The sequence below is a fragment of the Oncorhynchus nerka genome, linkage group LG11, assembly GCF_034236695.1.
Source record: "Oncorhynchus nerka isolate Pitt River linkage group LG11, Oner_Uvic_2.0, whole genome shotgun sequence".
Lineage (NCBI taxonomy): Eukaryota > Metazoa > Chordata > Actinopteri > Salmoniformes > Salmonidae > Oncorhynchus > Oncorhynchus nerka.
Window position 1 is genome coordinate 19,211,199 of NC_088406.1, and position 72,089 is coordinate 19,283,287.

The 72,089-nt window shown below is 49.8% G+C and overlaps 1 protein-coding gene across 2 annotated transcripts; it reads right to left on the minus strand.

Moving 5' to 3' along the window:
* Positions 1-456: 456 nt before the first annotated feature.
* cwf19l2 (CWF19 like cell cycle control factor 2) lies at positions 457-38,572 on the minus strand. 2 transcript variants are annotated; one of them, XM_029652593.2, is made up of 19 exons: positions 38,455-38,572; positions 36,071-36,181; positions 35,683-35,787; positions 29,569-29,694; positions 27,866-27,985; positions 27,621-27,714; positions 25,407-25,522; positions 23,024-23,669; positions 22,699-22,927; positions 21,075-21,192; positions 18,108-18,197; positions 8,460-8,588; positions 8,080-8,217; positions 1,953-2,165; positions 1,725-1,841; positions 1,443-1,598; positions 1,283-1,363; positions 987-1,088; positions 457-855 (listed from the first exon to the last, which is right to left on the minus strand). In XM_029652593.2, the coding sequence occupies exons 1-19, from the start codon at positions 38,545-38,547 to the stop codon at positions 715-717; spliced, it is 2,925 nt and encodes a 974-aa protein (XP_029508453.2). In that variant the 5' UTR covers positions 38,548-38,572; the 3' UTR covers positions 457-714. The 2 variants fall into 2 exon arrangements, with proteins under 2 accessions (XP_029508453.2, XP_064880352.1); XM_065024280.1 differs by lacking the exon at positions 38,455-38,572 and adding an exon at positions 38,296-38,375.
* Positions 38,573-72,089: the final 33,517 nt, after the last annotated feature.

Genomic DNA, 72,089 nt, shown 5'->3' on the forward strand with positions numbered 1-72,089 from the left:
CTGACTTGGTTGATACCTACTGTACTTTGAGGGGAAAATGTACTTGCTACGATTGTGATATATGGTTGTCTCCCCTAGATATTTGAAGGCAAATACACTAATTGACAGATATTTGAAGATGAATGCACTAATTGACAGGTATTTGAAGATGAATGCACTAATTGACAGGTATTTGAAGAGGAATGCACTAATTGACAGGTATTTGAAGATGAATGCACTAATTGACAGGTATTTGAAGAGGAATGCACTAATTGACAGGTATTTGAAGAGGAATGCACTAATTGACAGGTATTTGAAGAGGAATGCACTAATTGACAGGTATTTGAAGAGGAATGCACTAATTGACAGGTATTTGAAGAGGAATGCACTAATTGACAGGTATTTGAAGATGAATGCACTAATTGTAAGTGGCTCTTTATAAGAGTGTCTGCTAAATGACAAAAGTAAAAGAACAGAAAGCATCATATTCATTTATTTTTAAGATAGTAAAACAACGTATCCCAACATACACAACAGTTAGTTATTTTATGGCCTTCTGCCCGTATTTAATCAGAATAATCTCAGAGTAAAACAATGTGTTGACAGGATCAGAGGATTATAAAGCACACAGTCATAGTCTCAGAAGACAAGGGGCTAACGCCATATGGCTTGCAGTTACATCTACTGTATATTTTCAGGGGCTAGGGGTTTATTGAGATGTGTTGGTTGGTTGGTTCAGCTGTCCGTCTTGGTGCAGTCGAAGGGTTTCCACCACTGGGAGAACTCAAGGACTTTCTTCCGCTGGTCGTCAAAGTTCTCTCTGATGGACTTCCTCCATATCCTCGGCTCCACGTCCAACATCCCCCCAACAATCTCCTGAAGAGGGGAGAGGAGGAGCGGGAGAGAAGGAGAGGAGGGAAGAGGAGAAGGATCGGGAAAGGAGGGAGAAGGTTTAGAGTGACACAGTGGACAGTAAAAGCACCCCATAGAGGTTGTAGTTCACTGACCTTGCCAAAGTAGTGGGGGAACTTGTGTTCGTTTTCAATGACGTGAGCAAAGCCCCCCTGAAGACCAAAGTCTACTGAGAAATATGGCAGACCCCGCGGCACCTGGCACAGAGAGAACACACCGTCAAACACACTCACAGAATACACGCCTCTAGAAACCCTCTCTCAGGGGCTGAGACAGGCACCTGGTCCTGGAGCTTGGTAGAGGGAGGGAGGCATGCAGGAAGGGAGGGAAGAGGGATGAAAACATTTCAGGAGTGAGGAAGAAGGAACGAGAAGATGGAGGTATAACTCACAGCGTGGCGGATGTCTTTGGAGGAGAGATCCACTACCTTCTTATTCATTGCCCACTCCTCATCACATTCCATGATGGCTTTCTGTAGGACACACGCAGTATTAACCCAGACAGCTCATCTATTCTATAGATGGTTTCTATAGGAAGATACACAAACACACCTTAAAGTAGATAGGAGCCATGTCTCCCAGTTCTCTGGGTAGAGGGATACACTCCAGGACCATGTGCTGGCGTCTCTTTGGGTTCATGTGGGTCTCCATAAACACACAGTCCTGATCCTGAGACTCAAACATCTGCACCAGTGCCCTGCGGAACACCTGCACACAGGACAAACACACAACGTCACACACAAACTCACAATCTCTGCCTTCTAGACCAATCAGTGAAAATCGGAAAGGTGGGAGGGCATGTCTAGGCTGTAGTAGAGTTTTTGATTGGCTGACCTGGATCTCGGTCCACACGTCCTCATCCAATCCAGTGGCAGAGCAGTGGTGTTGCAGTGGAGTGATCAGACAGTGACCCTCTGTCAGAGACACACCCCCAGGCAGGCTCAGATACACCTGCGGAGACACACACACCAGTCAAAAAACACACACCCAGTCAAAAAACAGACACCCCAATCTGACACCACAAATCCCAATGGGCCAAACTCTCCTTCCCTACTTTCTCACCTTGGTTCCTATGGCGATGAGCAGGTGTTTCTGGAGCTCGGGGTTGCTGAAGCAGTGATGGCATTTCTCCATGGTAACGGCCAGTCGCCTGTGCTCCGCTATGGCTCTGCTCCTCATCCTCTCCTCGTCCCGCCCCTCGCCCTCTCTCTGAGCCACGCTGGAAACAAACATGTCATCCAGGGTGTAGTTGTCATCGTCTGTCTTCCCCATCATCTGAGAGAGAGAGAGAAAGGTGTTTGTTTGCCTAAAGTGTGATCATTTACATATCATTTTGATTTCCCCATGAGTCGGTGCATGGCCTTGAGTTACATTTCCACACACACACACACACACACAGAGAGAGAGAGAGCGAGACCCAAAGGGCTAATCAATCAGTCTATCAATACAAATCCATATGGCTGTAGCCGGGTCAGTTAACAGACGTCATTGCTGTAGCTGAATAAACATCACACTAAAGAGCATCGAACAGCGGGCGAATATTCCCACTATTCACATCGCACACAGAAACAAGATAATAGGGTTCTTTGAAAAGTTCTTTGTGTTGGTTCAGTTGTCACAACTGAGTGTTGCTTGTAGGATTTTCTTTTTATGGCAGTGACAGAGGCGTCTCCATGGACACAGGGTGAGCCGTTGGGATGTCGTGTCTCCCCACACTGTCCTGACTGATTGACAGGTCTGGGTCTGTGTGAAAGCAGGCCTAGGTGTGTGTACAACATGTCCATCTAGTCTATTGTATGTGTGTGAGCATGGTGTGTGCAGTCCATCACCTTATCACCCATGAAAACCCAACACCCCATTGGGTAGTCAGAACTGCATCACCCATACCACACCTCTACCAGTGCCTCCCTTCAGGGGAGAAGACTCTAGAACAGGAACAAAAGGCTGATCTAATATTAGATACGATTGCTCTACTCCAATTCCAGCACTAATTTCCTCTCTCAGACAGAGCAAAGGGGAGACACTCGCTCTAGCTAAAGCTGCTTACGGATACTAAGGCAGAGATGTGATAAGTGCATGTTTGGCTGTGCGTGCTGGGCCAGTGTGGGGCTTATATTGCCAGCCTTCACTCGGTGGATAATGAATCAATTACACACACACAGACCTGTGGTTAATTGCCACACCTCAATGCTGGAATTTTAGACAACTCCTACCTGGGCCACACGCACACATGTACCCTACTCCCTGAATGGGACTTTGCCTTGTTTAGATTGAGCAACAATGGTGGAACAGGGAACCAAGGAAGTGCAAACAGCAAATGCTTCTGGAATCCGAACGGTTACAATATAGAAGGTATAGGGAAGAAAATACAGTAGCGTATAAAAGACTAGCTATCCTACCCTGGCCCCATTAACGACCAGCCATCCTACCCTGGCCCCATTAACGACAAGCTATCCTACCCTGGCCCCATTAACGACTAGCTATCCTACCCTGGCCCCATTAACGACTAGCTATCCTACCCTGGCCCCATTAACGACAAGCTATCCTACCCTGGCCCCATTAACGACAAGCTATCCTACCCTGGCCCCATTAACGACAAGCTATCCTACCCTGGCCCCATTAACGACTAATTATCCTACCCTGGCCCCATTAACGACTAATTATCCTACCCTGGCCCCATTAACGACCAGCTATCCTACCCTGGCCCCATTAACGACCAGCTATCCTACCCTGGCCCCATTAACGACTAATTATCCTACCCTGGCCCCATTAACGACTAGCTATCCTACCCTGGCCCCATTAACGACAAGCCATCCTACCCTGGCCCCATTAACGACAAGCCATCCTACCCTGGCCCCATTAACGACTAGCCATCCTACCCTGGCCCCATTAACGACCAGCCATCCTACCCTGGCCCCATTAACGACTAGCCATCCTACCCTGGCCCCATTAACGACTAGCTATCCTACCCTGGCCCCATTAACGACTAGCTATCCTACCCTGGCCCCATTAACGACTAGCTATCCTACCCTGGCCCCATTAACGACAAGCTATCCAACCCTGGCCCCATTAACGACTAGCTATCCTACCCTGGCCCCATTAACGACTAGCTATCCTACCCTGGCCCCATTAACGACAAGCTATCCTACCCTGGCCCCATTAACGACTAGCCACCCTACCCTGGCCCCATTAACGACCAGCCATCCTACCCTGGCCCCATTAACGACAAGCCATCCTATCCTGGCCCCATTAACGACAAGCTATCCTACCCTGGCCCCATTAACGACTAGCTATCCTACCCTGGCCCCATTAACGACTAGCTATCCTACCCTGGCCCCATTAACGACTAGCTATCCTACCCTGGCCCCATTAACGACTAGCTATCCTACCCTGGCCCCATTAACGACAAGCTATCCTACCCTGGCCCCATTAACGACTAGCTACCCTACCCTGGCCCCATTAACGACCAGCCATCCTACCCTGGCCCCATTAACGACAAGCTATCCTACCCTGGCCCCATTAACGACTAGCTACCCTACCCTGGCCCCATTAACGACCAGCTATCCTACCCTGGCCCCATTAACGACCAGCCATCCTACCCTGGCCCCATTAACGACAAGCTATCCTACCCTGGCCCCATTAACGACAAGCTATCCTACCCTGGCCCCATTAACGACTAGCTATCCTACCCTGGCCCCATTAACGACTAGCTATCCTACCCTGGCCCCATTAACGACTAGCTATCCTACCCTGGCCCCATTAACGACTAGCTATCCTACCCTGGCCCCAATTAACGACAAGCTATCCTACCCTGGCCCCATTAACGACTAGCTATCCTACCCTGGCCCCATTAACGACAAGCCATCCTACCCTGGCCCCATTAACGACTAGCTATCCTACCATGGCCCCATTAACGACAAGCTATCCTACCCTGGCCCCATTAACGACTAGCTATCCTACCCTGGCCCCATTAAAGACTAGCTATCCTACCCTGGCCCCATTAATGACAAGCTACCCTACCCTGGCCCCATTAACGACAAGCTACCCTACCCTGGCCCCATTAACGACAAGCTACCCTACCCTGGCCCCATTAATGACAAGCTACCCTACCCTGGCCCCATTAACGACAAGCTACCCTACCCTGGCCCCATTAACGACAAGCTATCCTACCCTGGCCCCATTAATGACAAGCTACCCTACCCTGGCCCCATTAACGACTAGCTATCCTACCCTGGCCCCATTAATGACAAGCTACCCTACCCTGGCCCCATTAACGACAAGCTACCCTACCCTGGCCCCATTAACGACAAGCTATCCTAAGCCATGAGGACCGGGGTGGTGGTGTTGAGACAATGACTTTCTCTCCATGCACATTATAAATATAACAATAATTAGATGTAGTATATGTATAGTCACTATGTCATGGTAACTGTAGTTGTATTTATAGAGTCTAGTCCCTGCTAAAGGAGAGTGTGTGTGGCGTTAATGATACAGCCCACAGAGAGTGAGCTAAAAAAGGTGCAACTTTGTCGCTTTCATTTTGAATCGCCATGGCAACTCCGATGTCTCCAAGAGTTTATTAATAATGCTCCCTCTCCCCCCCCCCTCTCCATATGCCCCCCCAGCCCTCTCTCCATCCCCATCTCAACCTCATCCCTCTCCATCCCCCAATCTCCATCCCCTCCCTCCCCATCCATCTCTCCATCCCCATCTCCCCTCTACCCATCCATCTCTCCCTCTCTCCCCATATCCATCTCTCCCTCTCTCCCCATCCCCCTATCCATCTCTCCCTCTCTCCCCATCCATCTCTCCCCATCCATCTCTCCCTCCCTCCATCCATCCATCCATCCACATCTCGCCCCTCTCCATCCACACAACAGTGGTAGGCCTGATCACCAACAATGACAAGACAGCCTATAGGGAGGTCAGAAACCTGACAGTGTGGTGCCATGACAACAACCTCTCCCTCAACATGACCAAGGAGATGATTGTGGACTACAGGAAATGGAGGATCGAGCACGCCCCCATTGTCATCGACGGGGCTGCAGTGGAGCAGGTTAATAAGAGCTTCAAGTGCCTCGGTGACCAAATCTCCAACAAACTAACATGGTCCAAGCACACCAAGACAGCTGTGAAGTGGGCACAGCAAAACCTGTTCCCCTCAGGAGAGTGAAAAGATTTTGCATGGGTCCTCAGATCCTCAAAAGGTTCTAGAGCTGCACCATCGAGAGCATCGTGACTGGTTGCATCACTGCCTGGTATGGCAACTGCTCGGCCTCCGACCGCAAGGCACTACAGAGGGTAGTGTGTACGGCCCAGTACATCACTGAGGCCAAGCTTCCTGCAATCCAAGACCTCTATACCAGGCGGTGTCAGAGGAAGGCCCAAAAAATTGTCAAAGACTCCAGCCACCCTAGTCTGACTGTTTCCTCTGATAACGCACGGCAAGTGGTACCGGAGTGCCATGTCTAAGTCCAAGAGGCTTCTGAACAGCTTCTACCCCCAAGCCATAAGACTACTGAACAGCTTCTACCCCCAAGCCATAAGACTACTGAACAGCTTCTACCCCCAAGCCATAAGACTACTGAACAGCTTCTACCCCCAAGCCATAAGACTACTGAACAGCTTCTACCCCCAAGCCATAAGACTACTGAACAGCTTCTACCCCCAAGCCATAAGACTACTGAACAGCTTCTACCCCCAAGCCATAAGACTACTGAACAGCTTCTACCCCCAAGCCATAAGACTACTGAACAGCTTCTACCCCCAAGCCATAAGAACTGAACACTACCCCCAAGCCATAAGACTACTGAACAGCTTCTACCCCCAAGCCATAAGACTACTGAACAGCTTCTACCCCCAAGCCATAAGACTACTGAACAGCTTCTACCCCCAAGCCATAAGACTACTGAACAGCTTCTACCCCCAAGCCATAAGACTACTGAACAGCTTCTACTTACAGCTTATACCCCAAGCCATAAGACTACTGAATATCTAATCAAACTACTTGCACTGCCCCCCCCCCTCTTTTTTACACTGATAAGTCACTTTAATAACTCCACCCACATGTATACATTACCTCAATTACCTCGACTAAACGGTGCCTCTGCACATTGACTTACTGTGAGACTTACTGTACAGAAACACAGGGAGGACATATTGAGGAGTTCTAGTGATGCTGGCGGTCTCTCAGTGGGGGGCTCCCAGGCAGTCCCTCTAACCTGTGAGGATCTCCTGAGACCACTGAAGCTGCGCAACCTCAATGAGTATCTGGGGAAGTGGGTGTCTATTGCTGACAGTTCAAATAGTTCTACGTGGGTAGTCAGGAGGCCAACAACACAGTGCCCGAATCACAGGAGGCTGCTGACTGGAGGAAGGCTCATAATAATGCCGGAATGGAGCTAATGGAATTAAACACCTGGAAACCATACGTTTGATGTATTTGATACCATTGCACTTTTTCAGCTCTAGCCATTACAACGAATACATCCTCCCCAATTAAGCTGTCACCAACATCCTGTGGCCTGGATAGAGGTCTCAGTGCCGGTCAGTACTCAGAAGACTTCGATGTCATCCAGTTCTATCACATAGGAGGACACTGCTTGAGGACGACGTTTAACTTAACAGCTGGACCTCAGTGATCCCTGCACCCAGTCCTGACATCCTCCTTACAACGTGCGCAGACTGTTTCCTCACCCTGCAGACGGACATGGAGGCTGCCCTACAACATAGGAGAAGGGAGCTCACTGCTGCCTAACTGGAATTCTACATTTTATTGTTTCAATTCCAGAGAGAGGGCAGGGGGAAGGTTTAAAAACAATATATACAAGAATTGTATAAAACGTTTTTTTTTTTTTTACAGATGCTAGGATAACGAGTAGTTCCCTCCTCGTCCCTGATTGGGTAGCTACCCACTACGGTGTTCTGCTGTAACCGAGGATTACTTAACCCAGAAAACCTGGAAATGGTCACTGATAAAGAAATGCCAGTCTTGATAGGGAAACAAACTCTACCCTGCTAGTGGTTCTGCAGTATGGACTCTAAATGACCTCAAATAAAACGCAGATTAAGACCAAAAAAAATAGTGGTCCAAAACTCTATGGTGTTCTAGGTTGCCATATTGGTGTATTAGATGAGCACATTTACATTTTACAGACAGGACAGGTTGTTAGGAGCGAATGCAGCGTACCTTGCCAGCCATGCGTGCGTAGAGGGAGTTCTGGTCCTCTGCAGAGCTCATCTTCTCCCTGCGGACCATCTCATGAAGACCCACACTGTCATCATCCTGGAAGTATCTCATACGCTCCCCATCCCTGTGGGTCTCAATCTGACCAGGGGAGAGAGACACCATTAGAATACTGAAAATATCACTCTTTCCCCATCCACCTTGTGTAACCAATAGAGAATATACTTCAGAACTGTTTACATAAGCACAGTTCATCTGAGAGGGAGACTGTGTTTGCATTGTTGATGGGGCAAAATTAATTTGGGATACACCTCTGTACTCCCAGGCAAGTCCAGACACCGTAACCTCATCTCTCACAACCTATCATAACACACACTGCTCACCGCCTTCTTTTTCCTACGTCTTCCTCCGGGCTCCTGGGGTTCCGAAGAGGCATTGACCGGCCAGGCGCGACCCGATTGGTCTGTTCTGAAGAGAAGTACTTCCTGGTCCTCCTCTGTTTGACCTGGAGCCTGAACAAACAGAGGGAGAGGGTTATGGAGACGAACATAGAACAGAAAAACATATGCAAACCCGATTGATCACATAGCAGACATTATAGAAGCAGTGCATTCATATTCTACAGTAAAATAAAGAATCCAGTATTATTTATAAGGGGAACACGACAGTGGACAAGGCAGTTATTTCATAGCTGGGTTAGCTTAGAGGAACACTGACCGTACACACAGAATAACGGCACACTGATAATACCCTAACTTAGACAAACAAGAAAACAGTAAACATGTTGTCCCCCACGAATGACGCAGCCCACCCGGGCCAATTATTGACAACAATTCGAGCACAAACAGGACAGGGATATGCTTGTTCAAAGTTTGGAATTTCAGTTGATTACTACAGTGCCCCCTAGGGCCTAGCAGTGTCATTTTGTAAATGCCAAATCTCTATGGCAAGATGCATCATTCACCCAAGTTTTTGTCAAAATCAGGCTAGTGGTGAGATATTGAATGTGACTAACGTACTAAAAGATGGCGACAGATGCATAGTTCCCCCTCCGATTTCATCGCGGGGAACAATAATGTTGTTTAAGCCCTCCATGGTGAAAGTATAAATAAGCAGAAGAAAAAGGACAGAGCCCTCCACACGACCTCTCCAATCAGTCTTGAAAGAGAGAGAGCGCGGTAAGTAAATTGTCTCGTATGACTGCCGGGTGTATCACTAACCATGATCACTAAAAAAGGCAATAGTAAACATGCAGTCCCCCATGAATGATGCTGTGCCCCCCTTATCCCATCTCTATGGCAAGATGCATGTGCCAAATTTCAGCACTGAGTCAAACAGATCAAGAGATAAACATGTGCCTGTGTTTGCAACATGTGTACCAAATTGTGTTCCAATACAAAAATCCTTGACTAATGTATATGCATTTGTGCCAGACCACGCCCACGTGAATGTTTATTGGTCAATAGTGGCCATGTTTTTTTAGGTACTAGTCTGAAAATATTGCATTGAGAGACCTTTGTCCATCGATGCCACATATCAAATGTTGTGCAGATCGGTCATTAGGTGCCAGAAGGTGTGTTTTCTACAAAAAACGTTTTGGGGAAACCCATCATGGCAGACTATGGGTCTCCTGAGGGATGTGTGAGGAGATGGACTTATGTACTGAATTTCATGACTTTAGGTCAAACTGGGTGAGGAGAATAAGTATATAAGGGAAGTGTATAAGTATATAAGGGAAGTATATAAGGGAATAAGCTATATGACGTTGAAAGGTTACGCACCTTTCAAAGTCTGCATTTTAGCGCCACCATCTAGCCAATCGGTGTCATTTTGTAAATGTCAGATCTCTATGGCAAGATGCATCATTCACCCAAGTTGTGTCAAAATCAGGCCAGTGCTGTCAGACATCTCTTGTGACTATGTACGGATGGTGACCGATCCACATTCCCCTCCCTGATTTCATCGTGGGGGACAATGAAGAGTGTGGAATAACACCAACAGCCCCGCTCTCACTGAGGAGTCTGAAGAGATTATAGCAGATCTCACCAAGAGAGGAACAGTAATATATTAGCCTACTTATCCATATACGTATTCCTCACTTGCGGAAATAGAAGCAACACAGAAAAACCTAAACTGAGGAGAGGTGGAGGGGGAGGGTTCAAAATCAGACAGCTCACTAGAGTAGGGTTCCCTAACTGTCAGACCTCTGACCATACATTCAAGACAAAAAAGTGGGCCCAGCTGAATCCAGTTTGTGATCCCTGCACTAAAGGGTTTCATTCAAAGCTGATATGACAGAGAGGGGAGCGAGGAAAGAGAGAGGGGGGAATAGGAGAGGACATTCAAGGCTAGCGAGAGAAGCTAAAGAGAGATAGCGGTGTCAATCAAAGCTGTCTAACAATAGACATGGGCCATAACCTTTCCAAAAAAAACACATAGGTTAGTCAAGCGTTTCACTGAAGGTCTGATCATTGAAAACCACCTATAACCCCTCTTGTCATTACAAACTAAAAACTCCTACAATAAATTCACAGAGTTGTAAACAAACCACAAATTAGGTGTGTAATACTTAACCCAGCAGCTGAATAAACACGTGGTTGTGTTTATAAGTGGTTGAGGGACATTATGACCATGTAGTGAGCACTAGCCAGCCAAGACGGCGTGTGCAGTGCAGCGTTAGGCTGCCAAGGCGGCGTGTGCAGTGCAGCGTTAGGCTGCCAAGGCGGCGTGTGCAGTTCAGCGTTAGGCTGCCAAGGCGGCGTGTGCAGTTCAGCGTTAGGCTGCCAAGGCGGCGTGTGCAGTTCAGCGTTAGGCTGCCAAGGCGGCGTGTGCAGTTCAGCGTTAGGCTGCCAAGGCGGCGTGTGCAGTTCAGCGTTAGGCTGCCAAGGCGGCGTGTGCAGTTCAGCGTTAGGCTGCCAAGGCGGCGTGTGCAGTTCAGCGTTAGGCTGCCTAAGGCGGCGTGTGCAGTTCAGGCTGCCAAGGCGGCGTGTGCAGTTCAGCGTTAGGCTGCCAAGGCGGCGTGTGCAGTTCAGCGTTAGGCTGCCAAGGCGGCGTGTGCAGTTCAGCGTTAGGCTGCCAAGGCGGCGTGTGCAGTTCAGCGTTAGCCTGCCAAGGCGGCGTGTGCAGTTCAGCGTTAGGCTGCCAAGACGGCGTGTGCAGTGCAGCGTTAGGCTGCCAAGACGGCGTGTGCAGTTCAGCGTTAGGCTGCTAAGATGGTTGTTTTGAAGGTTCCTCAGCTTTGAGTGTGTAAGATTCCTCACGACTGGTGGAAGATTGATGATGCAATAACAGTGGTACATTTTAGCCACTGTATTATTAGTGGAGATATGAGCTCTCTGTTAGGATAAACCCATACCAGGGCAGAAGAGACCACTAAAGTATATACATCTGATGGGGGTAGATGTGTTGGAAGTGGAGATACTCCAGAATACTAGAGTATATACAGTTGAAGTCGGAAGTTGACTTCCGGGTTGGAGCGAGCGGTTGCATTCGCACTTCGGCCGCAGGTTGTATAACTTTTCATTACATTTCATTACATTTCACTATAGTACAACGGTTTGATTTGTCTAATCTTAGCAATTTCTTCTTAGCTAGCTACATAGCCGTCTTTGTATCAAAGATAATTGCGTAATTATCGTATTTCGTCGTCCTAACGCAGTCTACACTGCTATCTGCCCAGCAGCTAGCCAGCTAGCTAACGTCCACCGTCTATCGAATAGCAGCACTAAAAACTATTACACTCAACTGAATGACCTGATTATTGTAGTGTTAGCTAGCTACATAGTTGTCTTTGCTGTCTTCGTATCCAAGATAATTGTGTAGTTTAGAGTGTGTAGTTTTAGAGTGATTATCTTAATTTACCGAGGTTAGCTAGCCAGCTATTTGTCGTCCTTAACGTAGGAGACACTGCTAGCTAGCCAACAGCTAGCCAACGTCCACCGAATTGAACTTCCTCACTCAACAACCCGGTCGCATTCCGCTTCGCTCCACAGGTAGTATCACATTTTCATTTCATTTCATTACAGTACAACGGTTTGATTTGTTTGATCGTAGCTAGCTACATAGCTAGCTACATAGCCGTCTTTGTATCAAAGATAATTGTGTAGTCTAGAGCGATTTTCTAGGTTAGCTAGCCAGCTATTGTCGTTCTTTTAACGCAACGTAACGTAATCAACACTGCTAGCTAGCCAGCTAGCCCCGAATAGCAGCACTGTCGAAACTATCACACCCAACGGAACGACTTGATTAGTGTAGTGTCAACAACGCAGCCACTGCCAGCTAGCCTACAAAGTCAACAACGCAGCCACTGCCAGCTAGCCTACTTCAGCAGTACTGTATCATTTTAATCATTTTAGTCAATAAGATTCTTGCTACGTAAGCTTAACTTTCTGAACATTCGAGACGTGTAGTCCACTTGTCATTCCAATCTCCTTTGCATTAGCGTAGCCTCTTCTGTAGCCTGTCAACTATGTGTCTGTCTATCCCTGTTCTCTCCTCTCTGCACAGACCATACAAACGCTCAACACCGCGTGGCCGCGGCCACCCTAATCTGGTGGTCCCAGCGCACGACCCACGTGGAGTTCCAGGTCTTCGGTAGCCTCTGGAACTGCCGATCTGCGGCCAACAAGGCAGAGTTCATCTCAGCCTATGCCTCCCTCCAGTCCCTCGACTTCTTGGCACTGACGGAAACATGGATCACCACAGATAACACTGCTACTCCTACTGCTCTCTCTTCGTCCGCCCACGTGTTCTCGCACACCCGAGAGCTTCTGGTCAGCGGGGTGGTGGCACCGGGATCCTCATCTCTCCCAAGTGGTCATTCTCTCTTTCTCCCCTTACCCATCTGTCTATCGCCTCCTTTGAATTCCATGCTGTCACAGTTACCAGACCTTTCAAGCTTAACATCCTTATCATTTATCGCCCTCCAGGTTCCCTCGGAGAGTTCATCAATGAGCTTGATGCCTTGATAAGCTCCTTTCCTGAGGACGGCTCACCTCTCACAGTTCTGGGCGACTTTAACCTCCCCACGTCTACCTTTGACTCATTCCTCTCTGCCTCCTTCTTTCCACTCCTCTCCTCTTTTGACCTCTCCCTCTCACCTTCCCCCTACTCACAAGGCAGGCAATACGCTCGACCTCATCTTTACTAGATGCTGTTCTTCCACTAACCTCATTGCAACTCCCCTCCAAGTCTCCGACCACTACCTTGTATCCTTTTCCCTCTCGCTCTCATCCAACACTTCCCACACTGCCCCTACTCGGATGGTATCGCGCCGTCCCAACCTTCGCTCTCTCTCCCCCGCTACTCTCTCCTCTTCCATCCTATCATCTCTTCCCTCTGCTCAAACCTTCTCCAACCTATCTCCTGATTCTGCCTCCTCAACCCTCCTCTCCTCCCTTTCTGCATCCTTTGACTCTCTATGTCCCCTATCCTCCAGGCCGGCTCGGTCCTCCCGCCCAACAACCTGCCCGCTTGACCCTATCCCCTCCTCTCTTCTCCAGACCATTTCCGGAGACCTTCTCCCTTACCTCACCTCGCTCATCAACTCATCCCTGACCGCTGGCTACGTCCCTTCCGTCTTCAAGAGAGCGAGAGTTGCACCCCTTCTGAAAAAACCTACACTCGATCCCTCCGATGTCAACAACTACAGACCAGTATCCCTTCTTTCTTTTCTCTCCAAAACTCTTGAACGTGCCGTCCTTGGCCAGCTCTCCCGCTATCTCTCTCAGAATGACCTTCTTGATCCAAATCAGTCAGGTTTCAAGACTAGTCATTCAACTGAGACTGCTCTTCTCTGTATCACGGAGGCGCTCCGCACTGCTAAAGCTAACTCTCTCTCCTCTGCTCTCATCCTTCTAGACCTATCGGCTGCCTTCGATACTGTGAACCATCAGATCCTCCTCTCCACCCTCTCCGAGTTGGGCATCTCCCGGCGCGGCCCACGCTTGGATTGCGTCCTACCTGACAGGTCGCTCCTACCAGGTGGCGTGGCGAGAATCTGTCTCCTCACCACGTGTTCTCACCACTGGTGTCCCCAGGGCTCTGTTCTAGGCCCTCTCCTATTCTCGCTATACACCAAGTCACTTGGCTCTGTCATAACCTCACATGGTCTCTCCTATCATTGCTATGCAGACGACACACAATTAATCTTCTCCTTTCCCCCTTCTGACGACCAGGTGGCGAATCGCATCTCTGCATGTCTGGCAGACATATCAGTGTGGATGACGGATCATCACCTCAAGCTGAACCTCGGGAAGACGGAGCTGCTCTTCCTCCCGGGAAGGACTGCCCGTTCCATGATCTCGCCATCACGGTTGACAACTCCATTGTGTCCTCCTCCCAGAGCGCTAAGAACCTTGGCGTGATCCTGGACAACACCCTGTCGTTCTCAAATAACATCAAGGCGGTGGCCCGTTCCTGTAGGTTCATGCTCTACAACATCCGCAGAGTACGACCCTGCCTCACACAGGAAGCGGCGCAGGTCCTAATCCAGGCACTTGTCATCTCCCGTCTGGATTACTGCAACTCGCTGTTGGCTGGGCTCCCTGCCTGTGCCATTAAACCCTACAGCTCATCCAGAACGCCGCAGCCCGTCTGGTGTTCAACCTTCCCAAGTTCTCTCACGTCACCCCGCTCCTCCGCTCTCTCCACTGGCTTCCAGTTGAAGCTCGCATCCGCTACAAGACCATGGTGCTTGCCTACGGAGCTGTGAGGGGAACGGCACCTCACTACCTCCAGGCTCTGATCAGGCCCTACACCCAAACAAGGGCACTGCGTTCATCCACCTCTGGCCTGCTCGCCTCCCTACCACTGAGGAAGTACAGTTCACGCTCAGCCCAGTCAAAACTGTTCGCTGCTCTGGCCCCCCAATGGTGGAACAAACTCCCTCACGACGCCAGGACAGCGGAGTCAATCACCACCTTCCATACCTAGGATAGGATAAAGTAATCCTTCTCACCCCCTTAAAAGATTTAGATGCACTATTGTAAAGTGGCAGTTCCACTGGATGTCATAAGGTGAACGCACCAATTTGTAAGTTGCTCTGGATAAGAGCGTCTGCTAAATGACTTAAATGTAAATGTAAGTTCACATACACTTAAGTTGGAGTCATTAAAACTCATTTTTCAACCACTCCACAAATTTCTTGCCAAAACTATAGTTTGTTAACAAGTCGGATAGGACCTCTACTTTGTGCATGACACAAGTCATTTTCCCACCAATTGTTTACATACAGATTATTTCACTAACAATTCACTGTATCACAATTCCAGTGGGCCAGAAGTGACTGTGCCTTTAAACATTTTGGAAAAATCCAGAAAATGTCATGGCTTTAGAAGCTTCTGATAGGTGTGTGCAGACTAATTGATATCATTTGAGTCAATTGGAGGTGTACCTGTGGATATATTTGAAGGCCTACCTCAAACTCAGCGCCTCTTTGCTTGACATCATGGGAAAATCAAAAGAAATCAGTCAAGACCTCAGAAAATAAATTGTAGACGTCCACAAATCTGGTTCATCCTTGGGAGCAATTTCCAAACTCCTGAATGTACCACGTTCATCTGTACAAACAATAGCACGCAGGTATAAACATCATGGGACCACGCAGCCGCCACTCCACTCAGGAAAAAGACGCGTTCTGTCTCCTAGAGATGCACGTACTTTGGTGCAAAAAGTGCAAATCAATCCCAGAACACCAGCAAAGGACCTTGTGAAGATGCTGGAGGAAACAGGTACAAAAGTATCTATATCCACAGTAAAACAAGTATTATATCGACATAACCTAAACGGCCGCTCAGCAAGGAAGAAGCCACTGCTCCAAAACCGCCATAAAAAGCCAGACTACGGATTGCAGCTGCACATGGGGACAAAGATCATACTTTTTGGAGAAATGTCCTCGGGTCTGATGAAACAAAAATAGAACTGTTTGGCCATAATGACCATCGTTATGTTTGGTGGAAAAGGGGGAGGCTTGCAAGCCAAAGAACACCATCCCAACCGTGAAGCAAGGGGGTGGCAGCATCATGTTGTGGGGGTGCTTTGCTGCAGGAGGGACTGGTGCAGTTCACAAAATAGATGGCTTCATGAGGAAGGACAATTATTTGGATATATTGAAGCAACATCTCAAGACATCAGTCAGGAAGTTAAGGCTTGGTCGCAAATGGGTCCTCCAAATGGACAATGACTCCAAGCACACTTCCAAAGTTGCAGCAAAATGACTTGAGTGAGTGTAGGGGGCAGTATTTTAGTTTTTGGCAAAAAAACGTACCCATTTGAAACTGCCTATTTCTCAGGCCCAGAAACTAGAATATGCATATAATTGTCAGATTAGGATAGATAACACTATAAAGTTTCCAAAACTGTCAAAATATTGTCTGTGAGTACGGTATAACAGAACTGATATTGCAGGCAAAAACCTGGAAGTGCTGTTTTTCCTGAAAGCCCTCTGTTCCATTGGATGCCTTGCCTCAATTTAAAGGGATATCAATCAGATTCCCTATTCCTTTGGCTTCCTCAAGGTGTGAACAGTCTTTAGACATAGTTTCAGACTTTTATTTTGAAAAATGAGCGAGAAAGAACCCATCACGTCAGTGGATGGCTGGGTGCAGCAGAGTTTTTAATGCGCAACAGCCATTTTCTCTCTCTCTCCTATGGGAGAAGCTACATTCCGGTTGACATATTATCGATTATATATTGTAAAAACAACCTGAGGATTGATTATAAAAAACGTTTGACATGTTTCTACGACTATTACGGACACTATTTGGAATTTTCGTCTGTGATGTCGTGACCGCTCGAGCCTGTGGATTTCTGAACATAAACGTGCCAAACAAATGGAGGTATTTTGTATATAAAGAATTATCTTTATGGAACAAAAGGAACATTTATTGTGTAACTGGGAGTCTCGTGAGTGCAAACATCCGAAGATCATCAAAGCTAAGCAATTTAATTTATTGCTTTTCTGACTTTTGTGACCAATCTACTTGGCTGCTAGCTGTTTGTAATATTTTGTCTACTGAGAGAGATGTTCTTATATAAACGCTTCGTATGCTTTCGCCAAAAAGCTTTATTGAAACAATAAGCTAAGCTGTGTTTTGCTATATTGCACTTGTGATTTCATGAAAATTAAATATTTTTAGTAATTTAATCAGCGGATGTTGATGACAATGATCCCACTAACGGGATGGGTGCGTCAAGAAGTTTAAAGACAACAAAGTCAAGGTACTGGAGTGGCCATCACAAAGCCCTGACCTCAATCCTATAGAAAATGTGTGGGCAGAACTGAAAAAGCGTGTGTGAGCAAGGAGGCCTACAAACCTGACTCAGTTACACCAGCTCTGTCAGGAGAAATGGGCCAAAATTCACCCAATTTATTGTGGAAAGCTTGTTGAAGTCTACCCAAAACATTTGACCCAAGTTAAACTATTTAAAGGCAAAGCTACCAAATACTAATTGAGTGTATGTAAACTTCTGACCCACTGTGAATGTGATGAAAGAAATAAAAGCTGACATAAATCATTCTCAACACTATTATTCTGACATTTTACATTCTTAAAATAAAGTGGTGATCCTAACTGACCAAAAACAGAAGATTTTTTACTCAGATTAAATGTCAGGAATTGTGAAAAACTGAGTTTAAATGTATTTGACTAAGGTGTATGTAATCTGATGGAGGTAGATGTGTTGGGAGTGGAGATACTCTAGAATACTAGAGAATATAAATCTGAAGGAGTGAGAAAATGGGTTATTGTCAAAGACAACTCTCACTGCGAACCAGAGAGAATATAAACTTCTATACAGGCATTCAGACAGCAGGTATTCAGAGAGAAAGGCAGGCAGGCATACAGGGCTAAAGCAGTCAATCAGCCTGCAGGCTTGTACCTACTGAGCACTCAGTCAGTCAGCTGACAGTGATTTAGTCTGTGCTAGTGGTCATCTCCACAAGAGTAGCACATATATACAGTAGGCTACTACCTTATCCTCTTGGCTCCCTGACGGGTAATGCCTGTCCCTCCCTATACACCTCTACTCACCCTGTCCGATTTCCCAGGTTGCTGTGCGGCACGATTCTCCTTGGCATTACGGGCTGATTCCAGCTGGGTCTTCAGTTTCTCCATCAGAGCCTAAAGGTGACACACATTTAAAAACGTCACATGTTCCTTGACTGCACCCCACCCACACTAATGATGTCAGATGTTGCATGTGTGGATTTCTCGTACACAGAGTGCTGTTTCTCCATCCATGTTACACAGAATAACATTTAACAACCTCTCCTGATTGTATTCCACCATTACAAGAGGCTGATAGTAGAATCACTGATTGAACACAACATAGTAGTCTGGTATCCTTCACCGCAGCTGCCCTTCCCATGAGTCTAAATATTACAGCCTACTGGATTACAGATGTTCTCACCACCTTCTAACCCTGTCTCATGACAGGGATGTGGACAATGTGGAAAAGTAGCAGAGGAAGCCAATGAGTGTGTGTGTGTGTAGTAGTAGTAGTAGTTGTATGTGCCTGGCCCATCTCTACCAGGCCCTTGTCAACTAAGAGGAGCTGGCTGTGACTGGACACTGTCAGAGCAGACATTGTGATGGGGATCTAGGTAAGTAGTGGCCACATCCACACTCAGTCCTCTGATGGGGATCTAGATAAGTAGTGGATCTAGATAAGTAGTGGCCACATCCACACTCAGTCCTCTGATGGAGATCTAGATAAGTAGTGGCCACATCCACACTCAGTCCTCTGATGGAGATCTAGAAAAATAGTGGCCACATCCACACTCCGTCCTCTGATGGGGATCTAGATAAGTAGTGGCCACATCCACACTCCGTCCTCTGATGGGGATCTAGATAAGTAGTGGCCACATCCACACTCAGTCCTCTGAAGCCTGTCTCTAGTGACAGATGCCCATGCAAACTGTAGTACTATATACTACAGATTGGCTGGCCTCAGTATTATATACGACAGTTTGGCTGGCCTCGGTACGCCAAACTGTCGTACAGAGTACAGAGGCCAGCCAAACTGTCGTACAGAGTACAGAGGCCAGCCAAACTGTCGTACAGAGTACAGAGGCCAGCCAAACTGTCGTATATACGGTAGTAATGAGGCCAGCCAAACTGTCGTATATACGGTAGTAATGAGGCCAACCAAACTGTAGTATATAGTACCGAGGCCTGCCAAACTGTCGTATATAGTAATGAGGCCAGTAAAACCTTATCGATTGACAGAGATGGATGGGGCTTGAGTGGACAGTGTGACTTCTACACTGCTCAAAAAAATAAAGGGAACACTTAAACAACACAATGTAACTCCAAGTCAACACACTTCTGTGAAATCAAACTGTCCACTTAGGAAGCAACACTGATTGACAATAAATTTCACATGCTGTTGTGCAAATGGAATAGACAACAGGTGGAAATTAGGCAATTAGCAAGACACCCCCAATAAAGGAGTAGTTCTGCAGGTGATAACCACAGACCACTTCTCAGTTCCTATATTTCCTGGCTGATGTTTTGGTCACTTTTGAATGCTGGCGGTGCTTTCACTCTAGTGGTAGCATGAGACGGAGTCTACAACCCACACAAGTGGCTCAGGTAGTGCAGCTCATCCAGGATGGCACATCAATGCGAGCTGTGGCAAGAAGGTTTGCTGTGTCTGTCAGCGTAGTGTCCAGAGCATGGAGGCGCTACCAGGAGACAGGCCAGTACATCAGGAGACGTGGAGGAGGCCGTAGGAGGGCAACAACCCAGCAGCAGGACGGCTACCTCCGCCTTTGTGCAAGAAGGAGCATGAGGAGCACTGCCAGAGCCCTGCAAAATGACCTCCAGCAGGCCACAAATGTGCATGTGTCTGCTCAAACGAGGGTGGTATGAGGGCCCGACGTCCACAGATGGGGGTTGTGCTTACAGCCCAACACCGTGCAGGACGTTTGGCATTTGCCAGAGAACACCAAGATTGGCAAATTCGCCACTGGCGCCCTGTGCTCTTCACAGATGAAAGCAGGTTCACACTGAGCACGTGACAGAGTCTGGAGACGCCGTGGAGAACGTTCTGCTGCCTGCAACATCCTCCAGCATGACCGGTTTGGCGGTGGGTCAGTCATGGTGTGGGGTGGAATTTCTTTGGGGGGGCCGCACAGCCCTCCATGTGCTCGCCAGAGGTAGCCTGACTGCCATTAGGTACCGAGATGAGATCCTCAGACCCCTTGTGAGACCATATGCTGATGTGGTTGGCCGTGGGTTCCTCCTAATGCAAGACAATGCTAGACCTCATGTGGCTAGAGTGTGTCAGCAGTTCCTGCAAGAGGAAGGCATTGATGCTACGGACTGGCCCGCCCGTTCCACAGACCTGAATCCAATTGAGCACATCTGGGACATCATGTCTTGCTCCATCCACCAACGCCACGTTGCACCACAGACTGTCCCAGGAGTTGGCGGATGCTTTAGTCCAGGTCTGGGAGGAGATCCCTCAGGAGACCATCCGCCACCTCATCAGGAGCATGCCCAGGCATTGTAGGGAGGTCATACAGGCACGTGGAGGCCACACACACTACCGGGCCTCATTTTGACTTGTTTTAAGGACATTACATCACAGTTGGATCAGCCTGTAGTGTGGTTTTCCACTTTAATTTTGAGTGGGACTCCAAATTCAGACCTCCATGGGTTGATACATTTGATTTCCATTGATAATGTTTGTGTGAGTTTGTTGTCAGCACATTCAACTATGTAAATAAAAAAGTATTTAATAAGAATATTTCATTCATTCAGATCTAGGATGTGTTATTTTAGTGTTCCCTTTATTTTTTTGAGCAGTGTATAAAATGAATCGTTTGCTTTGATCAAGGAGATAGAGAGCCGAGGGACCTGATATGCTAGGGGAAGGGCCTATGGGCAGGGGTGTATGGAACGCGTTTAGAATGGGTAATTATCTGTGTATTTTTTGTGTGTGACTAGGTAGGATGAGGAGATGCAACACAGCGATCATGTGGATGACCTCACCGTGTTACCCATAATCTCTGCCTTCACCAGCCTGGCCCCCAATTTGTTCATCTCTTCATCTGTGAGGATCGGTACCTCTTCCTCCTCCTCACTCAAACTGTCACTACTGCTGTCAGATCTGAAGACACAGGGAAGAAGTTAAATGAAGCAAAGACAACAAGGTGTACACATTGTAAACATCAGAGACCTGTGTGTGTTAGAGGGATGTCCAAGAGGTTCTACTAACTGTAGTCTTGGCAGCATGGGAATAGACACACCGATCCATCAGGACATTATAGCTGTCCCAGCACTCAACTGCGTACAAATAAACAGCTTGTTCTGCTCTCTTCCCCACCGATGGCTCACTCTCTCCCTCTCTCCCTCCATCTCCACCCGTCGCTCTTTCCGGTCCATTTCCCTGCTCTCTTCTCCACCGATGGCTCACTCTCTCCCTCTCTCCCTCCATCTCCACCGTCGCTCTTTCCGGTCCATTTCCCTGCTCTCTTCTCCACCGATGGCTCACTCTCTCCCTCCACCCGTCGCTCTTTCCGGTCCATTTCCCTGCTCTCTTTCACCCTCCATCCATCTCTAACCACCTCTCCCTCCCCCCTCTTTCTGCCATGTTCTTTCTGATGGCCGTCTTGTCTCAGAAACAGTCTTCTTCTGTCTCGTTCCCTCCAGACTGTTTCTCTCTCACAGATTACCTACCCTTCTAAAACGGCACCTTAATTTCACATTGCAGAGGTTTAAAGGGCTTCTGGGTGCTGGTTTAACTTAATGACTTAGCTAATGATAGAGAGAGAAGGGGGAGCATTAGAGCAAAAAGGACAGAGAGAAAGGAAAGAAAGAGTAAGAGGAATGGGGAGAGATGGGAGTTGAGGTGGGAATAGAGGGAGTGAGGGCAAGAAAAAGAGCGAGAGTAAATATGAAGGAGAGAACGTCTGGTTAATTCAGTGAGTTCCATGGTGAGTGACGTGATAACTGCTGAATGGGTAAACGGTCACCGTGCAGACTGTCACTGTGCAGACTGTCACCGTGCAGACTGTGATGAATGGGGGGAATGATTGCGTGTAAACAAAACAAAAAAGGAGAAGGTCAAGTGGAGGAGAGATTCGTGTGAGAGGTCATTTTAAAGTTAGGCTGAAGCAATGGGAAGGTTTTCTCCATCAGTAGACAGGAACAGGGTCAAGGACAGTGTGTGTGTGTGTGTGTGTGGAAGCATACTATCTTATTCTCACAGAGAATAAATTACTTCAGGTTCAGAGTTCAGATAATCTTCTGTGTATTGAAAGAATGCTTCTACATGTTCAGTCTAGCCAATAACTAAAGATCTCTAGTACCCCTCCAAAATATTAACCCGCCCTTGTCATCAACATATTAACCCGCCCTTGTCATCAACATATTAACCCGCCCTTGTCATCAACATATTAACCCGCCCTTGTCATCAACATATTAACCCGCCCTTGTCATCAACATATTAACCTGGCCTTGTCATCCAACATGCATGTCTGTGAATCCTGTTGGAACGCTTGCTTAAATATCCAAGCATGTTAGATGAGTGATTAGTATAGGGGAGAGAGGAAGACAACATTAATTGCTAAACAGTTGGAACAGTGCTGTGGTGACTGTGTATTTGACCTCTGACCTGGATGATGTCACTGCAAGCCTGTTGCTGCTATGACCCTGGTCAGGAGTGGACATGGTTTTCCCAGACTCCCTCTCTTTATCCTGCTCCCATTTTCCTGAAGCAGATCTCTGTCCGGAGCTGCTCTTGCTCCAGGCTGGACAGCTGCTCTTCCGACCCAACTCCTCAATGTCAGACCCAGGTTTCAGGAAACCCATGGAAGCTCGGGCCGGAGCAGGGGCTGACACTCCTAGAAAAGAAACTCATCAGTAGAGTGTGTGTATACACATATATATACATATATATATATATGTGAGTGCCGAACGAGGTACTACACTCAACTCACCATCATCATCGTCGTCGGCAGGCTTGAGGAAGCGACTTTTCAGAGCTCCGAGGGACAGGGGAGGCTGAATCTGGCCAAGCCCAGAGACAAGGCTCTCATCCCCACCCCTCTCTCTGGGTCTGTCCCTCTCTCTGCCGCCATCCCTCCCTCTATCCCTGTCACTAGGTCTACCTCCATCCCTCCCTCTGCCTCCAGCTCTCTCTCTTTCCTGGTCACTAGGTCTACCTCCATCCCTCTCTCTCCCTACAGCCCTCTCTCTATCCCGGTCACTAGGTCTACCTCCAGCCCTCTCTCTATCCCTGTCACTAGGTCTACCGCCATCCCGCTCACTGTCTCCATCTCTAGCTCTGTTCCTATCCCGATCTCTGTCTCGGTGACGATCTCTTTCCCTCTCTCCATCTCTTTCACTATCTCTTTCTCCATCCCTCTCTTTCTCTCCAGGTAAGTCCCTACCCTTGTCTGGTCTCTTCCACCTCTCTCTATCCATCCCCACTTTTCCTTTCCTCCACATTCCATCTTCCTGTCCTCTCCTCCATCTTTGTCGGTCTCTCCCCTCTTCCTCTCCTCTCCCTTCCCCCTCTCCTCTCTTGTAGCCATACACAGCAATCTCAGCCTCATACATCCTCTTCTGAAACTTCTCCATAGACTGCATGTGAGAAACCAAAACACAAATAATGAACATACACACAGGTGAGCGGTGTGATATGATGTTCCCATGGTGCATTTCAATGTACCTAAGGTGCAGTTCATGAGTTTTCTAACTTTTGACAGACGGAGCACCGACACTGCATAGAAGGAAATAACCAGGGAGATAGCGAAAGACTCTGACAGTAGGAACGCGTCAGCACCAGGAACGCGTCAGCACCAGGAACGCGTCAGCACCAGGTACGCGTCAGCACCAGGTACGCGTCAGCACCAGGAACGCGTCAGCACCAGGTACGCGTCAGCACCAGGAACGCGTCAGCACCAGGAACGCGTCAGCACCAGGAACGCGTCAGCACCAGGTACGCGTCAGCACCAGGAACGCGTCAGCACCAGGAACGCGTCAGCCCCAGGAACGCGTCAGCACCAGGAACGCGTCAGCACCAGGAACGCGTCAGCACCAGGAACGCGTCAGCACCAGGAACGCGTCAGCACCAGGAACGCGTCAGCAGCAGGAACGCGACAGCACCAGGAACGCGTCAGCAGCAGGAACGCGTCAGCACCAGGAACGCGCCAGCACCAGGAACGCGCCAGCACCAGGAACGCGCCAGCACCAGGAACGCGCCAGCACCAGGAACGCGTCAGCACCAGGAACGCGTCAGCACCAGGAACGCGTCAGCACCAGGAACGCGTCAGCACCAGGTACGCGTCAGCACCAGGAACGCGTCAGCACCAGGAACGCGTCAGCCCCAGGAACGCGTCAGCCCCAGGAACGCGTCAGCCCCAGGAACGCGTCAGCCCCAGGAACGCGTCAGCCCCAGGAACGCGTCAGCCCCAGGAACGCGTCAGCCCCAGGAACGCGTCAGCCCCAGGAACGCGTCAGCCCCAGGAACGCGTCAGCCCCAGGAACGCGTCAGCACCAGGAACGCGTCAGCAGCAGGAACGCGACAGCACCAGGAACGCGTCAGCAGCAGGAACGCGTCAGCAGCAGGTACGCGTCAGCAGCAGGTACGCGTCAGCAGCAGGTACGCGTCAGCACCAGGAACGCGTCAGCACCAGGAACGCGCCAGCACCAGGAACGCGCCAGCACCAGGAACGCGCCAGCACCAGGAACGCGCCAGCACCAGGAACGCGCCAGCACCAGGAACACGCGTCAGCACCAGGAACACGCGTCAGCACCAGGAACACGCGTCAGCACCAGGAACACGCGTCAGCACCAGGAACACGCGTCAGCACCAGGAACACGCGTCAGCACCAGGAACACGCGTCAGCACCAGGAACACGCGTCAGCACCAGGAACACGCGTCAGCACCAGGAACACGCGTCAGCACCAGGAACACGCGTCAGCACCAGGAACACGCGTCAGCACCAGGAACACGCGTCAGCACCAGGAACACGCGTCAGCACCAGGAACACGCGTCAGCACCAGGAACACGCGTCAGCACCAGGAACACGCGTCAGCACCAGGAACACGCGTCAGCAGCAGGAACGCGTCAGCAGCAGGAACGCGTCAGCAGCAGGAACGCGTCAGCAGCAGGAACGCGTCAGCAGCAGGAACGCGTCAGCACCAGGAACGCGTCAGCACCAGGAACGCGTCAGCACCAGGAACGCGTCTGGAAGGATGCACGTTGGAGAATTTGTGTACATGTGAGAATGTTTACATAGTGATCTGTTAATACTGTTTATACAGGTGTTTTTGTAAGGATTATGTCTGCCTGCCTGTGTGTGCATGAACTCTCACCCCATATCGCTCTGCCACTATGACCTCCAGACTGCGTTGCTCTCGCTCTGCCTGCTCTCTCATCCTCTGGTAAGACTTCCTGAGCCAACCTAGTCCTCCATCATCTACAGTTGCAGCTACAGACAGACAGGGGAGAGATGGTGAGGAGAGACAGTGTAAGGCATTAAGAAGGGAGGAAAGGTGGAGATGGCAAAGGAGAGAGAGAGTGAGCAAGAGGTGGACAAAGACCAGAGGTAGGAGGGGAATAACTAGAGTTAACATTTTACCTGTGGGAAATCAGAACATCATATTCAACATCCCAAAAGAACAGCTAGGCCTCACCCTCTTCTCCGGAACACAGCACAGAGAATGGGAACATTTCACATCTGCCTTCCCCAGAGAAGTCACCCCCTTCTCTCCCTCAATCTCTTTCCTCTCACACCGTGTGCGCGCACGTGTGTCAAAAGCCCAAGTTATAAGTGAGGTTTAACAGCCTCCCCCCATTCTCTCACACCTCTTCATTACCCTCTTAGTCAAACCAGGAATGGGGAAAACAACATTCCCTTCTGACACACACAGCTTAGAGAGAGAAAAGAGTGTGTGTGTGTGTACTGTCAATGTCTGTATTTAGGAGGTTGGTTTGCATACATAAGTGACAGTGTGCGTCACTGTCTGTATGAGTGTTTTAAATCTGCTTATTCTGCCACTCTGTTAAAGTGAAGCTTAGGAGATGGCAGAGTGCACCCTTCTGAGCGGAGATGACACAGTCAGCTTAACAGAACCAAGCGCCTGTCTCTGTACCTCTTCCTTTTAAAATGAATGTCTTCTCTCATCTCTCTCTATACTCCCTGCCTCCAGCAAATCCTTTCTGCCTGCCTCCACCCTCTGCCTGCCTCCACCCTCTGCCTGCCTCCACCCTCTGCCTGCCTCCACCCTCTGCCATTCTCATTCCATGTGCCAGAAATGCTTTACCTGATTTGCCATGACAGTGTCTCCTTCTCCCACATTCTGTCTGTCTGTCTGTGATTTAAGTGGTGTCTGGGCCCTCAGTTACTGTACATACAGTGAACTCAACTCATTGCTCTCCTCTCAGAGAAAGACAAGGCAGTGGTCCTAGCCCAGACAGAGAGGGAGGGGAGAGTCCTAGCCCAGAGAGGGAGGAGAGAGTCCTAGCCCAGAGAGAGGGAGGGGAGGGGAGAGTCCTAGCCCAGAGAGAGGGAGGAGAGGGTGATTCCTAGCCCAGAGAGAGGGAGGAGAGGGTGATTCCTAGCCCAGAGAGAGGGAGGGGAGGGTGATTCCTAGCCCAGAGAGGGAGGGGAGGGTGATTCCTAGCCCAGAGAGAGGGAGGGGAGGGTGATTCCTAGCCCAGACAGAGAGGGAGGGGAGAGTCCTAGCCCAGAGAGGGAGGGGAGGGGAGAGTCCTAGCCCAGAGAGGGAGGGGAGGGAGAGTCCTAGCCCAGAGAGGGAGGGGAGGGGAGAGTCCTAGCCCAGAGAGAGGGAGGAGAGGGTGATTCCTAGCCCAGAGAGAGGGAGGAGAGGGTGATTCCTAGCCCAGAGAGAGGGAGGGGAGGGTGATTCCTAGCCCAGAGAGAGAGGGAGGGTGATTCCTAGCCCAGAGAGAGAGGGGAGGGTGATTCCTAGCCCAGAGAGAGGGAGGGGGATTCCTAGCCCAGAGAGAGGGAGGGGGGTTCCTAGCCCAGAGAGAGGGAGGGGGATTCCTAGCCCAGAGAGAGGGAGGGGGATTCCTAGCCCAGAGAGAGGGAGGGGGATTCCTAGCCCAGAGAAAGGGAGGGGGATTCCTAACACAGACAGAGGGGGAGGGGGATTCCTAACACAGACAGAGGGAGGGGAGGGGGATTCCTAACACAGACAGAGGGAGGGGGGGATTCCTAACACAGACAGAGGGAGGGGAGGGGGATTCCTAACACAGACAGAGGGAGGGGAGGGGGATTCCTAACACAGACAGGGAGGGGAATTCCTAACACAGACAGAGGGAGGGGAGGGGGATTCCTAACACAGACAGAGGGAGGGGGATTCCTAACACAGACAGAGAGAGGGGGATTCCTAACACAGACAGAGGGAGGGGGATTCCTAACACAGACAGAGGGGAGGGGGTTGACCAAAGACTGGGCTAATAGAGAGTTGTGTACATGGGTTTGATGATTCAACTTTAGGTACAAGTATGAGAGTAGAAAATGTTGATAAGAGTGAAGTTGTGTAAGGGGTTTCAGTTACCTTTTACAAGCACATTACTGGCCTTCTCTTCTGGGGGCAGGCCACTCCCCCCGTCCTTCCAGAACGGGTTCAACTCCAGCTTGTGCAGACCAGCCTACGGCACCCCCACCCACCCACACACACACACACACACAATTGTCAAGTCCCTTGTCCCTGCTCAGTTTGGCACTTTTGGTTGCCCAGGTAACCAACAGATAAGGCAATGGACTTCCATCAACCTTCATTTAAACATAGCGAGTACACACCTGCTCGATGACCCAGGCCTTCTGTTTCTCTTCCTCTTTCAAACTTTCTTTCTCAGCCCTCTTCTCTGCTGTTGACGTTGTTCTCATTGTCAAGAAGTCAAAGGTCATCCACTCATCTCTCTAGCAGATGATGGCGACAGGGATAGAGAGGAACGGACAACACACATGAATCATGTTATGAATCTTGACAATAATTGCCTGACAATAACAGCAAACCAATCAATAAAGAAATCAATATAGAACATAAAATCATTATGTACATGTAGCTTAAACAGTACATGGGTTCATAACCCTCAACGCTAATACGACCCTCAACGCTAATACGACCCTCAACGCTAATACGACCCTCAAGCCATAATATAGGATCCTAAAAGTATCTCCCCCCAAAAAAACTACCTGGGAAATCTCTCACTGAGCAGGCCGTTACACACACACACACACACACACACACACACTGGGGGTAAATCTAATGAGGGAAGGTGTGTAACTGTGTGACAGCATTAGTAAAACGTTCCGGACCACCCCGCCTTACTCATCAACATAACCTTGTTAGAAAAGTCTGGCTATTAATTGTTGTTGACAGGCTGTGCATTGATCAGACCTCATTAAGAGAGGGGCTCTATTGAACCCTTCTCCTAGAAACACACAGACAAGCATTTCAATGCACCTTTAATACAAATACATTCAAACTTCCTAGACCATAGAGCTCAATAAAGCCACACCACTACACAAACCAAGAGCAGCGTAGAACCCTCCAACCATAGAGCTCAATAAAGCCACACCACTATACAAACCAAGAGCAGCGTAGAACCCTCCAAACCCCATCTTGACTACTTGCCTAGCTACTTGTTCTCTTTGGGCATCAATGAAAGATTGGGAGGTTTGATCGTGCCGCGGGGGAAGTTTAATAGTGCCGCGGGGGAAGTTTGATCGTGCCGCGGGGGAGGTTTGATCGTGCCGCGGGGGAAGTTTGATCGTGCCGCGGGGGAGGTTTGATCGTGCCGCGGGGGAGGTTTGATCGTGCCGCGGGGGAGGTTTGATCGTGCCGCGGGGGAGGTTTGATCGTGCCGCGGGGGAGGTTTGATCGTGCCGTGGGGGAGGTTTGATCGTGCCGTGGGGGAGGTTTGATCGTGCCGTGGGGGAGGTTTGATCGTGCCGTGGGGGAGGTTTGATCATGCCGTGTGGAAGGTTTGATCATGCCGTGGGGGAGGCTTAGTGAAATCAGAAGATTATCAGGTGTTTTGTCAACCCAGTGTCCAAAAACTGGGTCTCTTGAAGTTCTTGGGTCTTCCAGCAGGACAATGACCCCAAAACACGCATCAAAAAGCACCCAGGAATGGTTAAAGGGAAACTGTGGGATTCTGACAATGATGCCTTTTATCTACTTCCCCAGAGTCAGATGAACTTCTGGATACCATTTTTATTTCTCTGTGTCCAGTATGAAGGAAGTTAGGAGGTACATTTGCAAGCAAATGCTAACTACAATGACATGTATATGGGTAACTGTTTACAAATGTAAGCAAGGTTTGAAATTATTTTGCTTTAATTAAATATATCAATCCACAAATAATTTTTTATTTATGTTCTGACCCACTGACCATCTGCTCAAGAATTGTTTTTACCCACGGCTGAATCTATGCAGTTGATGATCCCTGTCTTAGGGTTTACCGGTGCTGTGGAGGGTGGAAAGATGGGGTTGTTACCTGGTTGTTCTCGGGTGGGGTAGGGCTGTTGTCTGTGGGCTTGGCCTCGGACTTGGTAGGAATCTTCCAGGCTTTACCCGAGGCCTCTGTCTGGGGCTGGGCCTCAACCCACTCATTTCCTGTCCCCTGGAGAGACAGAAAAGAGGGCAAAAATGAATACAGTGCTTACAGCAAGTATTCATACACAGACTTATTCCACATTTAGTTGTGTTAGAGCATGAAATTCAACATGGATTAAATTGGTTTTTCCCCCTCACCCATCTACACACAATATAAATTTTAAAAAAATGTAATTGAACCTTTTTTTAACTGGGAAAGTCAGTTAAGTTCTTAATTACAATGACGGCCTACTAAAAGGCATAAGGCTTCTTGCGGGGACGGAGATTAAAAATAAATACAGGACAAAACACTCATCACAACGAGACAACACCACATAAAGAGACCCAAGACAACAACATAGCAAGGCAGCAACACAACAACATGGTAGCAACATGGTAGCAGCACAAAACATAGTACAAACAGCAGCACAAAGGGCAAGAATCGACATGGAGAGCATAGAGAGCATGTATCACTGCCCTGGTATGGCAATTGCTCGGCCTCTAACAGCAAGGCACTACAGAGGGTAGTGCGTACGGGCCAGTACATCACTGGGGCTAAGCTGCCCGCCATCCAGGACCTCTACACCAGAGGACCTCTACACCAGGCGGTGTCAGAGGAAGGCCCTAAAAATTGTCAAAGACCCCAGCCACCCCAGTCATAGAGTGTTCTCTCTACTACCGCATAGCAAGCGGTACCGGAGTGCCAAGTCTAGGACAAAAAGGCTTCTCAACAGTTTTTACCCCCAAGCCATAAGACACCTGAACAGGTAATCAAATGGCTACCCAGACTATCTGCATTGTGTGCCTCCCCACCCCTCTTTTACACTGCTGCTACTCTGTTTATCATATATGCATAGTCAGTTTAACCATATCTACATGTAGCCCCTCCACTGTATATAGCCCCTCCACTGTATATAGCCCCTCCACTGTATATAGCCCCTCCACTGTATATAGCCCCTCCACTGTATATAGCCCCTCCACTGTATATAGCCCCTCCACTGTATATAGCCCCTCCACTGTATATAGCCCCTCCACTGTATATAGCCCCTCCACTGTATATAGCCCCTCCACTGTATATAGCCCCTCCACTGTATATAGCCCCTCCACTGTATATAGCCCCTCCACTGTATATAGCCCCTCCACTGTATATAGCCCCTCCACTGTATATAGCCCCTCCACTGTATATAGCCCCTCCACTGTATATAGCCCCTCCACTGTATATAGCCCCTCCACTGTGTGTTGCCCCTCTACTGTATATAGCCCCTCCACTGTGTGTTGCCCTCTACTGTATATAGCCCCTCCACTGTATATAGCCCCTCCACTGTATATAGCCCCTCCACTGTATATAGCCCCTCCACTGTATATAGCCCCTCCACTGTATATAGCCCCTCCACTGTATATAGCCCCTCCACTGTATATAGCCCCTCCACTGTATATAGCCCCTCCACTGTATATAGCCCCTCCACTGTATATAGCCCCTCCACTGTATATAGCCCCTCCACTGTATATAGCCCCTCCACTGTATATAGCCCCTCCACTGTATATAGCCCCTCCACTGTATATAGCCCCTCCACTGTATGTAGCCCCTCCACTGTGTGTAGCCCCTCCACTGTGTGTAGCCCCTCCACTGTGTGTAGCCCCTCCACTGTGTGTAGCCCCTCCACTGTGTGTTGCCCCTCCACTGTGTGTTGCCCCTCCACTGTGTGTTGCCCCTCCACTGTATATAGCCCCTCCACTGTATATAGCCCCTCCACTGTATATAGCCCCTCCACTGTATATAGCCCCTCCACTGTATATAGCCCCTCCACTGTATATAGCCCCTCCACTGTATATATCATATCTCCACTGTATATAGCCCCTCCACTGTATATAGCCCCTCCACTGTATATAGCCCCTCCACTGTATATAGCCCCTCCACTGTATATAGCCCTCCACTGTATATAGCCCCTCCACTGTATATAGCCCCTCCACTGTATATAGCCCCTCCACTGTATATAGCCCCTCCACTGTGTGTTGCCCCTCTACTGTATATAGCCATCATATCTCTGTATATAGCCTCACTACCCTCCACTGTGTGTTGCCCCTCTACTGTATATAGCCCCTCCACTGTATATAGCCCCTCCACTGTATATAGCCCCTCCACTGTATATAGCCCTCCACTGTATATAGCCCCTCCACTGTATATAGCCCCTCCACTGTATATAGCCCTCCACTGTATATAGCCCCTCCACTGTGTGTTGCCCCTCCACTGTGTGTTGCCCCTCTACTGTATATAGCCCCTCCACTGTATATAGCCCCTCTACTGTATATAGCCCCTCCACTGTATATAGCCCCTCCACTGTATATAGCCCCTCCACTGTATATAGCCCCTCCACTGTATATAGCCCTCCACTGTATATAGCCCCTCCACTGTATATAGCCCCTCCACTGTATATAGCCCTCCACTGTGTGTTGCCCTCTACTGTATATAGCCCCTCCACTGTGTGTTGCCCTCTACTGTATATAGCCCCTCCACTGCATCATATATAGCCCTCCACTGTATATAGCCCCTCCATATCCACTGTATATAGCCCCTCCACTGTATATAGCCCCTCCACTGTATATAGCCCCTCCACTGTGTGTTGCCCCTCTACTGTATATAGCCCCTCCACTGTGTGTTGCCCTCTACTGTATATAGCCCCTCCACTGTATATAGCCCCTCCACTGTATATAGCCCCTCCACTGTATATAGCCCCTCCACTGTATATAGCCCCTCCACTGTATATAGCCCCTCCACTGTCATATAGCCCTCCACTGTATATAGCCCCTCCACTGTATATAGCCCCTCCACTGTATGTAGCCCCTCCACTGTGTGTAGCCCCTCCACTGTGTGTTGCCCCTCTACTGTATATAGCCCCTCCACTGTATATAGCCCCTCCACTGTATATAGCCCTCCACTGTATATAGCCCCTCCACTGTATATAGCCCCTCCACTGTATATAGCCCCTCCACTGTATATAGCCCCTCCACTGTATATAGCCCCTCCACTGTATATAGCCCTCCACTGTATATAGCCCCTCCTCCACTGTATATAGCCCCTCCACTGTATATAGCCCCTCCACTGTATATAGCCCCTCCACTGTATATAGCCCCTCCACTGTATATAGCCTCTCCACTGTATATAGCCCCTCCACTGTATATAGCCCCTCCACTGTATATAGCCTCTCCACTGTATATAGCCTCTCTACTGTATATAGCCCCTCCACTGTATATAGCCCCTCCACTGTATATAGCCTCTCCACTGTATATAGCCCCTCCACTGTATATAGCCCCTCCACTGTATATAGCCTCTCCACTGTATATAGCCCCTCCACTGTATATAGCCCCTCCACTGTGTGTTGCCCCTCCACGGTGTGTTGCCCCTCCACTGTATATAGCCCCTCCACTGTATATAGCCCCTCCACTGTATATAGCCCCTCCACTGTATATAGCCCCTCCACTGTTATTATTCAGTGTCTTTTTACTGTTGTTTTAGTTCTTTACTTACCTATTGTTCACACAATACCTTTTTTGCACTATTGGTTAGAGCCTGTAAGTAAGCATTTCACTGTAAGGTTGTATTCGGCACACGTGACAAACTTTGATTGGATTTTTTGAAGGTAGAGACAACAATACATAACACAAAGCAGCCACAACAGTCAGTAAGAGTGCCCATGATTGAGTCTTCGAAGGAAGACATTGAGATAAAACTGTCCAGTTTGAGTATTTGTTGCAGCTCGTTCGAGAGACCCAAGGATGTGTGTGCTTTGGGGACCATTAACAGAATGTGACTGGCAGAACAGGTGTTGTATGTGGAGGATGAGGGCTGCAGTAGGTATCTCAGATAGGGGGGAGTGAGGCCTAAGAGGGTTTTATAAATAAGCATCAACCAGTGGGTCTTGCGACGGGTACACAGAGATGACCAGTTTACAGAGGAGGATAGAGTGCAGTGATGTGTCCTATAAGGAACATTGGTGGTAAAGATGATGGACGAATGTTAAAGAACATCTAGCCGCTCTTGATCACCCTTACCTGCCAATCTATAAATTATGTCTCCGTAATCTAGCATGGGTAGAATGGTCATCTGAATCAGGGTTAGTTTGGCAGCTGGTGTGAAAGAGGAGTGATTACGATAGAGGAAACCAAGTCTAGATTTAGCTTTAGTCTGCAGCTTTGATATGTGCTGAGAGAAGGACAGTGTACAGTCTAGCCATACTCCCAAGTACTTGTATGAGGTGACTACGTCAAGCTCTAAACCCTCAGAGGTAGTAATCACATCTGTGGGGAGAGGGGCATTCTTCTTACCAAACCACATGACCTTTGTTTTGGATGTGTTCAGAACAGGGTTAAGGGCAGAGAAAGCTTGTTGGACACTAATAAAGCTTTGTTGTAGAGCATTTAACACAAAATCCAGGGAGGGGCCAGCTGAGTATGAGACTGTATCATCTGCATATACATGGATAGAAGAGCTTCCTACTGCCTGAGCTACGTTGTTGATGTAAATTGAGCGTGGGGCCTAGGATCAAGCCTTACAAAAACCCATAATGAAAAATGTTAAAATGTTCACAAATGTATTGAAAATTAAATAAAGAAAAATTTCACTTGCATTGTATTCACACCCTAGAATAAATACTTTGTAGAAGCACCTTTGTCAGCCTCCCGAGTGATTTGAGTCCAGGCTCGGTCTCAGCCTGGCCGCAAACCAGGAGGACAATTGTCCGGGTCAGGAGAGGGTGGCAGGGATGTTCTCGTCCCGTCACACCCTAGCGACTCCTGTGGCGCAAAGCACGCTGACACGATCGCCAGGTGTACGGTGTTCCCTCCGACACGTTGGTGTGGCTGGCTTCCGGGTTAAGTGAGCATTGTGTCAAGAAGCAGTGCAGCTTGGTTGGGTTGTGTTTCGGAGGAGGCACGGCTCTAGACCTTCGCCTCTCCCGAGCCCATAAGGGAGTTGCAGCGATGGGACAATTGGATAAAATAAAAAGAATAATAAAAAGCAGCACCTTTGGCAGTGATTACAGCTGTTTGTCTAAGAGCTTAACACACCTGGATTGTAAAATGTTTGCCCATTATTCTTCTCAAAATTCTTCTGTCAAATGGTTGTTAATCATTTTCAGATCTTGTCATTGATTTTCAAGTAGATTTGAGTCCAAACTAACTTGGCCAATCAGGAACATTCACTGTCTTCTTGGTAAGCCATCCAGTATAGATTTGGTATTGTGTTTTAGGTTACTGTCCTGCTAAAAAGGGAATTCATCTCCCAGTATCTGGTGGTAAGCAGACAACCAGGTTTTCCTCTATAATGTTGCCTATGCTTAGTGCCATTCAGTTTAATTTTATCCTGAAAACTTACCAGTCCTTAACAACTACAAGCATACCCATAACATGATGCAGCCACCACTACGCTTGAAAATATGGAGTGGTACTCAGTAAAGCGCCCTTCTTTGTGAGGCATTGGAAACCTCCCTGGTCTTTGTGTTTGAAATTTACTGCTTGACTGAGGGACCTTATATATAATTGTATGTGTGAGGTATAGAAAAGAGGTAGTCATTAACCAAAAATCACATTAAACACTATTATTGCACACAAAGTGAATCCATGCAAATTATTAAGCAAATGTTCACTCCTGAACTTATTTAGACTTGCCATAAGAAAGGAGTTGAATATTTATTGACTTGAGATATTTCAGCTTAATTTGTAAACATTATTCAGCTTTGACATTACGGTGTATTGTGTACAGGCCAGTGATAAAAAAAGTATTATTATTATTGTTGTTTTTTAAATCTCTATTTAATCCATTTTAAATTCAGGCTGTAACAAAATGTGGAAAAAGTCCAGGGGTGTGAATACTTGCTGAAGGCACTGTATGTTCAGGACAGAGGACAGGAAGCCCAAGAGAGGGAATCAGACAAAGGGAATGTGAGATGTGAGAGGAAAAGAAAGGTGAAAGGAAAGGAGGGGGTGCAATACAAAGATATGCCAGTCCAATGACACTTACCTCTGAGCTGGACCCATCTCCTCCTTCAGCTCTCTTCTTCTCCTTCTTCCTCTTCTTCTTAATCTTCTTGGCCTTTTTCTCTTTCTTCTTCTTGCCTGAAACCTCCTGAAGGTGACAGAAATGAGTGGGCCTGATTAAAATATGCTAAACGAAGTGATCAGTATGAAGACGTGATAGATAGGATAAAGGATTTGGAAACATCAATAAGCTAGAGCTACAAAAAAGATGACGGTATAAAAACAGCTCAGCTCTAGGTCACTGTTACTGGATGACAACCAAATATTGACTTTGGGGTCAACCATACTACTAGGCCATGCAGAGGATAGGGAGGTCACACGAGCTACCTCCTTAAAAGGTCATGGGGTTACCAACGCAACGACCTGCAGACCTGTTCTAGCTGCTGCAGTCGGAGGTCAACTTCAGGGAGCATCCAGGTGTCCTCTCCTCGCTGTCTCTTCAGCTCCTTCCTTTTCTCCTCCTTCTCATACTGCTGCTTAGCCTGAGGGAGGGAGGGGGGAGATTAAGTGAGAGAGGGGGAGGAAGAAGGGAGAGATGAGGTGAGAAAGAGAAATAAATGGAGAGAGTTCAGGTGTGTCACCATTTCACAAACACCTCACACTGTGTTTATATAGTCAACACAGCTGCTCAGGAGATAACATGGACCCCACTACTCTGTGTTGATGTTTTTGTGTGCATGACATACATATGTATGGTGTAAGGTGTTTAGTGATTGTATGTGTGTTCTGAAAGAGGAATTTAACCATGTTAAAATGAATCCGGAGTGGTTGCGTCACAGGCCTTATCTCCCTGCAGCAGTGTTTGTCCTGCCATCCCCTTCAGAGGCCATTACCTGACTGACGACACCTCATATTTGCACACACACTATGGTGTGCCTCGATCAATCACACCACTGTAAACAATAACAATCTGCTTCCGTTGATGCAAGCCTCCACCTGCCTTGTCATTTCCTTCCTGTCCTCAGAGAGCACAGCATCATTTGCTCTGTATTTCTCCCTAGTAATCTATTGTAAAAGTGATCTTAACACCTTACACCATACAAAATGAAGGAGCTGATCGTGGACTTCAGGAAATAGCAGAGTGAGCACGCCCCTATCCACTTTGCTGGGACCGCAGTGGAGAAGGTGGAAAGCTTGATGTTCCTCGGCCTACACATCACTGACGATCCACCCACACAGACAAATCAAATTGTACTTGTCACATGCGCTAAATACAACAGTGAAATAGTTGCTTTCAAGCCCTTAACCAACAATGCAGTTTTAAGAAAAATAGGAAATAAAAGTAACAAATACAGTGTGGTGAAGAAGGCGCAACAGCACCTCTTCAACCTCAGGAGGCTGAAGACATTTGGCTTGGCTCTAAGACCCTCACAAACCTTTACGCACAATTGAGAGCATCCTGTTGGGCTGGATCACAGCCTGGTACGGCAACTGCACCGCCCGCAACCACAGGGCTCTCCAGAGGGTGGTGCGGTGTGCCAAACACATCACCGGGGGCACACTGCCTGCCCTCCAGGACACCTATAGCACCCGATGTCACAGGAAGGCCAAAAAGCTCATCAAGGACAACAACCACCCAAGCCATGACCTGTTCACCCCACTACCATCCAGAAGATGAGGTCAGTACAGGTGCATCAAAGCTGGGACTGAGAGACTGAAAAACAGCTTCTATCTCAAGGATATTACTGCACTGTTGGAGCTAGGAACAAGCATTTCACTACACCAGCAATAACATCTGCTAAATATGTGTATGTGTAACAGTATAGCTTCCATCCCTCTCCTCGCCCTTCCTTGTCTCTTACCAGGGACCCTCTAAACACACCGACAACAGCCACCTTCGAAGCAGAGCAAGGGGAGCAAGGGGAACAACTACTTCAAGGTCTCAGAGCGAGTGACGTCACCGATTGAAACGCTAGCCGTTTCACATCGGTTACATATGTGACCAATAACATTTGATTTGATCACCTGAGGTGGGTAGACAGAGGCAGAAAGAAAGGCATGCACCAGCTCTGTTATGTACAACCTCGCCACCTAGTGTTTGCCATATTCACATCACACCTGACTGACCACCAGAGAGAATAACAGCATTGTACTGTAGCAAAGCCACCATTGGGGGGGGGGGGGGGGGGGGACATGTAAACAAGTTAATGTACTTGGGAAGGAATTGAAAATGAATGCAAGTAATGTTAACTAGTTTTTACAAATACTTCAGTGCAGTGTTCGACTGTATAGTTATAACACACGTTTAAAGGTAGTTAGCTTAGCTAAGACGAAATAGGTACAGTAGCTAGCCAGCCAGCCATGTGACTCTGGTTCGTGCTATCCGGATTCTTTCGGAAGTCCCTAACCCATTTTAATGTTCAACTTCAGTGTGTGGGGTGGGGAGACGTCCCAATGATCCCTACTAGCAAGGACCATGTGACTTCCTATCACTGTTTTGATGTTTGCTAGATAACTGGCTAAGATAGCTAGCTACACATATATGCTGTACTAGCTAGTATGTAATAGCATTATTCAAACGACTTATTATCCCTGTATTGTATTGAACATACGTATATGTACCAATTGCAAATATTGTAGAAAATGCATCACAAACCTAGCTCACTAAGTCGTATGGCAGACCTTCAGGCTAGCTTTTTGTTAGCATTCAACTAGTTGTTGCAGCCATACACTTGGCTTTTGTACTGGCGTTATATCAACGTATCTTACATTGCGCATGTCGACTAGTATCTAATTATAAAGCACACATATATACCTTCTGAATAACCTCCTCCCTGGCTTTACGTTTGTATTCTTTTCGGACTTCGATGCTGTTAACACTTTCAAAACTGCCTCCGTGCGTCGCCATAACACTGCCGTTAAATGTGCTTCCATCAACTGTCGCAAAAATATTTACGACCCCTGAAAATACATTGTTTCTGGTTAATGTAGTCCTCTGCATTGGATCGTACAAACAAATAAAACATTTTTTTTAAATAGATAGAAATACAGTTGTATTTTGTGAACGTGTGAACAAACCGATATAAAAACCAACCTGGATTACCTGGAAAATTATTGTACAGGTAGTAGGGCAGTGCACTCATCCCATAACTGCAAGGTTCAATCCCCCCTCTTTTAGGCCTTCATTTAACGTTTTCTCTGTTCTCAATCTCACTGTGTCTGCAGAACACTACTTGAGAGAAGGGATATAGTGTAGCGCTCATATAATTAAAATGTCATTCTCGTTCTGTGGTGGCTCCAGTGTGTTATGCTGGGTAGGCTAACGGGAAAGGGATTATACAGTATAGGCCTGCCTATGACAAGGCCAAGATGTTTACCATAATAAGGAATGCAAAATGGCCTATAATGAATAGGAATGTATTGCAATGATGTTGTCTTGATGTCACTATCCGTTTGATCAATACACTGTGGGCAGGCAGACATCTAACCACCTTTAATTTTCTGAAAATGTCAAGTGCCTATCTGAGGCAGACAACAACAGCAGCACAACAATCAATAGCCAGATAAAACACCAGGTACGGTAGACTCCAGCCTCCTCCTCCTTTTAACTACATAACTGTTTTTTCAGTCCCGGTGGACTCAGACAGTTGCAGAGGTAATTTACCGGGAGCCATTTCTCAATTATCACGGGGCTGCTTTGAGATACCGTCACTGCCACGAACAAGATCCATTCAGCTATATAACTCGTCTGTTGGACCTTATCTCATTATGATTGGTGTGTGTGAGTGTGTTGGGTGTGTATGTCCATTTCAGGTGCTGTCTACAGAGAGCCAGATTCCCTGACAGCACAAATGTGGTCCTGAATACTGATACTCAGGCTGCTCAGGGACCATGCAGTAGCAGATATGGAGGGGAGCGAGCAAGAGAGGAGAGAGAGGAGCATACAGTTTTTGATGAGCTGGACATTTGGGGCCCCTCTCTCTGTGATTGTCTGGTACCGCCCTCATTGAGATGAATTAGTCTGGCATTGGGAAGCAATGGCGGCAGCAGCAGACCAACACACTGCACTAAAAATACCAGAACTTACAGTGACTCAGCTTGGCAATGAAGGGTACTTAAGGAATAGCTTACCCCAAAACGAAAGTTTCCATAACACCAAAGTTTTCAGTCTAACGGAGGTATGAAACCTTTGTAAAGTGAAATATTTAAATGTTACAAAGACACAAATACACTATACCCCTTCAAATTAGTGGATTCGGCTATTTCAGCCACAGCCGTTGCTGACAGGTGTGTAAAATCGAGCACACAGCCATGCAGTCTCCAAAGACAAACATTGGTAGTAAAATGGCCTTACTGAAGCGTTCAGTGACTTTCAACGTGGCACCGTCATAGGATACCACCTTTCCAACAAGTCAGTTCGCCAAATTTCTGCCCTGCTAGAGCTGTCAACTGTAACAGCTGTCGTAGATAATTGTTTCAGAAATATAATACTGTCTATAGAAATATAATACTCTCAGAAGAACTTTTGAATTCAATGTAGACTTTAATACAAGTTATTAAAAGCCGTGCTGGTCCGCGGAACAGCCGTCGCTTCTTAGCACTGGCTCTGCTTTTATACATACATAGTATTTGTGTACATCACATATGTAAATAAAGTTACTCCCCCTTAGTATCTGCTTTTGGTTACAACGATGGCAGAACTCTTTCCATGTTCTAAAAATAATGTACTGCATGCCTATGTTTTACGTGTTAGTCCTCAGTTATCTTGCCTACACCTTTCTTCCTGTACCCTGCTGACCACAGCACGTTCAGCTGTCATGAATGCACGTATGGTCTTGGTTAATGTATTCCTACAAAAATAGAGTATGGTCTGGGTGTCATATGGCCTGGATATCATCTTCTCTTAATGTGCATGTCCTTGCTACTTCAGCCTAGCAGCCAAACCTATCTACATGCAATGCTGAGCTTTCCTCAATGGTTTGCTCCAACACAGCTGATATTGTGAAGTGGGAACATCTAGGAGAAACAACGGCTCAGTCGCAAAGTGATAGGCCTCACAAGCACACAGAACGGGACCGCCGAGTGCTGAAGCGTGTAGTTCGGAAAAATCGTCTGTCCTCTGTTGCAACACTCACTACTGAGTTCCAAACTGCCTCTAGAATCAACCTCAGGATAAGAACTGTTGGTCGAGGGCTTCATAAAATGCTGGCTGAGCAGCAGCACACAAGCCTAAGATCACAATGCCCCACGCCAAGCGTTGGCTGGAGAGGTGTCAAGCTTGCTGACATTGGACTCTGGAGCAGTGGAAACACGTTCTCTGGAGTGATGAATCCCGCTTCACCATCTGGCAGTCCGACGAACAAATCTGGGTTTTTCAGATGCCAGGAGAACGCTACCTGCCCGAATGTATAGTGCCAACTGTAAAGTTTGGTGGAGGAGGAATCATGTTCTGGGGCTGTTTTTCATGGTTCGGGCTAAGCCCCTTAGTACCAGTGAAGGGAAATCTTAATGCAACAGTATACAATGACATTCTAGACAATTCTGTGCTTCCAACTTTGTGGCAACAGTTTGGGGAATGACCTTTCCTGTTTCAGCATGACAATGCCCCCATGCACAAAGTGAAGTCCATACAGAAATAGTTTGTCGAGAATGGTGTGGAAGAACTTGACTGGCCTGCACAGAGCCGTGACCTCAACCCCATCCAAAATCTTTGGGATGAATTGGAACGCCGACTGCGAGCCAGGCCTCTTGTGCTCTTGTGGCTGAATGGAAGCAAGTCTGTTCCAGTACCTAGTGGAAAGCCTTCCCAAGCAGCAAAGGGGGACCAACTCCATATTAATGACAATGATTTTGGAATGAGATGTCCACATACTTTTGGTTATGTAGTGTATTTCAAGGTTACCATTCCCTTTCAACACCCTGGGGCTTTTTCTAACACTTAAAACTAAATACATACATTTGGAGTGAAGGAAATCAAACAGGTACTTTCCTCATTAATTTGAAGGGCATTATGTTTTTCAATCTTTATTATTTACAATAATCAGAGACAATAAAACGCATCATTGCCTCGTATAATTGTCTTGCCTTTATCTGATGAGGTGAAAAGCGAATTTATTTCAGAATTCAATGTTTTTCAGTTTAGGGAACTAATTCATTCAAATCTTGATGCTGTTTGTTTATCTGTCTCCAGTCTTCCCCAATATGACACACCTGGTCATGGTAGCTGCTCTGTATGGTCACCCTTCTAAACCTGACACAGAGCTCCTCTAATCAAATCACATTTTGATATGTCACATGTGCCGAATACAACAGCTCTAGCTCCCCCTTCTGGAACACATGGTAGTAGCGGTGAAACACGGGGCTGGGAGCGGGGCTGGGGGTAGGGCTGGGAGCGGGAGAAGGGCTGGGGGTAGGGCTGGAACTGGGAGCGGGGCTGGGGGTAGGGCTGGAGCTGGGAGAAGGGCTGGGGGTTAGGTGAAGGGTAATGCTCGGAGCAGGGCTGGGAATAAGGCTGGGGTAGGGCTGGGAGCGGGGCTGGGAGCAGGGCTGGGTTAGGGCTGGGAGCGGGGCTGGGAGCAGGGCTGGGTTAGGGCTGGGAGCGGGGCTGGGTTAGGGCTGGGAGCAGGGCTGGGAGCAAGGCTGGGTTAGGGCTGGGAGCAGGGCTGGGGGTTAGGTGAAGGGTAATGCTCGGAGCAGGGCTGGGAATAAGGCTGGGGTAGGGCTGGGAGCGGGGCTGGGAGCAGGGCTGGGAGCAGGGCTGGGTTAGGGCTGGGAGCGGGGCTGGGTTAGGGCTGGGAGCAGGGCTGGGAATAAGGCTGGGGTAGGGCTGGGTTAGGGCTGGGAGCGGGGCTGGGTTAGGGCTGGGAGCAGGGCTGGGAATAAGGCTGGGTTAGGGCTGGGAGCAGGGCTGGGAATAAGGCTGGGTTAGGGCTGGGAGCAGGGCTGGGAATAAGGCTGGGTTAGGGCTGGGAGCAGGGCTGGGAATAAGGCTGGGTTAGGGCTGGGAGCAGGGCTGGGAGCAGGGCTGGGTTAGGGCTGGGAGCAGGGCTGGTGTAGGGCTGGGTTAGGGCTGGGAGCAGGGCTGGGAGCAGGGCTGGGGTAGGGCTGGGAGCGGGGCTGGGTTAGGGCTGGAAGCGGGGCTGGGTTAGGGCTGGGAGCGGGGCTGGGAACAGGGCTGGGAACAGGGCTGGGGTAGGGCTGGGTTAGGGCTGGGAGCAGGGCTTGAGGTAAGGCTGGGAGCAGGGCTGGGAATAAGGCTGGGGCTGGGGTAGGACTGGGAGTAGGGCTGGGGGTAGGGCTGGAACTGGGAGAAGGGCTGGGGGTTAGGTGAAGGGTAATGCTCGGAGCAGGGCTGGGAATAAGGCTGGGGTAGGGCTGGGAGCAGGGCTGGGAGCGGGGCTGGGAGCAGGGCTGGGTTAGGGCTGGGAGCGGGGCTGGGTTAGGGCTGGGAGCAGGGCTGGGAATAAGGCTGGGGTAGGGCTGGGTTAGGGCTGGGAGCAGGGCTGGGAATAAGGCTGGGTTAGGGCTGGGAGCAGGGCTGGGTTAGGGCTGGGAGCAGGGCTGGGAGCAGGGCTGGGTTAGGGCTGGGAGCAGGGCTGGGGTAGGGCTGGGTTAGGGCTGGGAGCAGGGCTGGGAGCAGGGCTGGGTTAGGGCTGGGAGCAGGGCTGGGGTAGGGCTGGGTTAGGGCTGGGAGGCGGGGCTGGGGCAGGGCTGGGGTGGGAGGGCTGGGTTAGGGCTGGGAGGCTGGGGGCTGGCAGGGTTAGGGCTGGGAGGGCTGGGGCTGGGTTAGGGCTGGGTTAGGGCTGGGAACAGGGCTGGGAGCAGGGCTGGGGTAGGGCTGGAGTTAGGGCTGGGAGCAGGGCTGGAGGCTGGGAAGGCTGGGAGCAGGGCTGGGAATAAGGCTGGGGCTGGGGTAGGACTGGGAGTAGGGCTGGGGGTAGGGCTGGAGGTAAGGCTGGGAGCAAGGCTGGGGCTGAGGGGCTAGGGCTGGGAGTAGGGCTGGGAATAAGGCTGAGGCTGGGAGTAGGGCTGGGAGTAGGGCTGGGGGTAGGGCTGGGGCTGGGAGTAGGGCTGGGAGTAGGGCTGGGAGTAGGGCTGGGGCTGGGAGTAGGGCTGGGGGTAGGGCTGGGGCTGGGAGTAGGGCTTGGGAGTAGGGCTGGGGGGTAGGGCTGGGGCAGGGGGGAGTAGGGCTGGGAATAAGGCTGAGGCTGGGAGTAGGGCTGGGAGTAGGGCTGGGGGTAGGGCTGGGAGTAGGGCTGGGAGTAGGGCTGGGGGTAGGGCTGGGGCTGGGAGTAGGGCTGGGGGTAGGGCTGGGGGTAAGGCTGGTAGCAAGGCTGGGGCTGGGAGTAGGGCTGGGAGTAGGGCTGGGGGTAGGGGTAGGGCTGGGAATAAGGCTGAGGCTGGGAGTAGGGCTGGGAGTAGGGCTGGGGTAAGGCTGAGGCTGGGGAGCTAGGGCTGGGAGTAGGGCTGGGGGGGTAGGGCAAGGGGGCTGGGAGTAGGGCTGGGAGTAGGGCTGGGGGTAGGGCTGGGGCTGGGAGTAGGGCTGGGGGTAAGGCTGGGGCAGGGCTGGGGCTGGGAGTAGGGCTGGGGAGGAGGGCTGGCTGGGAGTAGGGCTAAGGCTGGGGGGCTGGGAGTAGGGCTGGGAAGGCTTAGGCTGGGGCTGGGATTTACATTTAAGTAAGGCTCATGGGAGCAAGGCTGAGGCTGGGGAAGGGCTTAGCAAGGCAGAGGGCTGGTAAGGCTGGGAGTAGGGCTTATCCAGAGCGAGGGCTGGGAATAAGGCTGAAATGGGAAGGCTGGGCTGGGGCTGGGAGTAGGGCTGGGAGTAGGGCTGGGGGGGCTGGGGCTGGGAGTAGGGCTGGGAGTAGGGCTGGGGGTAGGGCTGGGGCTGGGAGTAGGGCTAAGGCTGAGGCTGGGAGTAGGGTAGTAGGGCTGGGGGGGGGCTAAGGCTGGTAGCAAGGCTGGGGCTGGGAGTAGGGCTGGGAGTAGGGCTGGGGGTAGGGCTGGGGGTAAGGCTGGGAAGGCTAAGGCTGGGAGGCTGGGAGTAGGGCTGGGAGTAGGGCTGGGGGTAGGGCTGGGGGTAAGGTTGGGAGCAAGGCTAGGGCTGGGAGTAGGGCTGGGGGTAAGGCTGGGAGCAAGGCTGGGGCTGGGAGTAGGGCTGGGGGTAAGGCTGTGAGCAAGGCTGGGAGCAAGGCTGGGGCTGGGAGTAGGGCTGGGGGTAAGGCTGGGAGCAAGGCTGGGGCTGGGAGTAGGGCTGGGAATAAGGCTGGGAGTAAGGCTGGGAGCAAGGCTGAGGCTGGGAGTAGGGCTGGGGGTAAGGCTGGGAGTAAGGCTGGGAGCAAGGCTGAGGCTGGGAGTAGGGCTGGGGGTAAGGCTGGGAGCAAGGCTGGGGCTGGGAGTAGGGCTGGGGGTAAAGGCTGGGAGCAAGGCTGGGAGCAAGGCTGGGGCTGGGAGTAGGGCTGGGAATAAGGCTGGGAGTAAGGCTGGGAGCAAGGCTGAGGCTGGGAGTAGGGCTGGGGGTAAGGCTGGGAGTAAGGCTGGGAGCAAGGCTGAGGCTGGGAGTAGGGCTGGGGGTAAGGCTGGGAGCAAGGCTGGGGCTGGGAGTAGGGCTGGGAATAAGGCTGAGGCTGGGAGTAGGGCTGGGAGTAGGGCTGGGAATAAGGCTGAGGTTGGGAGTAGGGCTGGGAGTAGGGCTGGGGGTAGGGCTGGGGCTGGTAGCAAGGCTGGGGCTGGGAGTAGGGCTGGGAGTAGGGCTGGGGGTAGGGCTGGGGCTGGGAGTAGGGCTGGGGGTAGGGCTGGGGCTGGGAGGCTGGGGCTGGGAGTAGGCTGGGAGTAGGGCTTGGGCTAGGTGAGCAAGGCTGGGAGCAAGGCTGGGGGGTAGGGCTGGGGCTGGGAGTAGGGCTGGGAAGGCTAAGGCTGAGGCTGGGAGTAGGGCTGGGAGTAGGGCTGGGGGGGTAGGGCTGGGGCTGGGAGTAGGGCTGGGGAGCTGGGAGGGCTGGGAGCAAGGGGCTAGGGCTGGGGCTGGGAGTAGGGCTGGGGGTAGGGCTGGGGGTAAGGCTGGTAGCAAGGCTGGGGCTGGGAGTAGGGCTGGGAGGTAGGGCTGGGGGTAGGGCTGGGGGGGTAAGGCTGGGAATAAGGCTGAGGCTGGGAGTAGGGCTGGGGGTAGGGCTGGGGGTAAGGTTGGGAGCAAGGCTAGGGCTGGGAGTAGGGCTGGGGGTGGGAGTAGGGCTGGGGGCAAGGCTGGGGCTGGGAGTAGGGCTAAGGGGGCTGGGAAGGCTGTGAGCAAGGCTGGGAGCAAGGCTGGGGCTGGGAGTAGGGCTGGGGGTAAGGCTGGGAGCAAGGCTGGGGCTGGGAGTAGGGCTGGGAATAAGGCTGGGAGTAAGGCTGGGAGCAAGGCTGAGGCTGGGAGTAGGGCTGGGGGTAAGGCTGGGAGTAAGGCTGGGAGCAAGGCTGAGGCTGGGAGTAGGGCTGGGGGTAAGGCTGGGAGCAAGGCTGGGGCTGGGAGTAGGGCTGGGAATAAGGCTGGGAGTAAGGCTGGGAGCAAGGCTGGGGCTGGGAGCTAGGGCTGTAAGGCTGGGGGGTAGCAAGGCTGGGAGCAAGGCTGGGAGCAAGGCTGGGGCTGGGAGTAGGGCTGGGAATAAGGCTGGGAGTAAGGCTGGGAGCAAGGCTGAGGCTGGGAGTAGGGCTGGGGGTAAGGCTGGGAGTAAGGCTGGGAGCAAGGCTGAGGCTGGGAGTAGGGCTGGGGGTAAGGCTGGGAGCAAGGCTGGGGCTGGGAGTAGGGCTGGGGGTAAGGCTGGGAGCAAGGCTGGGGCTGGGAGTAGGGCTGGGGTAGAGCTTGGGATAGAGCTGGGAGTAGGGCTGGGAGTAGGGCTGGGGGTAGGGCTGGGAGTATGGCTGGGGGTAGGGCTGGGAGTAGGGCTGGGAGTATGGCTGGGGGTAGGGCTGGGAGTAGGGCTGGGGGTAGAGCTGGGGTAGAGCTGGGAGTAGGGCTGGGAATATGGCTGGGGGTAGGGCTGGGAGTAATTACTCCTTTTCCACAGTTTTCAGATTAAATAATGAAAGGAAAGGACACAACTACTGATTATAAAGCTCCCCATTACTGGCCTGCCTGTACACAAGCCTCATCGAGAGATTCATGAAGACATTTTCATCCTTATCAAAGCCATCCAATTTACTCCACATAATGAAAACCAGCAGTGGACAAATTACAGTCAGATTAGCGAGCCACAATAACTCACAGCAGAGTAGGAGAGGAGAGAGTGAGGGAAATTGATAGCAGTAATAATCTTTTCAATAAAACTAGTGTTCAGGGGAGAAATGTAATTAAGCTCTATGAGTCATTCGCTCTAGCCTATAAGGAGGGATCTGGGGCAGGGCTGGAGGAGAATTTCATATAGTCTCTTTCATCATGCGCAATTGCAAACACACACACACACACACACACACACACACACACACACACACACACACACACACACACACACACACACACACACACACACCAAAAATGTACATTCAGTCTTGCTCATACACAAAGACAGACACACAAAGGTCAACATTCACATTCAATTCAAAGTAGTGAAGTTATCACTATAAGAGTGGCTGAGGGGGAGAAGAGTATCTGCAGGTATCCTAATCCATTTTCACAAAAATAGTGTAGCGTTTATTACTGTAAATTGCCTTCATCAGGGTTCGCAAAGCTGAGAACATTTAGCAAAAAAGAGAGTCTGTGAAAAGCTTGTATGGTAGGCTAACTGAGTTGAGAGAAGAGAGAGAGCCGCAGGGTCAATAAACAGAACTCGCTCTCCTCCATTGATAGTGTTTAAAGATGCTAGTATTTATAAACTAACCTCACAGACCACCTTACCGCAATCACTTCAGGGTTGATGCCCAGGTAGTTTCCGTTCCCAGAGCCCACATCAGCGAGAATGGTTTCTGGTTCAATGGAAGACAGGAAGTGACACACGCGTGGCTAAGGGGAGTGTTGAGTGATGCTGAAGGGACCAGCCCTTCACATGTGACCAATTTCCGCCTCCATACGGCAGGCGTCAGTCAGTACACACAGAGACACACAAAAACATCAATCCCATCTCCTTTACAAATCAAGGAGCTCACTGCAGCCACATGGTGTGCGGCACAACTTACAAAGGTGAGAGAGGTCCTGGTGCCCCTCCCCTTAGGGAGGTTACTATGGTTAATGAGGTCAAAGGTCACTGCAGCAGGAGATTCTGAGTCACAGGCTGGCACCACATCAAACTTCCTGGGGGTTATTAGTTGGTAGAGCATGGCACTTGCAACACCAGGGTTGTGGGTTCAATTCCCACGGGGGAACAGTACTAACAAATATGAAAATGTATGCACTTACTACTGGAAGTCGCTCTGCATAAGAGTGTCTGCTAAATTACTCAAATGTAAAAACCACAGAAAACACACATTTTAAGGGATAGTTCACCGAAATTACAAAATTCCATTGGTTTCATTACCCTGTAAGCAGTCTATGGACAAGGAATTTCTATCAGCATATTGATTGCACTATGCACAGGGGTAATACACTCGATCCCTGCTACTCTAACTTTCGTAATGCAAATCCGACCACGACGCCATCTTGCTCCTACTGTCTAATAGGCAGAAACTCAAACAAGATGTACCAGTGACTAAAACCATTCAAAGCTGGTCTGACCAATCGGAATACACACTTCAAGAATGTTCTGATCACACGGACTGGAATATGTTCCAGTCAGCCTCAGAGAACAACATCGACCTATACGCTGACTCGGTGATTGAGTTTATAAAGAAGTGCATTGGAGATGTTGTACCCCACTGTGACTATTAAATCCTACCCAAACCAGAAACTGTGGATGGATGGCAGAATTTGCGCAAAACTGAAAGCACGAACCACTGCATTTAACCATGGAAAGTGGTCTGGCAATTGGCTGAATATAAACATTGTAGATATTCCCTCCGCAAGGCAATCAAACAAGCGAAATGCCGGTACAGGGACAAAGTGGAGTCGCAATTCAACGGCTCAGATACAAGCTGTATTGTCACGACTCCCAACGAAGGTGTCTCCCCTGCCTATTCGGGCGGCGCTCTGCGGTCGTCGTCGCCGGTCTACTAGCCGCCACCGATCCCTTTTTCCTTTTCTGTTAGTTTGGTCTTATTGGTTGCACCTGTCCCTTTCTTGATTTATGTCTATTTAAACCTGTTAGGCCCGCCTATGTTCGTGCGGTATTATTTTCTGGTAGTCTGTTTATCGCCTATGGTTTTGGGCATTCGTGTGGGAATCCCAGTAAAGACGTTTTTCCCCAGTATCCTCTGCTCTCTGCAATTGACTCTGCACCCACCACTCCAGGCAATTGTGACAGAATCCTGCACCATTCAAATGGAGTCAGCAGGAGCAGCTGCACCTCCTCTCCCATCTATGGAGGAGCGAGTCCTCCACCATACGGACATTCTCCACTGTATTGGGTCGGCAATGGACCAGATGATGGAGAGGATGGACCGATGGGAGAGGAGTGACCTCCCTACCTCACCCCCAGCTCCCCTTCTGCCAGCATCACCTACCCCTCCTCCGGCATCCGGATCCGGTGCTCTGCGTCTGGCGCTCCCCAGGGAGTATGATGGAATGGCGGCTGGGTCCCAGGGGTTCTTACTACAGCTGGAGCTGTACCTGGCTACCGTTTGTCCGACTCCCTCGGGGGAGGAGAGCGTGAGCGTCCTCGTCTCCTCTCTGACGGGTCGAACCCTGGAGTGGGCCAACGCAGTGTGGAATGGCCCAGACTCGGCAAGGGATCAATACCCTGAGTTCACCCGGAGGTTCCGGGCCGTGTTCGACCACCCACCGGAGGGCCGAGCGGCGGGTGAACGGCTGTTTCACCTGCGTCAGGAGACGAGGAGTGCGCAGGACTTTGCGCTGGAGTTCCCGGACCTTGGCCGCTGGGGCGGGGTGGAACGACAGGGCCCTGATGGACCACTATCGCTGTAGCGTCCGGGAGGACGTCCGAAGGGAGCTAGCTTGTCGGGACACCACCTTCTCCCTCTACAAACTTATTGACATGTCCATCCGACTAGACAACCTGCTGGCTGCCCGCGGGCATCCAGAATGGGCCCTGTTGGTTCCACCTCCAGGCCCACCCGCTCCAATCCCCATGGAGTTAATCCAATCCATGACTTAGTGTCCATGGCAATGTTTACACATACTAACATTTGTGGCAGAAATCTTGAAACCTTTACCCCCACTCTCTTTCCAACTCTGTCTCTCCTTCTCTCCATTTACATATCTCTCTTAACAGTGAATCCAAAAGTATCAACTCTCTCTCTCCACAGCTCTATTTCTCCCTCCCCATCTCTCTCTGTTACTCCATTCTCATCTCCCCCCTCCATCTCTCTCATACATGTGGGTCCATAGGTCTCTCCATCCCGCCCCATCTCGCTCTATGTCTCTCCCTCTCCCGCTCCCTCTCCCTCCCTCATCTTGGTCTCTCTTTCCCTCCCCAACTTTCTCTCTCTCCCTCTCTCCATCCACCGCCACTCTCACTCCTTCCCCCATCTCTCCCTTCCCTACCCCTCCCTCCCCATCTCTCCCTCCCCATCTCTCCCTCCCTTCCTCCCCAACTATCTATGTATCTTCCTCCCCTCCCCATTTCTCCAACTCGCTCTCCATCCCACCCCATCTCTCTCTCCCTCCCCCATCTTTCTCGCTCACTCCCTCCACATCTCTCTCTTTCCCTCCCCATCTCCCTTTCCCTTCCCATTCTCTATCCTTGTCCCTTCCCATCTCTCTATATATTTTCCTCCCCATCTCTTGATCTCTCTCCCTCCCCATCTCTCTCCCCCTCACTCCACCTCACTCTCCCACACCTCTCAATTTTCCCATTCTCTATCCTTGTCCCTTCCGATCTCTCCCCTCCCCATCTCTCTCTCTCCCTTCCCCATTGCTCTTTTCCACCCCATCTCTCTCTCTCCCTCCTCCATATTTCTCACTCACTCCCTCCACATATCTCTCTCTCTTTCCCTCCCCATCTCCCTCCCAATCTGTCTCCCTCCCTCCCTCCCCTCTCTCCTCTCTCCCTCTCTCTCTCTCTCTCTCTCTCTCTCTCTCTCTCTCTCTCTCTCTCTCTCTCTCTCCCACTTTCCCCATCTCCCTCTACCTTCCCATTCTCTATCATTGTCTCTTCCCATCTCTCTACATCTTTTTTCCCCATCTCTCTCTCTATCTCTCTCCCTCCCCATTTCTCTCACTCCCTTCTTCCACATCTCTCTCCCCTTCCCTCCACCTCACCCCCACCTCTCAATTTACCCCTCACCCCACCCCCTCTCTCTCTCTCTCCCCCTCCCCCATCTCTCTTTCACCCATCGCCCAAGCCTCTCCAGGTTCTCCTTTACCCCTCACCCCACCCCTCTCTCTCTCTCTCCCCCTCCCCCATATCTCTTTCACCCATCGCCCAAGCCTCTCCAGGTTCTCCTTTACCCAAATCCAGATCGCAGATGTTCTGAAAGAGCTGCAAAACCTGGACCCGTACAAATCAGCTGGGCTTGACAATCTGGACCCTCTATTTCTGAAACTATCTGCCGCCATTGTCGCAACCCCTATTACCAGCCTGTTCAACCTCTCTTTCATATCGTCTGAGATCCCCAAGGATTGGAATGCTGCCGCAGTCATCCCCCTCTTCAAAGGTGGAGACACCCTGGACCCAAACTGTTACAGACCTATATCCATCCTGCCCTGCCTATCTAAGGTCTTCGAAAGCCAAGTCAACAAACAGGTCACTGACCATCTCGAATCCCACCGTACCTTCTCCGCTGTGCAATCTGGTTTCCGAGCCGGTCACGGGTGCACCTCAGCCACGCTCAAGGTACTAAACGATATCATAACCGCCATCGATAAAAGACAGTACTGTGCAGCCGTCTTCATCAACCTTGCCAAGGCTTTCGACTCTGTCAATCACCATATTCTTATCGGCAGACTCAGTAGCCTCGGTTTTTCGGATGACTGCCTTGCCTGGTTCACCAATTATTTTGCAGACAGCGTTCAGTGTGTCAAATCGGAGGGCATGCTGTCCGGTCCTCTGGCAGTCTCTATGGGGGTGCCACAGGGTTCAATTCTCGGGCCGACTCTTTTCTCTGTATATATCAATGGTGTTGCTCTTGCTGCGGGCGATTCCCTGATCCACCCGTCCTTGGACACTGTGCTATCTAACCTCCAAACGAGCTTCAATGCCATACAACACTCCTTCCGTGGCCTCCAACTGCTCTTAAACGCTAGTAAAACCAAATGCATGCTTTTCAACCGTTCGCTGCCTGCACCCGCACGCCTGACCAGCATCACCACCCTGGATGGTTCCGACCTTGAATATGTGGACATCTATAAGTACCTAGGTGTCTGGCTAGACTGTAAACTCTTCTTCCAGACTCATATCAAACATCTCCAATCGAAAATCAAATCAAGAGTCGGCTTTCTATTCCGTAACAAAGCCTCCTTCACTCACGCCGCCAAACTTACCCTAGTAAAACTGACTATCCTACCGATCCTCGACTTTGGCGATGTCATCTACAAAATTGCTTCCAACACTCTACTCAGCAAACTGGATGCAGTTTATCACAGTGCCATCCGTTTTGTCACTAAAGCACCTTATACCACCCACCACTGCGACTTGTACGCTCTAGTCGGCTGGCCCTCGCTACATATTCGTCGCCAGACCCACTGGCTCCAGGTCATCTACAAGTCCATGCTAGGTAAAGCTCCGCCTTATCTCAGTTCACTGGTCACGATGGCAACACCCATCGTAGCACGCGCTCCAGCAGGTGTATCTCACTGATCATCCCTAAAGCCAACACCTCATTTGGCCGCCTTTCGTTCCAGTACTCTGCTGCCTGTGACTGGAACGAATTGCAAAAATCGCTGAAGTTGGAGACTTTTATCTCCCTCACCAACTTCAAACATCTGCTATCTGAGCAGCTAACCGATCGCTGCAGCTGTACATAGTCTATTGGTAAATAGCCCACTCATTTTCACCTACCTCATCCCCATACTGTTTTTATTTATTGTTTATTATGTAGATGTACCATAGCCCCCAGGCTGAGGGAGAGGTCTTCAAAGGCAGTGTGTGAATGTCCACATGAGGAGGAATACCTGACAACAAGAACACAAATAAACCATTGCCTTAATGGTATACCTTTAAACACCAGCACTACTAACATTAGTTATCCAAACACCAACAAGTATAATGGTTTGTAAATTACCTCTGAATAACTGTTCATTTCCAGTTCAACACACTAGTTTGATTCCACAACAGCATTGATACTGCCTTTACTGTCCTCTACTTTCTGACTGCAGAGCTCTGCCTCCTCTGTGTGGTTAAGGAGAGTACTACAGCTGCTGGATGAGATGAGATTACACTCACCTTGTCCAGAATGGTACTTGTTCACAGTCAGCTGGTCTGGCATGACGTCTGTGTGTCTGTGCCTCACACACTTCTCCAGCACTGTGACACACACCTGGAGAAGACCTGGGAACAGGACCACAAACATTGAGAGTATATTCACTGAGAGTATATTCCAACACCGCAATCATGGTCATAGGGACTGAGAGACACAAACACCTCCAGGTAACTGTTTGTTTTTGTCAACAATGCTGTTTTGTTGTAGCGAAACTAGTAACCATAATGCTTCACTCTCCTGTGCCTCAGGGCTTTCTGCAATGAAAGACAAGCAAGTTAAACAACAGCCATCGGCCAGTGACTCATACCTGCACAGCCACTGACAGTTGTTTGATTGGTTGCCTGGGGATGGTGAATTTCTAATACACCATCTGGAACACTTTTTGTAATTCAGCAGATGTTCTTATCGAAAGCGACTTACATGAAGATTTAGTGTTAAATGCCATGCTCAAGGGCACATCAGATTTTTCACCTAGTCGGCTCGGGGACTCCAACCAGCGACCTGTCGGTTCCTGGTCTTAACTGCTAGGCTACCAGTACCTGCCGTGTGACAGTGTTAGATTCTGGAAATGGTCCTCTACAAGCTGAAATGTTGAATAAAACTTTGTCGATTGTCCGTGGTATTGGTGCCTCGGCTGCTCTAATGACTTTTAATAACACTTCTAGCTTTGTGTGGGTTAACTTTTTTTAAATCACAGATAGGACACATGGAAATTAATATCCTTAGGCATTAATCATGGAAAAATATTTGTTATTTTATTGTGACACGACATCAGTGAGAGTAGAATTAGAATTGGTCCACTGTGCTACTAGGATGGAGCTAATACGCCGTATTCTTTATGCAAGTTCCTTAAATATGCTGAGAATATTCCAAAGCCAAACAACTATCCTGCACCATTCCGGGAACGTTGTGGGAAAGTCATGTATAAAATAACCATAGGACAAGCACGCTCTCACCAAGCTTTAAGAAACAGATGGTTCTCAGAACGTTATGTGCTAGCTAGGATGCTTCTGTTCTGTCCCATCACTAGCTACAGAGTAATATGAGTTAAAGGATATGGACAGGTCTCCCACTGTCGTCTCATCCATGCTGTGCATTCAGGAGCAGTGGTGTGTGTATATCAATTCAATTCAATTCAAGGGCTTTATTGGCATGGGAAACATGTGTTAACATTGCCAAAGCAAGTGAGGTAGACAACATACAAAGTGAATATATAAAGTGAAAAACAACAAAAATGAACAGTAAACATTACACATACAGAAGTTTCAAAACAGTAAAGACATTACAAATATTATTATATTTATACAATGTACAAATAGTTAAAGGACACAAGATAAAATGAATAAGCATAAATATGGGTTGTATTTACAATGGTGTTTGTTCTTCACTGGTTGCCCTTTTCTCGTGGCAACAGGTCACAAATATTGCTGCTGTGATGGCACACTGTGGAATTTCACCCAAAAGATATGGGAGTTTTTCAAAATTGGATTTGTTTTTGAATTCTTTGTGGATCTGTGTAATCTGGGGGAAATATGTCTCTCTAATATGGTCATACATTGGGCAGGAGGTTAGGAAGTGCAGCTCAGTTTCCACCTCATTTTGTGGGCAGTGAGCACATAGCCTGTCTTCTCTTGAGAGCCATGTCTGCCTACGGCGGCCTTTCTCAATAGCAAGGCTATGCTCACTGAGTCTGTACATAGTCAAAGCTTTCCTTAATTTTGGGTCAGTCACAGTGGTCAGGTATTCTGCCGCTGTGTACTCTCTGTGTAGGGCCAAATAGCATTCTAGTTTGCTCTGTTTTTTGTTAATTCTTTCCAATGTGTTAAGTAATTATCTTTTTGTTTTCTCATGATTTGGTTGGGTCTAATTGTGCTGTTGTCCTGGGGCTCTGTAGGGTGTGTTTGTGTTTGTGAACAGAGCCCCAGGACCAGCTTGCTTAGGGACTCTTCTCCAGGTTCATCTCTCTGTAGGTGATGGCTTTGTTATGGAAGGTTTGTGAATCGCTTCCTTTTAGGTGGTTGTAGAATTTAACGTCTCTTTTCTGGATTTTGATAATTAGTGGGTATCGGCCTAATTCTGCTCTGCATGCATTATTTGGTGTTTTACGTTGTACACGGAGGATATTTTTGCAGAATTCTGCGTGCAGAGTCTCAATTTGGTGTTTGTCCCATTTTGTGAAGTCTTGGTTGGTGAGCGGACCCCAGACCTCACAACCATAAAGGGCAATGGGCTCTATGACTGATTCAAGTATTTTTAGCCAAATCCTAATTGGTATGTTGAAATGTATGTTTCTTTTGATGGCATAGAATGCCCTTCTTGCCTTGTCTCTCAGATCGTTCACAGCTTTGTGGAAGTTACCTGTGGCGCTGATGTTTAGGCCAAGGTATGTATAGTTTTTTGTGTGCTCTAGGGCAACAGTGTCTAGATGGAATTTGTATTTGTGGTCCTGGTGACTGGACCTTTTTTGGAACACCATTATTTTGGTCTTACTGAGATTTACTGTCAGGGCCCAGGTCTGACAGAATCTGTGCATAAGATCTAGGTGCTGCTGTAGGCCCTCCTTGGTTGGTGACAGAAGCACCAGATCATCAGCAAACAGCAGACATTTGACTTCGGATTCTAGCAGGGGGAGGCCGGGTGCTGCAGACTTTTCTAGTGCCCGCGCCAATTCGTTGATATATATGTTGAAGAGGGTGGGGCTTATATCTCTCTCTCTTTGTCTCTTTCTCTTTCTCTCTTTGTCTCTTTCTTTCCCTCATTCTCTCTTTCTCTCGTGAATTTATACAGATTCACTATTTGCATTCTCCTCCAGTTAGTGTGTGTGTCTGAGGTCCACTTGGCTCCACGCCTCTGACAGATACATACTGTATTTCTCTAAGAGGAGTCCAAAATAGAGAAAACAGGATTACCCCCAAATTCATGAGACAGGGGGATGTCAACAGACCCTGACCACCATTCTACGATGAATCTGGCCATGCTGCTGCTCCAGTTTCAACTTCCACCTGACTGTGCTGCTGCTCCAGTTTCAACTGTTCTGCCTTATTATTATTCGACCATGCTGGTCATTTATGAACATTTGAACATCTTGGCCATGTTCTGTTATAATCTCCACCCGGCACAGCCAGAAGAGGACTGGCCACCCCACATAGCCTGGTTCCTCTCTAGGTTTCTTCCTAGGTTTTGGCCTTTCTAGGGAGTTTTTCCTAGCCACCGTGCTTCTACACCTGCATTGCTTGCTGTTTGGGGTTTTAGACTGGGTTTCTGTACAGCACTTTGAGATATCAGCTGATGTACGAAGGGCTATATAAATACATTTGATTGGATTTGATTTGAAACATGGGATGTCAACAGGCCCTGACCACCATTCCATGATGAGACATGGGGATGTCAACAGGCCCTGACCACCATTCCATGATGAGACATGGGGATGTCAACAGGCCCTGACCACCATTCCATGATGAGACATGGGGATGTCAACAGACCCTGACCACCATTCCATGAGGAGACATGGGGATGTCAACAGGCCCTGACCACCATTCCATGATGAGACATGGGGATGTCAACAGACCCTGACCACCATTCCACGATGAGACATGGGATGTCAACAGACCCCGACCACCATTCCACGATGAGACATGGGATGTCAACAGACCCCAACCACCATTTCATGATGAGACATGGGGATGTCAACAGAACCTGACCACCATTCCACAATGAAACATGGGATGTCAACAGGCCCTGACCACCATTCCATGATGAGACATGGGGATGTCAAAAGACCCCTACCACCATTTCATGATGAGACAATGGATGTCAACAGACCCCGACCACCATTTCATGATGAGACATGGGGATGTCAACAGGCCCCGACCACCATTTCATGATGAGACATGGGATGTCAAGAGGCCCCGACCACCATTCCATGATGAGACATGGGGATGTCAACAGACCCTGACCACCATTCCATGATGAGACATGGGGATGTCAACAGACCCTGACCACCATTCCATGATGAGACATGGGGATGTCAACAGACCCTGACCACCATTCCACGATGAGACATAGGATGTCAACAGACCCCAACCACCATTTCATGATGAGACATGGGGATGTCAACAGAACCTGACCACCATTCCACAATGAAACATGGGATGTCAACAGGCCCTGACCACCATTCCACGATGAGACATGGGGATGTCAACAGACCCTGACCACCATTCCATGATGAGACATGGGATGTCAACAGACCTTGACCACCATTCCACAATGAAACATGGGATGTCAACAGGCCCTGACCACCATTCCATGATGAGACATGGGGATGTCAACAGGCCCTGACCACCATTCCACGATGAGACATGGGGATGTCAACAGGCCCTGACCACCATTCCACGATGAAACATGGGATGTCAACAGGCCCTGACCACCATTCCATGAGGAGACATGGGGATGTCAACAGTCCCTGACCACCATTTCATGATGAGACATGGGATGTCAACAGGCCCTGACCACCATTTCATGATGAGACATGGGATGTCAACAGGCCCTGACCACCATTCCACGATGAAACATGGGATGTCAACAGGCCCTGACCACCATTCCATGAGGAGACATGGGGATGTCAACAGGCCCTGACCACCATTCCACAATGAGACATGGGGATGTCAACAGGCCCTGACCACCATTCCATGATGAGACATGGGGATGTCAACAGGCCCTGACCACCATTTCATGATGAGACATGGGATGTCAACAGGCCCTGACCACCATTCCATGATGAGACATGGGGATGTCAACAGGCCCTGACCACCATTCCACGATGAGACATGGGGATGTCAACAGGCCCTGACCACCATTCCATGATGAGACATGGGGATGTCAACAGGCCCTGACCACCATTCCATGATGAGACATGGGGATGTCAACAGGCCCTGACCACCATTCCACAATGAGACATGGGGATGTCAACAGGCCCTGACCACCATTTCATGATGAGACATGGGATGTCAACAGGCCCTGACCACCATTTCATGATGAGACATGGGATGTCAAGAGGCCCCGACCACCATTCCATGATGAGACATGGGATGTCAACAGACCCTGACCACCATTCCATGATGAGACATGGGGATGTCAACAGACCCAGACCACCATTCCATGATGAGACATGGGGATGTCAACAGGCCCCGACCACCATTCCATGATGAGACATGGGGATGTCAACAGACCCCAACCACCATTCCATGATGAGACACGGGGATGTCAACAGACCCCAACCACCATTCCATGATGAGACACGGGGATGTCAACAGACCCAGACCACCATTTCATGATGAGACATAGGGATGTCAACAGGCCCTGACCACCATTCCACGATGAGACATAGGGATGTCAACAGGCCCTTACCACCATTCCATGATGAAACATGGGGATGTCAACAGAAACTGACCACCATTCCACAATGAAACATGGGATGTCAACAGGCCCTGACCACCATTCCATGATGAGACATGGGATGTCAACAGGCCCTGGCCACCATTCCATGATGAGACATGGGGATGTCAACAGGCCCTGACCACCATTCCATGATGAGACATGGGGATGTCAACAGGCCCTAACCACCATTCCATGATGACACAAGGGGATGTCAACAGGCCCTGACCACCATTTCATGATAAGACATGGGATGTCAACAGACCCCGACCACCATTTCATGATAAGACATGGGGATGTCAACAGGCCCCGACCACCATTTCATGATGAGGCATGGGATGTCAACAGGCCCTGACCACCATTTCATGATGAGACATGGGATGTCAAGAGGCCCCGACCACCATTCCACGATAAGACATGGGATGTCAACAGGCCCCGACCACCATTTCATGATGAGACATGGCGATGTCAACAGGCCCTGACCACCATTCCATGATGAGACATGGGGATGTCAACAGGCCCCGACCACCATTCCATGATGAGACATGGGGATGTCAACAGACCCTGACCACCATTTCATGATGAGACATGGGATGTCAACAGGCCCTGACCACCATTTCATGATGAGACATGGGATGTCAACAGGCCCTGACCACCATTCCATGATGAGACATGGGGATGTCAACAGGCCCTGACCACCATTCCACGATGAGACATGGGATGTCAACAGACCCCAACCACCATTTCATGATGAGACATGGGATGTCAACAGGCCCCGACCACCATTTCACGATGAGACATGGGATGTCAACAGTCCCCAACCACCATTTCATGATGAGACATGGGATGTCAACAGGCCCCGACCACCATTCCATGATGAGACATGGGATGTCAACAGACCCTGACCACCATTTCATGATGAGACATGGGATGTCAACAGGCCCGACCACCATTTCATGATGAGACATGGGGATGTCAACAGGCCCTGACCACCATTCCACGATGAAACATGGGATGTCAACAGGCCCTGACCACCATTCCATGATGAGACATGGGGATGTCAACAGGCCCTGACCACCATTCCATGATGACACAAGGGGATGTCAACAGGCCCTGACCACCATTCCATGAGGAGACATGGGATGTCAACAGACCCCGACCACCATTTCATGATGAGACATGGGATGTCAACAGGCCCTGACCACCATTCCACGATGAGACATGGGATGTCAACAGGCCCTGACCACCATTCCACGATGAGACATGGGATGTCAACAGGCCCCGACCACCATTTCATGATGAGACATGGGATGTCAACAGGCCCCGACCACCATTTCACGATGAGACATGGGATGTCAACAGTCCCCAACCACCATTTCATGATGAGACATTGACCACCATTCCATGATGAGACATGGGGATGTCAACAGACCCCGACCACCATTCCATGATGAGACATGGGATGTCAATGACCACCATTCCATGATGAGACATGGGATGTCAACACCCTGACCACCATTTCATGATATGAGACATGGGATGTCAACAGGCCCTGACCACCATTTCATGATGAGACATGGGATGTCAACAGGCCCAGATCACCATTCCATGATGAGACATGGGATGTCAACAGGCCCAGACCACCATTCCATGATGAGACATGGGGATGTCAACAGGCCCCGACCACCATTCCATGATGAGACATGGGGATGTCAACAGACCCTGACCACCATTCCATGATGAGACATGGGATGTCAACAGACCCCAACCACCATTCCATGATGAGACACGGGGATGTGAACAGACCCAGACCACCATTTCATGATGAGACATAAGGATGCCAACAGGCCCTGACCACCATTCCATGATGAGACATAGGGATGTCAACAGGCCCTGACCACCATTCCATGATGAAACATGGGATGTCAACAGGCCCTGGCCACCATTCCATGATGAGACATGGGGATGTCAACAGGCCCTGACCACCATTCCACGATGAGACATGGGGTTGTCAACAGACCCTGACACATTTCATGATGGGCACCATTTCATGATGAGACATGGGATGTCAACAGGCCCTGACCACCATTTCATGATGAGACATGGGATGTCAAGAGGCCCCGACCACCATTCCACGATGAGACACGGGGATGTCAAAAGACCCCGACCACCATTCCACGATGAGACATGGGATGTCAAGAGGCCCCCGACCACCATTCCATGTTGAGACATGGGGATGTCAACAGGCCCTGACCACCATTCCATGATGACACAAGGGGATGTCAACAGGCCCTGACCACCATTTCATGATAAGACATGGGATGTCAACAGACCCCGACGTACATCCATTCTCAAAGTGCTGTACAGAAACCCAGCCTAAAACACCAAACAGCAAACAATGAGGTGAGACCACGGTGGCTAGGAAAAACTCCCTGACCACCATTTCATGATAAGACATGGGATGTCAACAGGCCCGACCACCATTTCATGATGAGACATGGGATGTCAACAGGCCCTGACCACCATTTCATGATGAGACATGTGATGTCAACAGGCCCGACCACCATTTCATGATGAGACATGGGATGTCAACAGGCCCTGACCACCATTTCATGATGAGACATGTGATGTCAAGAGGCCCCGACCACCATTCCACGATAAGACATGGGATGTCAACAGACCCCAACCACCATTTCATGATAAGACATGGGATGTCAACAGGCCCCGACCACCATTTCATGATGAGACATGGGATGTCAAGAGGCCCCGACCACCATTCCACGATGAGACATGGGGATGTCAAAAGACCCCGACCACCATTCCACGATGAGACATGGGATGTCAACAGACCCCAACCACCATTTCATGATGAGACATGGGATGTCAACAGGCCCCGACCACCATTCCATGATGAGACATGGGGATGTCAACAGACCCCAACCACCATTTCATGATTAGACATGGGATGTCAACAGGCCCGACCACCATTTCATGATGAGACATGGGGATGTCAACAGGCCCTGACCACCATTCCACGATGAAACATGGGATGTCAACAGGCCCTGACCACCATTCCATGATGAGACATGGGGATGTCAACAGACCCTGACCACCATTTCATGATGAGACATGGGATGTCAACAGGCCCTGACCACCATTCCATGATGAGACATGGGACAGGCCCTGACCACCATTCCACGATGAGACATGGGATGATGCCCCGACCACCATTTCATGATGAGACATGGGATGTCAACAGGCCCCGACCACCATTTCACGATGAGACATGGGATGTCAACAGACCCCGACCACCATTTCATGATGAGACATGGGATGTCAACAGGCCCCGACCACCATTCCATGATGAGACATGGGGATGTCAACAGACCCCAACCACCATTCCATGATGAGACATGGGATGTCAAGAGGCCCCGACCACCATTCCATGATGAGACATGGGGATGTCAACAGACCCTGACCACCATTCCATGATGAGACATGGGATGTCAACAGACCTTGACCACCATTTCATGATGAGACATGGGATGTCAACAGACCCTGACCACCATTTCATGATGAGACATGGGATGTCAACAGGCCCAGACCACCATTCCATGATGAGACATGGGGATGTCAACAGGCCCCGACCACCATTCCATGATGAGACATGGGGATGTCAACAGACCCCAACCACCATTCCATGATGAGACATGGGATGTCAACAGGCCCCAACCACCATTCCATGATGAGACACGGGGATGTGAACAGACCCAGACCACCATTTCATGATGAGACATGGGGATGCCAACAGGCCCTGACCACCATTCCATGATGAGACATAGGGATGTCAACAGGCCCTGACCACCATTCCATGATGAAACATGGGATGTCAACAGGCCCTGGCCACCATTCCATGATGAGACATGGGGATGTCAACAGGCCCTGACCACCATTCCACGATGAGACATGGGGTTGTCAACAGACCCTGACCACCATTTCATGATGAGACATGGGATGTCAACAGGCCCTGACCACCATTTCATGATGAGACATGGGATGTCAAGAGGCCCCGACCACCATTCCACGATGAGACATGGGGATGTCAAAAGACCCCGACCACCATTCCACGATGAGACATGGGATGTCAACAGGCCCCGACCACCATTCCATGATGAGACATGGGGATGTCAACAGGCCCTGACCACCATTCCATGATGACACAAGGGGATGTCAACAGGCCCTGACCACCATTTCATGATAAGACATGGGATGTCAACAGACCCCGACCAAATCAAATCAAAATCAAATCAAATTTATTTATATAGCCCTTCGTACATCAGCTGATATCTCAAAGTGCTGTACAGAAACCCAGCCTAAAACACCAAACAGCAAACAATGCAGGTGTAAAAGCACGGTGGCTAGGAAAAACTCCCTAGACCACCATTTCATGATAAGACATGGGATGTCAACAGGCCCGACCACCATTTCATGATGAGACATGGGATGTCAACAGGCCCTGACCACCATTTCATGATGAGACATGTGATGTCAACAGGCCCGACCACCATTTCATGATGAGACATGGGATGTCAACAGGCCCTGACCACCATTTCATGATGAGACGTGATGTCAAGAGGCCCCGACCACCATTCCACGATAAGACATGGGATGTCAACAGACCCCAACCACCATTTCATGATAAGACATGGGATGTCAACAGGCCCCGACCACCATTTCATGATGAGACATGGGATGTCAAGAGGCCCCGACCACCATTCCACGATGAGACATGGGGATGTCAAAAGACCCCGACCACCATTCCACGATGAGACATGGGATGTCAACAGACCCCAACCACCATTTCATGATGAGACATGGGATGTCAACAGGCCCCGACCACCATTCCATGATGAGACATGGGGATGTCAACAGACCCCAACCACCATTTCATGATGAGACATGGGGATGTCAACAGGCCCTGACCACCATTCCACGATGAAACATGGGATGTCAACAGGCCCTGACCACCATTCCATGATGAGACATGGGGATGTCAACAGGCCCTGACCACCATTCCATGATGAGACATGGGGATGTCAACAGGCCCTGACCACCATTCCATGATGAGACATGGGATGTCAACAGGCCCCGACCACCATTTCATGATGAGACATGGGATGTCAACAGGCCCTGACCACCATTCCACGATGAGACATGGGATGTCAACAGGCCCTGACCACCATTCCACGATGAGACATGGGATGTCAACAGACCCTGACCACCATTTCATGATGAGACATGGGATGTCAACAGGCCCCGACCACCATTTCACGATGAGACATGGGATGTCAACAGTCCCCAACCACCATTTCATGATGAGACATGGGATGTCAACAGGCCCCGACCACCATTCCATGATGAGACATGGGGATGTCAACAGACCCCAACCACCATTCCATGATGAGACATGGGATGTCAAGAGGCCCCGACCACCATTCCATGATGAGACATGGGGATGTCAACAGACCCTGACCACCATTCCATGATGAGACATGGGATGTCAACAGACCTTGACCACCATTTCATGATGAGACATGGGATGTCAACAGACCCTGACCACCATTTCATGATGAGACATGGGATGTCAACAGGCCCAGACCACCATTCCATGATGAGACATGGGGATGTCAACAGGCCCCGACCACCATTCCATGATGAGACATGGGGATGTCAACAGACCCCAACCACCATTCCATGATGAGACACGGGGATGTCAACAGACCCCAACCACCATTCCATGATGAGACACGGGGATGTGAACAGACCCAGACCACCATTTCATGATGAGACATAAGGATGCCAACAGGCCCTGACCACCATTCCATGATGAGACATAGGGATGTCAACAGGCCCTGACCACCATTCCATGATGAAACATGGGGATGTCAACAGAAACTGACCACCATTCCACAATGAAACATGGGATGTCAACAGGCCCTGACCACCATTCCATGATGAGACATGGGATGTCAACAGGCCCAGACCACCATTCCATGATGAGACATGGGGATGTCAACCGTCCCTGACCACCATTCCACGATGAGACATGGGGATGTCAACAGGCCCTGACCACCATTCCACGAAGAAACATGGGATGTCAACAGGCCCTGGCCACCATTCCATGATGAGACATGGGGATGTCAACAGGCCCTGACCACCATTCCACGATGAGACATGGGGTTGTCAACAGACCCTGACCACCATTTCATGATGAGACATGGGATGTCAACAGGCCCTGACCACCATTTCATGATGAGACATGGGATGTCAAGAGGCCCCGACCACCATTCCACGATGAGACACGGGGATGTCAAAAGACCCCGACCACCATTCCACGATGAGACATGGGATGTCAAGAGGCCCCCGACCACCATTCCATGTTGAGACATGGGGATGTCAACAGGCCCTGACCACCATTCCATGATGACACAATGGGATGTCAACAGGCCCTGACCACCATTTCATGATAAGACATGGGATGTCAACAGACCCCGACCACCATTTCATGATAAGACATGGGATGTCAACAGGCCCCGACCACCATTTCATGATGAGACATGGGATGTCAACAGGCCCTGACCACCATTTCATGATGAGACATGGGATGTCAACAGGCCCGACCACCATTTCATGATGAGACATGGGATGTCAACAGGCCCCAACCACCATTTCATGATAAGACATGGGATGTCAACAGGCCCGACCACCATTTCATGATGAGACATGGGATGTCAACAGGCCCTGACCACCATTCCATGATGAGACATGGGATGTCAACAGGCCCTGACCACCATTCCATGATGAGACATGGGGATGTCAACAGGCCCTGACCACCATTCCATGATGAGACAAGGGGATGTCAACAGGCCCTGACCACCATTCCATGAGGAGACATGGGATGTCAACAGACCCCAACCACCATTTCATGATGAGACATGGGATGTCAACAGGCCCTGACCACCATTCCACGATGAGACATGGGATGTCAACAGGCCCTGACCACCATTCCACGATGAGACATGGGATGTCAACAGGCCCTGACCACCATTTCATGATGAGACATGGGATGTCAACAGGCCCTGACCACCATTCCAGGCCAGGCCCTGACCACCATTTCATGATGAGACATGGGATGTCAACAGGCCCTGACCACCATTCCATGATGAGACATGGGGATGTCAACAGCCCCAACCACCATTCCATGATGAGACATGGGATGTCAACAGGCCCCGACCACCATTCCATGATGAGACATGGGGATGTCAACAGACCCCTGACCACCATTCCATGATGAGACATGGGATGTCAACAGAGACCACATTTCATGATGGGATGTCAACAGGCCCTGACCACCATTTCATGATGAGACATGGGATGTCAACAGGCCCTGACCACCATTCCATGATGAGACATGGGGATGTCAACAGGCCCCTGACCACCATTCCATGATGAGACATGGGATGTCAACAGGCCCTGACCACCATTCCATGATGAGACATGGGATGTCAACAGGCCCCTGACCACCATTTCATGATGAGACATGGGATGTCAACAGGCCCTGACCACCATTTCATGATGAGACATGGGATGTCAACAGGCCCTGACCATTCCATGATGAGACATGGGATGTCAACAGATGACCACCATTTCATGATGAGACATGGGATGTCAACAGGCCCTGACCACCATTTCATGATGAGACATGGGGATGTCAACAGGCCCTGACCACCATTCCATGATGAGACATGGGGATGTCAACAGACCCCGACCACCATTCCATGATGAGACATGGGATGTCAACAGGCCCTGACCACCATTCCATGATGAGACATGGGATGTCAACAGGCCCTGACCACCATTTCATGATGAGACATGGGATGGACCACCATTTCATGATGAGACATGTCAACAGGCCCTGACCACCATTCCATGATGAGACATGGGATGTCACAGGCCCTGACCACCATTCCATGATGAGACATGGGATGATGAGACATGGGGATGTCAAAGGCCCTGACCACCATTCCATGATGAGACATGGGATGTCAACAGGCCCTGACCACCATTCCATGATGAGACATGGGATGTCAACAGACCCTGACCACCATTTCATGATGAGACATGGGATGTCAACAGGCCCCTGACCACCATTTCATGATGAGACATGGGATGTCAACAGGCCCTGACCACCATTCCATGATGAGACATGGGGATGTCAACAGGCCCTGACCACCATTCCATTGAGACATGGGATGTCAACAGACCCCAACCACCATTTCATGATGAGACATGGGATGTCAACAGGCCCCTGACCACCATTCCATGATGAGACATGGGGATGTCAACAGGCCCTGACCACCATTCATGATGAGACATGGGGATGTGAGACCACCATTCCATGATGAGGGGATGTCAACAGGCCCTGACCACCATTCCATGATGAGACATGGGATGTCAACAGACCCTGACCACCATTCCATGATGAGACATGGGGATGTCAACATGACCACCATTTCATGATGAGACATGGGATGTCAACAGGCCCTGACCACCATTCCATGATGAGACATGGGGATGTCAACAGGCCCTGACCACCATTCCATGATGAGACATGGGATGTCAACAGGCCCTGACCACCATTCCATGATGAGACATGGGATGTCAACAGGCCCTGACCACCATTTCATGATGAGACATGGGATGTCAACAGGCCCTGACCACCATTCCATGATGAGACATGGGGATGTCAACAGACCCCTGACCACCATTCATGATGAGACATGGGGATGCCCTGACCACCATTCATGATGAAGACATGGGATGTCAACAGGCCCTGACCACCATTCCATGATGAGACATGGGGATGTCAACAGGCCCTGACCACCATTCCATGATGAGGCATAGGGATGTCAACAGGCCCTGACCACCATTCCACGATGAAACATGGGATGTCAACAGGCCCTGACCACCATTCCATGATGAGACATGGGATGTCAACAGACCCCAACCACCATTTCATGATAAGACATGGGATGTCAACAGGCCCCGACCACCATTTCATGATGAGACATGGGATGTCAACAGGCCCTGACCACCATTCCATGATGAGACATGGGATGTCAACAGACCCCAACCACCATTTCATGATGAGACATGGGATGTCAACAGGCCCCGACCACCATTTCATGATGAGACATGGGGATGTCAACAGGCCCCGACCACCATTCCATGATGAGACATGGGATGTCAACAGGCCCCGACCACCATTTCATGATGAGACATGGGGATGTCAACAGGCCCTGACCACCATTCCATGATGAGACATGGGATGTCAACAGGCCCTGACCACCATTCCATGATGAGACATGGGATGTCAACAGGCCCTGACCACCATTTCATGATGAGACATGGGATGTCAACAGGCCCTGACCACCATTTCATGATGAGACATGGGGATGTCAACAGGCCCTGACCACCATTCCATGATGAGACATGGGATGTCAACAGGCCCTGACCACCATTCCATGATGAGACATGGGGATGTCCATGATGAGACATGGGATGCCCTGACCACCATTTCATGATAAGACATGGGATGTCAACAGGCCCTGACCACCATTCCATGATGAGACATGGGATGTCAACAGGCCCTGACCACCATTTCATGATGAGACATGGGATGTCAACAGGCCCCGACCACCATTTCATGATGAGACATGGGATGTCAACAGGCCCTGACCACCATTCCATGATGAGACATGGGATGTCACCATTGACCACCATTCCACGATGAAACATGGGATGTCAACAGGCCCTGACCACCATTCCATGATGAGAAATGGGATGTCAACAGGCCCCGACCACCATTTCATGATGAGACATGGCGATGTCAACAGGCCCTGACCACCATTCCACGATGAAACATGGGATGTCAACAGGCCCTGACCACCATTCCATGATGAGAAATGGGATGTCAAGAGGCCCCGACCACCATTCCATGATGAGACATGGGGATATCAAAAGACCCCAACCACCATTCCACGATGAGACATGGGATGTCAAAAGGCCCCAACCACCATTCCATGATGAGACACGGGGATGTCAACAGACCCAGACCACCATTTCATGATGAGACTTGGGGATGTCAACAGGCCCCGACCACCATTTCATGATGAGACATGGCGATGTCAACAGGCCCTGACCACCATTCCACGATGAAACATGGGATGTCAACAGGCCCTGACCACCATTTCATGATGAGACATGGGAATGTCAACAGGCCCTGACCACCATTCCACGATGAAACATGGGATGTCAACAGGCCCTGACCACCATTCCATGATGAGAAATGGGATGTCAAGAGGCCCCGACCACCATTCCATGATGAGACATGGGGATATCAAAAGACCCCAACCACCATTCCACGATGAGACATGGGATGTCAACAGACCCAGACCACCATTTCACGATGAGACATAGGGATGTCAACAGGCCCTGACCACCATTCCATGATGAAACATGGGGATGTCAACAGAAACTGACCACCATTCCACAATGAAACATGGGATGTCAAAAGGCCCCAACCACCATTCCATGATGAGACACGGGGATGTCAACAGACCCAGACCACCATTTCATGATGAGACTTGGGGATGTCAACAGGCCCTGACCACCATTCCATGATGAGACATGGGATGTCAACAGGCCCAGACCACCATTCCATGATGAGACATGGGGATGTCAACCGTCCCTGACCACGATTCCACGATGAGACATGGGGATGTCAACAGGCCCTGACCACCATTCCATGAGGAGACATGGGATATCAACAGACCCCAACCACCATTTCATGATGAGACATGGGGATGTCAACAGGCCCTGACCACCATTCCATGAGGAGACATGGGATATCAACAGACCCCAACCACCATTTCATGATAAGACATGGGATGTCAACAGGACGCGACCACCATTTCATGAGACATGGGATGTCAACAGGCCCTGACCACCATTCCATGAGGAGACATGGGATGTCAACAGGCCCTGACCACCATTTCATGAGACATGGGATGTCAACAGGCCCTGACCACCATTCCATGAGGAGACATGGGATGTCAACAGGCCCTGACCACCATTCCATGATGAGACATGGGGATGTCAACAGGCCCTGACCACCATTCCATGAGGAGACATGGGATATCAACAGACCCCAACCACCATTTCATGATAAGACATGGGATGTGACCACCATTTCATGATGAGACATGGGATGTCAACAGGCCCTGACCACCATTCCATGATGAGACATGGGGATGTCAACAGGCCCTGACCACCATTCCATGATGAGACATGGGATGTCAACATGACCACCATTCCATGATGAGACATGGGATGTCAACAGGCCCTGACCACCATTCATGATGAGACATGGGATGTCAACAGGCCCTGACCACCATTCCATGATGAGACATGGGATGTCAACAGGCCCTGACCACCATTCCATGATGAGACATGGGGATGTCAACAGGACCACCATTCCACGATGAGACATGGGATGTCAACAGACCCAGACCACCATTTCATGATGAGACATAGGGATGTCAACAGGCCCTGACCACCATTCCATGATGAAACATGGGGATGTCAACAGGCCCTGACCACCATTCCACAATGAAACATGGGATGTCAACAGGCCCTGACCACCATTCCACGATGAAACATGGGATGTCAACAGGCCCTGGCCACCATTCCATGATGAGACATGGGGATGTCAACAGGCCCTGACCACCATTCCATGATGAGACATGGGGATGTCAACAGGCCCTGACCACCATTCCATGATGAGACATGGGGATGTCAACAGGCCCTGACCACCATTCCATGATGAGACATGGGATGTCAACAGACCCTGACCACCATTTCACGATGAGACATGGGATGTCAACAGACCCTGACCACCATTTCATGATGAGACATGGGATGAGGCCCTGACCACCATTCCATGATGAGACATGGGGATGTCAAAAGACCCCGACCACCATTCCACGATGAGACATGGGATGTCAAGAGGCCCCGACCACCATTCCATGATGAGACATGGCGATGTCAACAGGCCCTGACCACCATTCCATGATAAGACATGGGATGTCAACAGACCCCGACCACCATTTCATGATAAGACATGGGATGTCAACAGGCCCCGACCACCATTTCATGATGAGACATGGGATGTCAACAGGCCCTGACCACCATTTCATGATGAGACATTGGATGAGACCACCATTCCACGATGAGACATGGGGATGTCAACAGACCCCGACCACCATTCCACGATGAGACATGGGATGTCAACAGACCCCAACCACCATTTCATGATAAGACATGGGATGTCAACAGGCCCCGACCACCATTTCATGATGAGACATGGGGATGTCAACAGGCCCCGACCACCATTTCATGATGAGACATGGGGATGTCAACAGGCCCTGACCACCATTCATGATGAGACATGGGGATGTCAACAGGCCCTGACCACCATTCCATGATGAGACATGGGGATGTCAACAGGCCCTGACCACCATTCCATGATGAGACATGGGGATGTCAACAGGCCCTGACCACCATTCCATGATGAGACATCAACAGGGATGGATGTCAACAGGCCCTGACCACCATTCAACAGGCCCCGACCACCATTTCATGATGAGACATGGGGATGTCAACAGGCCCCGACCACCATTTCATGATGAGACATGGGATGTCAACAGGCCCCGACCACCATTTCATGATGAGACATGGGGATGTCAACAGGCCCCGACCACCATTTCATGATGAGACATGGGGATGTCAACAGGCCCTGACCACCATTCCATGATGAGACATGGGATGTCAACAGACCCTGACCACCATTCCATGATAAGACATGGGATGTCAACAGGCCCTGACCACCATTCCATGATGAGACATGGGGATGTCAACAGGCCCTGACCACCATTCCATGATGACACAAGGGGATGTCGACAGGCCCTGACCACCATTCCATGAGGAGACATGGGATGTCAACAGACCCCAACCACCATTTCATGATAAGACATGGGATGTCAACAGACCCCAACCACCATTTCATGATAAGACATGGGATGTCAACAGGCCCTGACCCCACCACCATTCCATGATGAGACATGGGATGTCAACAGGCCCTGACCACCATTCCATGATGAGACATGGGATTCCAGGCCCTGACCACCATTCCACGATGAGACATGGGATGTCAACAGGCCCTGACCACCATTCCATGATGAGACATGGGGATGTCAACAGGCCCTGACCACCATTCCATGAGGAGACATGGGATGTCAACAGGCCCTGACCACCATTTCATGATGAGACATGGGATGTCAAGAGGCCCAGACCACCATTCCACGATGAGACATGGGGATGTCAACAGACCCTGACCACCATTCCATGATGAGACATGGGATGTCAACAGACCCTGACCACCATTTCATGATGAGACAT

Coding starts and splice junctions, on each gene's coding strand:
- cwf19l2 (XM_029652593.2), bottom strand. CDS start 38,547: ATGGCGACGCACGGAGGCAGTTTTGAAAGTGTTAACAGCATCGAAGTC. Junction 22,928..23,023: donor TGCCGACGACGATGATGATG/GTGAGTTGAGTG, acceptor TTTCTTTTCTAG/GAGTGTCAGCCCCTGCTCCG. Junction 8,589..18,107: donor AACCTGGGAAATCGGACAGG/GTGAGTAGAGGT, acceptor CTGTTTGTTCAG/GCTCCAGGTCAAACAGAGGA.